This window comes from Pinus tabuliformis, chromosome 7 (assembly GCF_031772625.1).
Source record: "Pinus tabuliformis cultivar Carrire ecotype Pingquan chromosome 7, CPIR1, whole genome shotgun sequence".
Classification (NCBI taxonomy): domain Eukaryota; kingdom Viridiplantae; phylum Streptophyta; class Pinopsida; order Pinales; family Pinaceae; genus Pinus; species Pinus tabuliformis.
Window position 1 is genome coordinate 236,537,553 of NC_142293.1, and position 72,089 is coordinate 236,609,641.

General features: G+C 36.3%; 1 protein-coding gene across 1 annotated transcript; it reads right to left on the reverse strand.

The window, feature by feature from the left end:
* Positions 1-24,142: 24,142 nt before the first annotated feature.
* Positions 24,143-26,520, reverse strand: LOC149246725 (uncharacterized). The gene has a single exon (XM_089458007.1). It carries the CDS (start codon positions 26,233-26,235, stop codon positions 24,529-24,531), a length of 1,707 nt encoding a protein of 568 aa, XP_089314133.1. The 5' UTR covers positions 26,236-26,520; the 3' UTR covers positions 24,143-24,528.
* Between the last annotated feature and the right edge of the window lie 45,569 nt (positions 26,521-72,089).

Genomic DNA, 72,089 nt, shown 5'->3' on the forward strand with positions numbered 1-72,089 from the left:
ACATCTCTGCTAAGTTCAATATTTCTTTGCTCCCTGATGTAGATTTTGTAAGATTTTGAGGATTCACTATATCCAACCAAGATTCCCTTCTTGCTTTAGGGGTCCATCTTCTTTATTTTGTCTCTAGGAATATGAATATAGACAGGGAAACCAAAAATTATCAGGTGATCCACTAAAGGCGTTTTACCAGTGAAGGCTTCTTCCAGAGTCATATGATCCAGAACCCAATGACACTGGTTGGATGAGGTTATCATTGATGTCAATGTGATGTCCATCATTGTTGAAGAAAACTCCATGTAAATGGTGTCATTGATGGTTCGAAAGCCCCAAAAGGATTATATAGCCTTAGAAGGTTGATGTTGGCAAACCATAGAATTTTTTAAGAATGATGGATGAACATATACGAAAGGAGACCTAGGTCTATGAAGAAGAAGCCATAGTTTTTTTAAGGAATGCCTAATGGAATAACATTCCCTAATCATTATAGATGAAGAACATATGTGAATGAGCACTTATCTTGAAGATATCCTAATCCTAATAGATGAAGAACATATGTGAAGGAGTCTTTCTCTTGAAAACCCTAAACTAGAAACCCTAAGTGCATGGAGGAAGCCCTGGAAATCAGTGGCATGATCAGAATAAGGTTGTTCATCACACCAAAGACAACAAAGAGTGCAAATGTAATTTATTATACCTTCAAGACACACATTGGGGATATTCATCACATGCATCTATAGTTCATTAGATACTTGATGCTTATTGCGTATGTGGGATTTGTCTATGAAATTTGGCTTGGTCTAAACAAGTAATAGAATTCATGTGGTATCATTAATTCTACACAAATATTTCTATGGCATAAACAAATATGATTATTGTAGAGAAATCGAAAGTCAAGGAATATCAAAGGGTACAAGTTGGAAACAAATTTATGGATTTATAACTCAATTTAATGCTCATATTATACCAATAAGAAGACATGGATCCATATAAATGATTCAAGGATCAATATCACTATCTTAAATTCCCTTGAAGAATGTTGTCCTAGAATGATTAGATGTTGACAAAATATTAATTAACATACAAGACCTAGTCCCAACAACGAAAAATTAATTGACATAATTCTTAAACAAAATTAATTGTTTAAATTACATAAATATTTCAAGTTTGCTTAATATATGCACAACTTTATTATGTCTACCCCTTAAACCAAGAGACGTGTCTCTTCATAGGTTTAAAGAAGTATAAATGGAAACTTGAACGCATTATTTTTGAAATCTAACTCGGTTCTATATATATATATATATATATATATATATATATATATATATATATATATATATATATATATATATATAAGTAGAGGGAAGAAGATAAGGAGAAGATCATATCTGAAGAGGTTCACAAATTGTGAACATAATGAGCTAAAAGAATGAGTTTGGAGTTTGAAGTTTTTCTATGGTTTTCTGGTGTTCGTTTTTGCTTATTCAGAACTAGTTTTAAGCCTAATAAAGAGACCCTATTCTCTTTTTTGGTTCGTCTTGCAACCTCAACCTAACATGCCCTAAATCTGTGACATTTCTAGACTGATTTCGAACCTCCCTAACAGGCTTGTAACCTTGGCCTAGCAGGCTTACAACTTTGACCTAACATGCCTATAACTATGGCCTTATGAGGCCTGCAAATTTTCACCTATAGTTTTATTGTAGAGATTTCATATCTGTGACCAGGAGCTTGGACATGTAGTTTAATTGTAGTTGTTGTGAACTTGTGACCAAAGATTGTGGCTTTGACTTGTGGACTTGTGCATACCTATGTAAAGATAGTAAAATCTGTGGCATATCTTGGATATTTGGACCTTTATATTTCTCATAATTGTGATCAGAAGAGGTATTGGACCTGTGGTATATCATCTTAAGCTTGTGGACAAAGACCTGTGCTCAAACCAGTGGATAAATATTCTCAAGCCTATGGCAATTCTTAGACCTGTAGCATATCTCTGCAGCTCATATTTGTGCATAAACACTTCAGACCTGTGACACTTATTGTGAAGTTGGGCATCTCTTGAAGAAGTATTTTTGGAATCATTTGAGGACAGTATTGGAAATCAGTGAAGAGACCTTGTAGAAGCTGCGTTGAATTTGACATATTGAGCACCTTTTGAAAGATCAATCGTTGAAGCTTGGAGCAACCCTTAAAGAGTACCTAGAAGACTATTTGGAGAGAACATTTTGTGCATGTCTTGGAACATATGTGTTTGGAATCTTTCAAAATATAATTATGAAATGTGGAATTGATCCTTATAGAAATTGGTTGACTTGAAGTCTTGCAAAGTTTGAGCATCTATTGAGTTAATACTTGAGAGCAGTGGTTTGGGATTTCTCTTGGACATGACTAATTGTTGGAGCATATTTAAGAAGCCTTAATTGAAGCAAAATTTTTGAAGCATTCATCTATGAAGAAGCAACATTGTTGAATCCCTCATGGAGTGGCATTGAAGAACATTGTTTGCGCAGACATGAAGAGTTTTGGAGACACTTACTAACCTTGTTGAAGATGATCTTAATGGACTAGTCCCTAGAGAATTTTGTATAACTTGTTGAAGCATATATTGGAGTTGTTTTTAGGACTTGTTGAAGAAAATATTGAAAGTCCTAAAGTTGTGCTAAAACAAGTTTGAATAATTGAAGCAGAGGGTTGGAGCCCTAGAGGATTGGAATCCTCACACAAGGTTGGAAACCTTGTGTAAATTTGGTTAGAGCCCGAATTGTTGAGAGGATTGGAGTCTTCAAGAAGACCAAGTTGGAGCTTGGTATAGTACAAAAGGTTTGGATCACTGAAGAAATTATTAGCATGATAGTACAAATTATTTTTGTAAAAGAGGATTGGATTCCTTGTTATTCTTGTTAATAAAAGTTATTCTTTGTTGTACTTTTTTGTATTTAGGTTTTACTAAGTGATATTAATTGGCATAAAATAACAATTGTAAAAGAAATATTAGTTCACCCCCTGTCTTAGTATTTCCAACTTCTATTTTGAATGTAAAAAGAATACATGAAAGTTTCACGCCATAAGAACAAGGGGAGGTCTTGATAATGAAGCATAGCCCTGGAGGATTCTTCAATCGATCTATTATTCCTTTCTACCACCCCTTTTTGTTGGGGAATTTAGGGAACTATCAACTCCATCTTAATCCTTACCTCCTTAAAAAAAGAAATAATATCCTTAGAAGTGAATTCTCCTCCATTTCCAGATCTCAGGATCTTGATATTCTTTCCAGATAGATTTTAGACTTGAGCCTTGAATTCCTAAAACTTGTCAAACACTTCATCTTTTGTTTCCATAAGATATACCCGAGCCTTTTGAGAATAATCATCAATAAAGGATATGTAATATGATGCATCACCTAGAGACTTCATAGACATGGGTCCACAGACATCAAAATGAATTAGATCTAAGATTTCTTTGGCTCTATTTTCACTACTAGGAAAGTACTTCTTAACATTCTTTCCTAAGGCATGGCCTTTACACACACCTTCATGATAAATTTGAAGTTTGGGCATTCCTGTTACCATATCACTCAAGAAGGGTAAAGCTTTGTATTTAAGTTGAGCATACCTCCTATGCCAAAGTTCACAAGGATTGACGTATTAGTGTATAATAGCTTGAAGAGATTGAATCAGAAGTCTATAAAGTCTTCTTTCACGAAATTCAGTGGTTCTAGCATTTTATCTACTAGATTACTTGGACCAAACCACTAATTTACCATCAATGAAATATATCTTATCACCTTTATCTTCTAGACGTGAAATAGAAACCAAGTTATTTTCAAACCTGGTACATAGAGGACTTTTTTGAGGTGCATGTTCCCACCAAATTTCAGCTTGATAGATGAAGATCCAATACCTTCAACGGGATAGAAATTATCTTCACCAAGCTCGACTTTGTGAGATTTATTTGTTCTTGGTAAACTTGAAAATTTATCATGATTCATAGACATATTCCTTGAGGCACCACTATCAATAACCCACATGTTGTCATCATCAAAGGAACCTGAAAGAGCAGAGAAATAGAAGAAGTCTTTATCTTCTTCATCCTTTATTTTCTTGGAGGGTTCCATTTCTTCAGCTATTGAGGCTTGGTGTCTTCCTTTCCTCTTCTTATTGTTTGATTTATTAAGGAAATCACTTTTATAGTGACCATATCGATGACAACCATAGCATTGAACTTTTGATATATCTATGTTTCCTTGAAGCGCATGTATTTTACTTGAGTTCTTCCTTTGAAAGCCAAACTTCTTCTTTCCATTAAACTTCTTTGATCTGGCAGCAAATGCTTGAGAATCAGTTTCTTGAATCTTTCCTTTAGCTTTGAGTCTTGACTCTTCTTCCATACACATATCCCATAATTCATCAAATGTTGGTCTCTCCTTTTTGGAACAGATTCCTCCTGCAAAAGAATCCCATTGTTCAGGGATATCATTAATTGCAGTAGTCACCAATTCAAATTCAAAGATATTCTCTCCCATGTTCTGCATTTCATCCCTTATGTTAGATATCTTCATGAAGAAGGATGCCATTGATTCTCCCTTTGAAGGCTTCAAATCACGAAGTTGATTCCTTAGAGAAATCATTTGACTAGTGGTATTGGATGAAAACAAATTGACCAACTTTTCATATACTTCCTTAGTAGTGGGTAATTATGAAACATAAGGGATCAAATGATCCTTGAGAGATTCAAAGATAATTCTTTGAGCTTTGACTTCACCTTTTTTAACCCTATCATTTCAAACATCATCCTAAAGTTAAGAAACCTTTCTTTTGACATACTAAAGAACATCGTGATCTTCTAGGACCAAATTGATCCTCTTTTTCCAAGCTTTGAAAGTTGCTGCTCAATTAAGCTTGTTTCCTTCTTTGCAAGAAGGGGCCACAAATTCACTAGCCTTAGTCATTGGAGAGAATCTTTCACAAACTTGATGATGATGAGAAGATAAACAAGGGCTTCTTCAAGGGCTTTTTCAAGATGTGATCTGCAACTTTCTACCTATACCAAAGCTCTGATACTATGTTGAAAAACCAAGTAGCAATGTTTTTGAACTACTGATAATTATTTGTGAATTTATTTGAGCTTGTTCAATTCATTTTCTTAATAAAATAATTATAATTTAGAAATCCAATAGATAACTGAGTGACAAGAAACTAGAGATCACACAGAATAATAAGAAGAGACACCATATTTTATGTCAGAGACCAAGGCAAAACCGCATGAAGGGGAAAAACCAAAGCTAGCTTTTCCTTAAAGAGATCCTTCAACAAGACATCAAGACATAGATAGTATTGGCCACAAGATGGCTTCCACAAGTGCTAAGATTTTCTTCACAATGTCTACAAACAAGATCACAAACATACCAAATAAACAGAGCTCATATTCCTTCTTTTAGAGGCTCAGACTTTGGATAGGATACAAATCATCACATTCCTAAAGAGACTTGGATCCCCGAATAGAGACAAATCTGAAATGACCTTAGATCTTGGCCTAATTACAGGTTTGAATTATATCAGAACTTGGACTCAGACTCAATAGATCAAATCTCGAAACAATGTATATGCCACTGATCTCAAAACTTGAAATTATATATGTGTGTGTGTGTATGTGTATGCCACAAATCTCAGAAAAAGACCAGAACTCAAACCCAAAGCAATAGATCGAATCTCGAATCAATGTAAATGCCACAAATCTTAAAGAAGTAGAAGAGAAATCGAACCCAGAGAAATAAGATCATATCTCGAATCAATGTATATGCCATAGATCTCAAAGAAGAAGCCCTCGTATAACCTCCTTGAGCTCAGCCTAGAAACAGATCTCAAATGGGAACAAAACTTGAACAAGAGCACAAATCTCGGACCTTCCATAGAGCTACAAAACTCGGACAAGAAGCATACTTTGTACCTTTCACATTAGCCTCTCAACAAAGAGAAGACTTCGGATCTCTTCCACAGTAGATTCATAACAAGTTCCATAGGAGCTACGAATTAGTATAGACTTCAGTGGAAAGAGAAGAATGTTGAAAATGCAACAAGAAAATACTGATTTAATTTTGTCCTTGAACTTTTTTAGGAATAAAATTGTAATTCCACATCACAAGACAACTTGTACAAGTTAACTAAGTTAATTTGACTTAGTTGGCGCAGTTAATTCAAGTTCAAGGTATAACTTGAGTCATGTAGAGTGGATCCTACTTTATAGGATCCCTGGTTGAGTTTCTTTTGAATTGTAATTAATTAATTCACTTTAACTAGTTCCGATTGATGCAAGAACTAGTAGGAGGTCATGCAGTGGAGTGCTACTTCGGATGTTCAACCAGTTAATTAATGGTGTTAAAGAGGGAATCCATACAGGTTGATAGAATTTTTTTATTTTGAGGAAAAACCTGTGAACAGTTTTGAAACCAACGTTTCGGACTAGCATAGTGAGTCCATCATCACGGCAATGAGATCTGTTTTTGAGAAGAGAGAGCGTGAAAATTACGGAGCTTATTAATAGTTATTTGAAAAATATTGTTGTTGTCTTTATTTGTAGTCGGCTTATAAATGGTAAATTAATTAATATTTATTTAATTTATTTATTTAGATAGGTATTTATTATATATTATTATTATTTATTTATTTAGTTATAATTTTATTATATTATTGTTTATATATATATATATATATATATATATTATTTAAACTTCAAATAAAATAAATCTATTATTTATTTTTTATTATTATTATTATTATTTATTTTTATTTATTTATTATTATCTTCCCTCTTTTTTTCTTTTTTATTAATTAATTAATTAATTAATTATTTATTTATTTATTTATTTTATTTGAAATATACATTATTTGTTTAAGATGCTAACTATCTGTTAATTGTTTTACAGGAATGTATGATTTTAAAGATTAATTTTGAAGATTTATGTTAACTAATTTGCTATGTGATTAAATTATTATTTAAAGGATTAGATAGGGAGTTAGCTATGATAGGTTATGTTTATCAATTTTAATTAATTAAATAATTTTGTTTTTTTCTCCTTAATATTGATGTGTGCTTATTTAATTATTTTCATTTCATATATTAATTTATTTATTTTTAATAAATGTGTGTAAATTTATGATTATTTGAAATTTATATTATATGTTTAAGATCAAATTTATGTTAGTTAATTTATTATGTGATTAACTATTATTTAAAGGATTAGTAAATCTATGTTTATTAGAAATTTAAATTATTAGTTTAAGATCCTAACTGTATGTTAATTGTGTTACATGCATGTATATAATTTTAAAGATTAGTTTTGAAATTTTATGTTAACTAATTTATTATGTGATTAGATTATTATTTAAAGGATTAGATAGGTAGATAGCTATGATAGGTTATATTTATCAATTTAAATTAATTAAATAATTTTGTATTATTTTCTTAAAATTGATATTTATTATTTATATATTTTATACTATTTATTTAATTATTTATTTATAATGTGTGTAAATCTATGTTTATTGCTTTTTTATTTTATTTAATAGGGGTTTCCAGTTGTCACTTAACTTTAGTCCGTCGTGTCTATTCATATTATTGGAGGATTTTTCGATTTCAATTGCTTCTTTTACCCTTGTTTTTAAATAATGGTCTTCCTTATGAATTAATTTTGCTTGTTCTATGCAAATATAATGTGAGGAGGAACAAGCATGCTCAGCTAGCCCAGATTTTTCTGACCTGTTCCTTGAAATGTCATTAATATGCTCTTTTAGCCTAATTCCAAAGGATCTCCATGTTTCACCTATATATACTTTGCCACAAGAGCAAGGAACTGAGTATACTCCTTTGTGATTTTTTGGGTCAATTAGGTCCTTGGCAGAATCTAGAATGTTTTTGATGGTGTTAGGGGGTGTGAAGGCAACCATAATGTTATGCTTGGTGAGAATTCTAGCGATTTTGTCAGTGGTTCCTTTAATATAGGGTAAGGAGATTCTAGGGTTTTCCAGAGTTTTCCTTTTTTGGGTATTGGTTGTGGATTCTTTAAATATCTTTTGGATAATGTTTTTCTGATAGCCATTGTTGATGAAGACCTTGTAGAGATGGTTAAGTTCTTCTTCTAAATGATCAAGGTCAGAGATTCTTGAAGCTCTGGTAGCTAGGGTTTTGATGACTCCTACTTTTTGCTTCGGATGGTGGTGGGAATTAGAGTGAAGATATTTGTCGGTGTGAGTTTGTTTTCTGAAGACCTGGTGGCTTAGTTTGCCATTTTTCTTGGTAAGGAGGACATCTAGGAAGGGGAGCTGGTTGTCTTTTTCAATCTCAATAGTGAATTTAATGTGTTCTGAGAGGCTGTTTAAGTGGGATAAGAATTCATTAAGTTTATCTAAACCATGTCTCCATTTAGCGAAAATATCATCTACATATCTTTTTCATTCATCAGGTGTAAAGGGGAAAGATGTAAGGGCCCTTAAATCTTTCCCCTTTACACCTGATGAATGGAAAATATATGTAGATGATATTTTTGCTAAATGGAGACATGGTTTAGATAAACTTAATGAATTCTTATCCCACTTAAACAGCCTCTCAGAACACATTAAATTCACTATTGAGATTGAAAAAGAAAACCAGCTCCCTTTCCTAGATGTCCTCCTTACCAAGAAAAATGGCAAACTAAGCCACCAGGTCTTCAGAAAACAAACTCACACCGACAAATATCTTCACTCTAATTCCCACCACCATCCGAAGCAAAAAGTAGGAGTCATCAAAACCCTAGCTACCAGAGCTTCAAGAATCTCTGACCTTGATCATTTAGAAGAAGAACTTAACCATCTTTACAAGGTCTTCATCAACAATGGCTATCAGAAAAACATTATCCAAAAGATATTTAAAGAATCCACAACCAATACCCAAAAAAGGAAAACTCTGGAAAACCCTAGAATCTCCTTACCCTATATTAAAGGAACGACTGACAAAATCGCTAGAATTCTCACCAAGCATAACATTATGGTTGCCTTCACACCCCCTAACACCATCAAAAACATGCTAGATTCTGCCAAGGACCTAATTGACCCAAAAAATCACAAAGGAGTATACTCAGTTCCTTGCTCTTGTGGCAAAGTATATATAGGTGAAACATGGAGATCCTTTGGCATTAGGCTAAAAGAGCATATTAATGACATTTCAAGAAACAGGTCAGAAAAATCTGGGCTAGTTGAGCATGCTTGTTCCTCCTCACATTATATTTGCATAGAACAAGCAAAATTAATTCATAAGGAAGACCATTATTTAAAAAGAAGGGTAAAAGAAGCAATTGAAATCGAAAAATCCTCCAATAATATGAATAGAGACGACGGACTAAAGTTAAGTGACACCTGGAAACCCCTATTAAATAAAATAAAAAAGCAATAAACATAGATTTACACACATTATAAATAAATAGTATATAAAATATATAAATAATAAATATCAATTTTAAGAAAATAATACAAAATTATTTAATTAATTTAAATTGATAAATATAACCTATCACAGCTATCTACCTATCTAATCCTTTAAATAATAATTTAATCACATAATAAATTAACTAACATAAATTTGATCTTAAACATATAATATAAATTTCAAATAATCATAAATTTTTACACATTTATTAAAAATAAATAAATTAATATATGAAATGAAAATAATTAATTAAGCATACATCAATATTAAGGAGAAAAAAACAAAATTAATTAATTAATTAAAATTGATAAACATAACCTATCATAGCTAACTCCCTATCTAATCCTTTAAATAATAATTTAATCACATAGCAAATTAGTTAACTAAATCTTCAAAATTAATCTTTAAAATCATACATTCCTGTAAAACAATTAACAGATAGTTAGCATCTTAAACAAATAATATATATTTCAAATAAAATAAATAAATAAATAATTAATTAATTAATTAATAAAAAAGGAAAAAAAGAGGGAAGATAATAATAATAATTATAATAATAAATAAATAAAAATAAATAAATAAATAATAATAATAATAATAATAATAAATAAATAATAGATTTATTTTATTTGAAGTTTAAATAATAAAATATATATATATAAATAAACAATAATATAATAAAATTATAACTAAATAAATAAATAATAATAATATATAATAAATATAATAAATACCTATCTAAATAAATAAATTAAATAAATATTAATTAATTTACCATTTATAAGCCGACTACAAATAAAGACAACAGCAATATTTTTCAAATAACTATTAATAAACTCCGTAATTTTCACGCTTTCTCTTCTCAAAAACAAATCTCATTGCCCTGATGATGGACTCACTATGCTAGTCCGAAACGTTGGTTTCAAAACTGTTCACAGGTTTTTCCTCAAAAAAAAAAAAAAAAAAAAAAAAAAAACAGTTAATTAATGATTCACTCATAAATAACTCATACATGTCAAATATAAGAGTTACCCAGTTTATATTGGAGTTCAAGGGTAGTGTACTATTATTCGTATAATCATATGAATTGTACAGGTGGTGCATGCAGTCAAAGGAAGGCCTATGAGGATTGCGCAATTCATATTGAGTAATTTACCTAATTAATAGGGAGCTAATTCCCAAGGAAACAATGCAAGGAAATAGGGACTTGGGAAAACCAAAATTTGGTTAGATATTGGCCTAGGATTTTCTAGGAAGTAGTGAGACAAATAAAGATAGTGCAGAGATTGCTCGGGCTTGAGCAAAGCATTGTAATCTTCTCATATTTCTAACAAATACAATATGCAGATAGCAGGGGTTTTTATTTGTGGCTTTCCCCATGAAATAATTATGTAATGTGTTGATTGAATTCTTTCTCTTATATGCTTCGTGATTTCTCGATCGATTAATTGTTTCCGCTGATGAGTAGAGTAAGTTCAAGTCTTTTGTTTTAGAAAATTACATAAGCAGTTTGAATCTACAAGGAATTTATACATGGTATCAGAGCATAAATCACTCTAGAATAGGAGAATATGAATTTGTCTTTTGCAGGTGAAATCAAATTTGCAGTATCATTATTTAGATTAAGGAGGATGTCATTCTATAGATTGAGATTTGAATATTCCCTTGAGGGTAGTTCGAACTATATTCCTTGGAAGGACAAGATGGAGGCAATGTTGGAAGACAACGAGCTGAAGGAATTCATAAACAAAGATATTCCTAAACCTCCAACAATAGATGCTCAAGATCATATTGTCTCAAACCTCCACGGGAAGGATACACCATATGCAATGTGGCAAGCCGTGATCAACATATGCACATCGATATGGGAGATGATGGAAGGTATAGTGGAGTCTCATTCCATATGACCAACAACAAAGAATTTTTCAACGACTTGGAGGAGAAGGACCTTCAAATGCACATCAAAATGGGAGATGATGGAAGGTATAGCATGACCGACATTGGTATTGTTACTTTTTAGAGTTAGTATGTTTCTCCTCTCACATTAAAAGATGTCATGTCTGTTCTGAGTTTGAAGAAGAATTTAGTTTCATTTGCTATGTTGAAGAACCATGGCTACGATGTGATATTTAGCAAAGGAAAGGCTTTCTTCATCACATATCCTCAGGAAAAGTGAAGTGGATCAGGGTTCAGGTGAATAACCTCTACAAATTGGATGTAGAAGATTGTGCAACATTGAGTACAAAAGCAAAGAAAGGTGCAAATCCGAGACATCGATGAATTATTGCATAGAAGATTGGGTCATCTTCACCATGGAGCTTTGAAGATCATGTAGCAGATTTCTACAGGACTTCCCAAGGGTGCACTAGAGCATAGAGATACATGCAAAGGGTGTACATTGGGGAAGTACACCAAAGCCACCTTTCATTATAAGGACAGTCGAGCGCAAGGGATCCTTGAAAGAGTTCACTTAGATGTGTGTGTATTGTTCTCTATAGCCTTCATGGAAAAGCATAGATATTATGTAATATTTGTAGATTATTTCTCATGTAAGTGCTGGATTTTCTTCATGCAGAAGAAAGATCAAATGTTCTCTAAATTTTGCGAATTTAAAGAACTTGTTGAGAAAGACACTAGAAGGAAAGTGAAGGCCCTTAGGAGTGATAATGATGGAGAATATGTGTTGAATGAATTCAAGAAATTTTGTGCATCAAAAGGCATTCGACGGGAGTTAATAGCACCCCATAATCCATATTAGAATGGGGTCGCTGAAAGGAAGAACATAAGTATTGTGGGCGTTGCACGGGCAATGTTACATGATTGGGGCATACCGTTGCACTTGTGGGTTGAAGCATGCAACACAGTTTTATATGTGCATAACGGGAGTCTTCAATAGATTCTCGGGATGAGTACACCAGGAGAAGATTTTTCAAGTAAGAAACCATATGTGGCACACTTCAAGATCTTTGGTTCAAAAGTGTATTGTCATTTTACCAAGGATGCAAGGAAAAATCTAGAACCGGCAGCTAAGTTTGGCATATTTATGGGGTTCATTGATACACCTCACAACTATCAGGTGTACCTGCCATCTCACAAGATGACAGTGGTTCGTAGAGATGTGAAGTTCGATGAAGAGAAGGTGGTGACATGTTCCCTTGAGAGGGAGCTTCAATTGCATGCAGATGAGGAGATTTTAGCTCCAAAGGAATAACCTCAGGATGATGTGGATCAACCACATGCAGAGGAGCATAGAGTGGAAGCACCCACTCATGCAAATATTTCTAGAGATGGAAGGAAGCGCACTAGAGGAGCTAACAAATTGATGCATGATGTTAGAGAGAACGTGGGAGCATCCACATCATAGCGCAGGAAGATGTGATCACCAGATCGGTACACTAGCTAAATGGATCTGATGAGCGAGAGTGTAGAAATTGATTCATCCTAACTCGAGGAAGCAGTGCAACAACTAGTATGGGTTTATGCCATGGTAGAGGAGTACGAATCCATTATCAAAAACGGTGTTTGGGAAGCGGTCCCAAGACCAGTAGACAAGTTAGTGGTCAGTTCCAGATGGATTTACAAGGTAAAGCAAGCAACATATGGGAATGTCGAGAAACACAAGGCCATATTTGTGGCCAAAGGGTTCTCTCAGGTGGAGGGAATTGATTATGAGGAGACCTTTTCTCCAGTAGCAAGGTATTATTCAATCAAATCTATTCTAGCACTTTCAGCGCAGATGGAATGGAAGATACATAAGATGGATGTGAAGAAAACATTCCTCAACGGAGTGATTGAGGAAGAGGTGCATATTGAGCAGCCAAAAGGATTTGAGACCTTCAACAGAGATTTGCATGTATGCAGACTCAAGTGAGCGTTGTATGGATTGAAGCAAGCACCCCCTGCTTGGTACACCAGGATTAATAGCTATTTCACCAGGTTGAGCTTCACCAAAAGTGAAGCAGATGCAACCCTTTACCATATTGTGGTTGAAGGTAAATTATTGATTATATTATATATGTCAATGATTTAATTCTAACAGGTTATGAGAAGTTGGTCAAATCTTGGAAAGAGGATCTTGCGAGAGAATTCGAGACGAAGGACCTAAGGCTCATGAATTATTTCCTTCATATGGAAGTATGGCAAGGAGATGAGGAATTGTTTGTCTCTCAGGGAAAGTATGCCAATGAGATACTGAAGAAGTACCACATGGAAAGCAGCAAAACCCATGGAGACTCCTCTAGCAGGAAATTGGAAGGAAGATGTTACTTTAGGTGAAGTAGTGGAGGCTACTATTTACAAGAAGTTTGTGGGTTCACTTATGTATTTGGTGAACACACGACCGAAATTTTGCATTTAACCATCTTAGTCAAGCAATGGTTAAGCCAACCGAACTCCATTGGAAGGAAGCTAAACATGTGTTGAGATACCTCAGAGGCGCCACTTAGTTTGGTTTTTGGTACAGACGGACAGAGGGAGTGAAGTTGCAAGGCTTCACAGATGCAAATTGGGCAGGGAGTCCATCCGATAGGAAGAGAACATTAGGGGGAATCTTCAGTAGTGGGTCATCAACAGTTTTTTGGTACAGCAGGAAGCAAAGAATAGTTGCACTCAGTTCAGAAGAAGTAGAGTACATGGTTGCTAGTTAAGCAGTTTGTGAGGCTATCTAGAAGAGGAAGATCCTTGTTGGGTTATTTGGTCAGCAGATGGATCCTACAATATTTACTGTGACAATTAGAGAGGTATCAAACTCTCTAAGAATCCATTTTTTCATGATTGGTCCAAGCATATCAACATTCGTATTACCATCTACGAGATTGTGTGCAGAGGAGAATCATGGTGCTGGAGTACATTCCTACAGAGGAACAGGATGCAAACATCTTGACTAAGGCACTGTCAAGTGGCAAATTCAAGTTCCATAGAGGTAGGATTTGGGTATCTGATAATCCCTTTATTATTGAGAGGGAGTGTTGAAAATGCAACAAGAAAATCATGATTAAATTTTTTTCTTGAATTAAATTAGGAATAAAATTGTAATTCCACATCATAAGACAACTTCTACAAGTAATTTGACTTAGTTAGATCAGTTAATTCGAGATGGGGGTCTAACTTGAGTCATGTAGAGTGGCTCCTACTTTATAGGAGCCCTAGTTGAGTTTATTTTGAGTTATAATTAATTAATTCAGTTTAACTGAGTTAAAGTCAGTTAAACTAGTTCCAACTAATGGAGGAAATAGTAGGAGGTCAGAGAGTGGGGTGTGCCTTCATGTGTTCGACCATTTAACTAATGATTCACTCATAAATAACTTATGCATTTCAAAGTTACCTAGTTGAGATTGGAGTTCAAGGGCAGTGTACTATCAGTTGTATAATCATCTGAATTATACAAATCTCGAACCTTCCATAGAGCTACAAAACTTGGACAAGAAGCATACTTTGTACCTTTCACATTATCCTCTGAACAAAGAGAAGACTTCGGATCTGTTCCACAGTAGATTCAGAACAAGTTCCACAGGAGCTACAAATTAGTATAGACTTCAACAGGAAAGAGAAGAATGTTGAAAATGCAACAAGAAAATCTTGATTTAATTATGTCCTTGAATTAAATTAGGAATAAAATTGTAATCCCACATCACAAGACAACTTGTACGAGTTAACTAAGTTAATTTGACTTAGTTGGCTCAATTAATTCGAGTTCAAGGTCTAACTTGAGTCATGTAGAGTGGATCCTACTTTATAGGAGCCCTGGTTGAGTTTATTTTGAATTGTAATTAATTAATTCAGTTTAACTAAGTTAAAGTTAGTTAAACTAGTTCCAATTGATGGAGGAACTAGTAGGAGGTCAGACAATGGAGTGCTACTTTGGGTTTTCAACTAGTTAACTGATGATTCACTCATAAATAACTCATACATGTCAGATCTGAGAGTCACCCATTTTATATTGGAGTTCAAGGGAAATGTACTATCAGTGGTATAATCATCTGAATTGTACAGGTGGCGCATGCAGTCAGAGGAAGGAATACGAGGATTGCGCAATTCATGTTGAGGAATTTCCCTAATTAATAGGGGGCTAATTCCCACGGGAACAGTGCAAGGAAATAGGGACTTGGAAAAACCAAAATTTGGTTAAGTATTAGCCTAGGAATTTCTAGGAAGCAGTGAGACAAATAAAGATAGTGCAGAGGTTTCTCAGGCTTGAGTAAAACATTGTAATCTTCTCAAATTTTCTAACTAACGCAATATACAGATAGCAGGGGTTTTTAGTTGTGGTTTTCCCCATGAAATCATTGTATAATGTGTTGATTGAATTCTTTATTTTGTATGCTTTGTGATTTCTCGATCGATTGTTTGTTTTCGTTGATGAGTAGAGTATATTCAAATCTTTTGTTTTAGAAAATTACATAAACAGTTTGAATCTACAAGGAATTTCTACAAAGAAATATTTCTCCCTTTAACACTCCTTAGAAGACCTTCACATAGATGAACAGAGGATAGATCATTACAAAATTTTTGAGGTAAAAAATGGGCCTAAAAAAAATGTACAACCAAAATAAACTTTGTAAGAACCAACATGATTCAAGATGATGATGTCAACCATGGGAGATGATTCACCATTTTTGGAGTAAAAAAGTAAAAAGATTAATTTATTTTTTTAAATAGAAAAACTATTTTTTTTTAATTCATATTTTCAACTAATCCTACTACGGTTTTACTCTAATTTTGACCGGGAGCACTCGTTGGATGCATAATTCAATTCTTCATCCAAGGAGTACCCATGTTGCATAATTTTGATGGACCCTGCTGCACAAAAAATGATAAATACATGAAAAATGTGATTGCAATCATGTTTTTCCATGTATTTCTCATTTTTCATCTAGCAGAGTCCATTGAAAGTATGCAACATGGATACTCCTTCGATTAGGAATTAAATTCCACATCCAACGAGTTCTCTTACTCAAAATTTAAGCAAAACCGTATGGAAATAAGTTGAAAATACGACTTGAAAAAGTAGTTCTCCGTTTTTTCCCTCTAAAATTTGATGATGTAATCTAATCTTATTTTATTATTTCCAATATTATTTTATAATATTCCTTAGGATACCCATTTTAGACCTCAAAATTTCTCTAATGGCTTGAGGATTGAAATACATTTTAAGGAGGAAGAATGGAGCTCTTTATATAGCCATCATGAGATCCGAATGGGTGCCTTTCTAGGCAAACCCACTTGACCATCAAGAAGAGTTGATCTAATTTGAATGAGTGGGTTTCTAGGCAAGTCGACTTAGCACATGTGGAGCCAAATGTCATTACAAATAAAAAATACATTTTGACCATTACCAAAGCATGATGAACATGCTAGAACAATAATAACTTGTTTTTCCAATTACAATGATAATAAATAAATTTTATGAAGACCAACCATAGCTACAATTTCAACAATATGCTCCAAGAAAGATATATCCATTAACGTACTCCTACAAGGGGGATCTCCACAAGCCCAACCATAAAAAACAATGAAGAGAGCAAACCCTTGTATATGTTTGAGCTCCATGTTTGTCTACAATAAAAGAAAATATCTATGGTAAAACCATAGATCTATCCTAGGGAGGAGAAAAGAACTAATATTCACCACATGACATAGTCACACAATACAGAGAGAAGTGGTGGTTAAGTCACGCGTACAATCTCCAATAAAGAATGCTCCTTGATACTAAGGTGTCTCCATTGAAGAGGGAATAAGATCATGGCATACTCCATTGTCCTCCATAAAATCCTCCAAGAGAAGTTGCTCCATCAATATATCATCAATAAATGTGTAATTGACAACCTTCAAGTGGCATGCAATACTCAAAATGGTCCCTCGCAATAGTTTTAAAACATCATAACCCCGTTAATTTTTTCCAAAAGTTCTACTATGAGCACAATTGGAAATCCAACAGCCACTCTCCATCTAATGACATTAATTAGGAAAAAATGTGGGAACTCTATGATCTGTAAATTGTCGTGGATATTCCACTGGATAGTTCGTCACAACAAATATAATAATATTAAATTTAAAATATGAAATTCTAGAATATTACAGTTTTATTAGATTTTTGGATCTATAGATTTATTGTTAATAGTGCATGCATGTGAATGAAAATTACGCAAAAAAATAAAGAATAAAAAAATAAAAGCTCACACACACATATGACACAAGATTAGATCTGAGAAACCCTTTCGGGAGAAAAATCCAGTTGGAAGGTGAGGTCGCTTCGCTCTCTTTCTCTGTCTGGAAATATGGTTGCGACTACAAAGAAGTATGGCTTGTGGCTCGTGTGCTGATAAAGTGCTCAAATCCTCTTTGTGTGCTCTACCTCTTATCCCTATTGGCAATTTTTGCTCAACTATGGAACAAACACACTTGAAATAATGGAATCTCTTTTCCTCCTAGTGGTCCAGTTATAACACAGCTCGATAACCAACTGGTGGTTAGGTTTCGCTTCCTCAACACTTAACTAGAGTTACAATATAGAATCTTCTAGAGTCTTCTACATCATAATCACGTGGTTAGCTCCTTTTCCATGAATATTGGGCATTGATGTGGCGTCCTCTCGAATTATGGTGGTGAAAACAAGAAGGTCAACTTTTGAGTGGCATAACATTCGCATACAGACTCTGATTGACGTGATTTTTGCACCATTGGAAAGGTCTATGTGTGTAGAATAGCATGAAAATGTGTTGTGCTAAAGAGAAAAAAAGAAATTAACCCCAAAAATCATCATTTGATTCTTCAAAATTCTCCCGGAAGGTTTTAGCCCTGTTTTGCCAAACTAGGTCCCGCTACTAAACACAGTCTTGTGAGTTGTTTCCTCCACTTTTTCCACTTTGAATGCATCGAGATGGATGAAAAACAATATAATGATTCAATCTGGATCACTCTGAAAGATAACTAGTCATGAAGTTGGGACATCCTTAAAATATGCAATGAAACCTTAGATCTAGGGTTTGAAACATCCTAGATCTCATTTTGTATGAACATGCTCTATCATTGATTAAAGTAGAGGGTTTGCTTATGTTTCCTCCTTTCACAACTCAAATTGTAGCATCTAAACTACACAAATATCTCCCCAAATGATAGGACAGTTCTAGATTGTTAGATCACAATGTACATTTTCAATTAGTTCTTTTTAAGGATCCTCGTTCCTTATTATTCCCTTTGTGTTGCATAGGAGAGCATCGAGGTAGTTAGAGATTACTTAGTTGTTTTAGTTATCTTTCTTAGAGACTAAGCAATGACCCAAAGACATAGTAGAATAATGTAACGAAAGGAATATATCTTTAAACCATTTTGGATCGGTAGTTAATAGAATGATTTTGATCATTAATTACAGTTGCTAGTTTTTGTTACAATGCCAACTTAATTTATTATTGGAGATCATCTAGTGAGCTATGTAGTACAAGCCCACTCTTTCAGTGTACAACTAGATGTGTCCTATGTTCATAGGAATAAATTATATCCCCTATTATATTGATTATTTATTTGTTGGATTGCATTCTTGAACAATAAATATAAATAGTGCATCAGAACAACTTCTTTTTCATCATTTTAACTTTTTATTGTTAATAAACCTAATTACATGTTCATTAATTTTGATACCTATAAAAAAACTCAACAAGCTAGAAAAGCAATCTTAAAATTACTTTTGTTAAGTCCTAGTTGAGAAAATCCTAAATTAGTATAAATAGTGGGTTTTGATTATATTGTTTTCCTTCTTAAAAAGACACAATAAATCAATGTAAGCATACCTAAAGTATGCTACAGAGTATTTTATCTACCAGGTTTCTCTCTTAACTCACTAATATTATAACATCTAGAAACCTCCTAAAACTAACATTAAAATATGTATCAGCTTCTAGTATATCTTATTAATTTAAAATATATATCAAATTTTAAGCATATTTTATGTATCAGCTTCTAGTATATCTTATTAATTTAAAATATATATCAAGTTTTAAGCATATTTTAGGTTTATTGATTTCAAAAATGAGTGGAACTCATTAGTTAGTTTAACCAATATTGACAAATATTTTGGCTTTGGCTAGTTTAGTGCCAGCAAGGTCCCTATTTGCATCCCCTACTTAGACACCTTAGTCTACTTCCGCAAGGTTATTGTAGAGGCTATCCAAAAATATAAAATATCACAAATTTCTAAGTTCTGCTTGAATCATAAGAAGCGTTAAAATTACATCAGGGCAAATTCATCATCAAATATATTCACATAACAATATGTCAAAATGATGAATGTGAAATTACAAGAACCGAGTTCTTCTGGAGCTCCAAGAATCCAAAATTGAAAAACATGAAAACTAATCTACCCTCTGTCTTCAACAATTAGTTTTTTAGGCCGTGCACTTTCCGCTCCTCCTTTCCTCCTTGGGCAATTGTGTTTCATGGGGCTCCTTCTGAAACTGTGCAACTTCCCTTGGAAAGACAACAGTGCAAAATTCAACATCCATGAGAATCTGAAGAAAATGGACTTTCACCTTACTATAGGACTACCCTGTATAACTCATCTTGTGCTAACTGCAATGCACAAACAGCTTCCACCAGGATTTTCAGTCTCCTCTCCCTCCAACACTTCTCCCACTACAAAATCCGCAGCCAGCAGATGAACACAAGGCGATTGGGAAAATAAAGAAAATGACGAAGGAATATGAAAGAAAAAGAAATGAGGGCTTTCTATGTGCCAAAAATATACCAGGTATGTCTTCAACTGTGGATTACAAAGCTGCCAAATGGGAGTCCTGGTATGCCAATCTGCTCTCTGCTCTCTAAGTAGGGACTGTGCTTTCCAAATGTTAATCAATAGTTACCAAATTCAAATTCTAATTTGATTTGATATGGAAAAATTAAATTCCTTAAAATTTAATAAGGTGTGAGAATACATATTTCACAAATATTGAAATATATTATTTTTAGATATTTTTAAAAAATGAAATGGTTAATTATAATATTAAAAGCATAAAAAAATTTTAAATATGTTTTCAATTATAAATATTGCACATAAAATATTATAATTGAATAAAGTGTATAGTTTTACATTAAAATAGCAAATTGTGAAAAATTATATTCATCTATATATTCAATTACACCATAAATATGATATCCAAAATAATCTAAATTTCCATACAAATTCCATTATATTCATCTATATACTCAATTACACCATAAATTATATGATATCCAAAATAATCTGAGTTTCCACATAAATTCCATTATATTCATCTATATACTCAATTACACCATAAATTATATGATATCCAAAATAATCTAAATTTCCACATTATAGTAAAAGATAGAGATTTCACATTACCAACAATAGTCCTATATTCTCTCAAAATATATACTTACCATTACCCGAACCAAACCAAATTCTAAGTTGTAATAATTAGCAACAACCTATGTTACTTTTAATTACTAATTATTCATTCACCAGACCCAACCAAATTCTACCTTGCAACAATTAGCAGCAACACAATTATTCTATATAATACAAAACGTTAATCATTAGACTTTAGTACTTACTTAAATTCCCAATCAAGGAAGTCCACCCTAAAGAAAAATCAAAATTTCAACAAAGATATTTCTGTTTAAATTTTGAAGAGAATACCATACATGTATGCAAAGTATTAATCAATAACTTGCATATAGCACACATATGCTCAGACTCTGATTCACAAACCCTATTCTCTAGATAGCCTATTATCATCATAAGATTTCATTAACATCCCAGCTAAAGAATTTACTCTGTAAAAACTCATTGTATAAAAATTCAACCAGCCTTTACCATTCATTAATCGGTAAGTTGGTAACCTTATGCCATCTTATGAATCCGGAAGGGTTTGTAGATGGCCATGAGAAATTTACAATTTTGATTGCGAATCTGATCTGATCTGATCTGCTCTGCTCTGCTGTACTGAATTTTGAATTGGCTTCTGAATTTTTCCGGAAGCCAATTAGACCGAATTTGATAACTATATGTCATTGTCAGTTTGCCATGGCGCTCTCTCAATGACTACAAGTGCTCTCAAAATTTGTTCAACAAGGAGGATTAGGGTATTTGTTTGTGTTTTAGACTGAATGAATAAGTAATGGGTGCCTCCAAAAGACTCTCGCACCCTCAGAAATCCCACAGGTTTTATTTTTTTAACTTTTCATATTACAGAAGATATGTTTCATATATACTGAGGGATCATGTACATGTCATAATGGATCTCGTACTCTGATTCATATCAGGATTCAAAATAGGCCAAATCCTGGAATTCAGATATGGATTGCCGATTCTACAATTTCAATCCATTCGAGGAGTGAGAGTGAAGCATTGCAGGAATCAAAAACAATTTTGATAACTGTCTAAAACACTTTTTATGTATGCATAAAAACTTTTGATCCGTATTTAGGAAGCTGTAAACCTTAACTTCATATTTAATTGGAACAAATACCCACTCTAACATGGAGGAGGAGATTTGAACCTTGCACTAAAACCTTAAAACCCTTGACTGTATTGGTTTTGATTTATTTATTCCTAGACATTTTTCATTTGAATTGTTATTAAATCCATTGTGAAATGTTTTCATGCACCTTGATACAGTATCATGATAAGAAATAAAGATGTTTTGACATCAAAATCTATCCCTAAAGATTTCATACCATCTTTAGATTAGCATAGAAAACCTTAAACAAATTAGCATAGACTACTCCTCACACTATGGTGACCACCATATAGTGCAGCTCCAACATCATAGAATTAATTACATGATAACGGAAGGCACGAACCAGTGAAAGAACAAATGCCTCAGTAATCAAAGATAACAAGAAGTGTGGTTGTGCCATGCAACTATGAAGGCAGAAGTGTCAATATTACACATATTAAAGGTAAACTAGCATCCTCAAACTCAAAACTCCCTTCCACGCTTCACTTGGAAGCTCACTATCTTCCTCCTGCCATTTGATACTTGAAATCGACACCAAGGAAAATCAAACACGTTATATTTATCCACGGTTATCCTTGTGATTAGTATTACCCTCATTATGGTATTAATATCATGTTTACCTTGTACAAATTTACAATGACAGGAGCTGAATCGTAATTTTCGAAAACATAATGTTCCAGAGGCTAGTTCCATTTTCTTTATACAAAGGTCTCTGTTTTACCCAAAGGCCTCCAAATCTTATTGGCCTTGTGAATCTAGTAATGGAGTTATGTAAGACTATAATTTACAGAATTTCCAGATTCATTCCCATACGGGCTGAAAGAAAGATCAGACTGCTCTGAAAACTAGGATCTTTACTGGTTAGAGGAGCTCTTCTTGGCTGATTCTAGAAACGACCTGACTTTAGAAACTAAAACTTTTCAAGTGACACTTGAAATCTTTCAATCCCTGTTGATAGCCAAGGGACTCCAAATATTTCCCAAAGGAATGCAATGGATCCTAAAACTCTGGATCTATGAAGGAGATGAAAAGAGATATACAGAGGACCACAGATTCTAACAGCATGGAATTATGTTTAAGGCCTGGATTCTGACACCAGAGTATAACTTGTCTGGTTTTATATAACACCTTTAACCAGCATTGTAATTGATTGTTGGACCCTCAAGCTACAGTGTGAACATGGGGACCTAATAAGCATGAACGTTTGCGGCCTAAGACTCTCAGGACTCGGATCATTTTAGGATTTAATCTTAATACACCAATAGATATGCCTACAGCCCATCATAACCACCCAGATCACAATATAAGCTTTTGACCTAATACGATCTATAATTTTTTTATCTTCACTTGGTCAATTAAATTAAGACAGCTATTGAAAGGCCTTTCACATTGCACTCTGTGAAGAATAAATCAAAATACTTATTTTGATTAACATATCCATCTTCTTAAAATACCTACTTTGTTATTTTAAGAATCTTATTTTACTGTATCTTACCAAAATGAAGCAAGATCCAGTAGCCCTTTGTACCCTTTGGAAGTTGTCTTTGGTAACTATGGAATACTAAACAAAGCCCAAAAGGAAATCAAAACAAATTTAGCACCAGCATAATTAAGGAAAAGATATCAATATATGAGCAGTGACAGCACACTAGAGCAAATTGACATTTAGTAAACTGATGACTCCTGAAGATTTTCCAAAAGCGAAATTGTAAGGAAAAGAATCTTTTAAACTAAAACATGTCCTAGGTGAGCTTCTCAGGTAATTTAATGTAATGATTTCCTGCGCTGAGTTCAGCCTTCAGTTGAGCATTGAGGTCTATGTTTTTGACTATTAACATTGTGACTGCACTACATTCCGTATTTATATTGTGACTACAACTAGATGAGCTCATCATCACATATCAGTGAGAATAACATTTATGTAATAAGCCATGTCCTCTGCATCATGAGTGAAACACAACATACAGACAAACCCAAAAGGTGCAGAGTATATCAAGCATTATTTCTTTCATTTGGGACTTACCAATCTATAAAATAGTTTACAAAAACCGTCTAATTCCAACTAGCTCATGGACTTGAAACATAGATAATTCTTGAGTGCTACACAATTTAGCAGGAGAAACTCCTAAAACCAATTGGCATTTGCCATTAACAAATCACTCAGAGCAATAGGCATCGAATCGAAAAGAAAATAGAATGGCAGGCTCTTGAATCAACTCTTTGTATCATTAATCTGAACTACAAGTAAGACAATACATCTGCTTGGTGATCTGCAGTCTCGACAACTAAAACTTATTCAAACTTCTGGATTTGTTCTGCCAAATACTGTTTTAAGACTAACATCACTTGTGAATCTACTTGGAAGTAATCTATGCTGACCGAAACACTTCTCAGAGGTCAATAACAAAAATAAAACTGAAATTAGGCACAATGCTACATATGCTACTCATAACAGAAAATGCACTTGCTTGTTTGCCTTAAATTCTTCCCTTCTAAAAGGAATCAAATGCAAAATGAATGGACAAAACCTTGCAGAAAGGCTTTGTAAATCCAGCACCCGTTGACAACTTCATTAGCACTGCGGCATTCTCTTTCAAGATGAACAAGTACCAGCGCCATCTTTGCAATCCTTGGTGAGATCACCAAATGTGTCGATCTGTCTTTTGCCTCTGAAGAACACTTCAGTATCAACCTCAACTCTCATGTACGCATCAAACTCAACAGGATTCCCATTGTTCAGAGCCAATGTCTCATTATACCATTCACTGTTCTCGGCCCAGAGGTCACTGAAATCATCCAGAAAGTGAAGCTTGTAGGTACTTCTGAGGGGTTCGAAGAACATAGTATCCATCTGATTTGTGGCAATATACACATCCCTGTTCTCGTCTATTCTATACCTGAGTTTCCGCAGCAGTGCATCAGGGCTTGTGTCCTGATCTAGATTAGGCCAGAGATCTTTGTTATTTGCCTTCTCCCCTCTAACAACATGAACTGAATCAAAATCCCAGTTCATTCTAGTACTGATCGCCGAGACGATCTCCATCAGCCTCCTAGACTTCCAGATCAGATCCCAAGGCCTTTGTATCACATTCTCCATCTCGCCTTCGCAGACTCGGTACCAGTAGTTATCCGGCTCTGCAGCGTCAAACTTCCTCCAGATCAGTGTGCTTTGATCCTCCTTCAGCTGCACCGGGGTGACCTTGAAGTCAGCCACCATATTAAGATTAAGCCCATCTTGTTTCTGCCACTTGTTCCAGTCCATCCAGAACTGGCCCTGATCTATGACAGAGGCCGATTCCTTCAAGTGCTCAAAATCAAAATAAAATCTGAAATCCTTGCCCTTTTCATCTGGGTGTCCCGGATTATTAGACCCAGACAAACAAACATCCAATTCCATTACAAAAGTCCTATTCAAGTACCGAGCCTCACCCAATGCACACAGAAAACTCCACAGATACTGACTCATTGGTTTACAATAATCCCCACCACGAGAATACATCAAGTACTTACCTTTACTAAAAGTCCCCTCAGATTTCTCCACGGGAACAGAATCATTCACAACTTCTCCTACTGCAGGCATCTCAGTCAAGGGCTTCAACCTCTCAGGCACAAACCCTGAAGGTTTCTTATGCTTCCTTTTCCGGGCCCTTTTCCCAGAATGCCAATCCCCAACACCGACCACTGTGTAGTTGCAGGACTTGGGATCCGCGATTTGCAGAGAAAACCTTCTGTAATCCTTGTAGAGCACATCAGACCTCCCTACTTTAGGTTTGAACCTCCATGACATCTCACAGTTGCTTTCATTAGATCCTTGAACAGGCTTCCCAAATCCAAAAAACTTAATGTCCTGGAACTTCTCTAGAGCAAATTTCATCATGGCAGCACCCACTTCATGATCAGAGCAATCGATGGTTTTGGTATCACAAACGGAGTTTTCACTGGATGCATTAACTTCTGCTGCTTTAACTTCTGCAATCGAAATGGGATTCGACTCTACTTCTTGAACCTTCTTTACTTCGGTAGTGAAATCCTCGCCTGTGCGGACCACCGATTCATCCTCAGTGAAAGTGGCATTGGAAGTGGAGGTCAAGTATGCTGTGATTGTTTTTGATGGCTGGAGAAATGGATCCTCAGGCTGGTATGTGGCTGCCAGTATGGTGAACACCACCACTCCAATCACGAACAAGGCGAAGCACAGATTGGCTATCAGGCCGATCATTCTCTGCCCGATTGTATCAGCTTTAAACAACCCATTAGAGGATGATGATGATCTGCCCATCACAATGTTGTTCGCCATCATTCCACACCCAGAGAGCTAGCTCCCCTCGCCTCAGCTCATCAGAAGAGTTGAGGATAAGTACATGGGCACCTCATTATTATATGGATTGTGAGAACCCAAATCATCAAATCAGTGGAATCCCAAATGCAGGGGCGTTGAAAACAGAGGTTTTCACTAATAAATTGCTTAGCAATTTAAAATCTTGGAGATGGAACTAAATGCAAATAAAATATATTTAGATTGAGGAAGGTCAGTGGTGTGCAGGGTTAGTGAGCTAGTAGCTCCGTCTTCAGTCTACAATACTACTTTGGTTGTCGCGCAAAAAAATCGCAAGCTCCGTCCGGTTTGTCTAATTCATTGGCTAATTACACATGTCTCCATCACGAAGGTATGACAAAAGTTCCAGCAACCTAATCCTACAGAGAAATGAAAGAATCATTTTCCGGAGCATTCTCTTTTCATTACATTTAGAAATTTCAGGCATAATTATCTGGTCATAATCGTTTTTTAAATGTGGAGGGTGAAAAAATATTGTTTTTTTAATTAATTTAAATGGAGAAAAAATATCTTAAAACTAGTTAATTTTATAGAAAATTATCATTTCCAACAATTATTCCAACGACTAATATTTTAAGAATTTGAGAAAAAGCTTTAAATATAACTTAAATTTTCAACCAATTTTATTTGGGTGAAATTATGGATTCAAATCTGTTACCTAATTTTAAATTTAATTTAAATTATGAATAATTTCATCCGAATTATAAAATAATAGGATTAAAATTGTGTTTAACTAATTTTTAATAATATAAAAAAAGTTTGGCGTAGGGTAGAATATATGGTGATGGGGTGTGATGTGAATCTAATTATGTATGTTAAGGATTGGTGTGGCCTAGGTCGTGTGCGATCCCCAATTGATTGATTTTGAAACTTAGATGCCCCTTAGTCACGATTTCTCAAGCCACAAATCAAGCCTCTATGATGAACTCACAATATATATATATATGTATATATATATATATATATATATATATATATATATATATATATGAAGAGTTTACATCAAGATTAAACAATGCTAATTTAATCTTGTAGTAAAAGGATCTTTTTTAGACCAGAACATTGACAAGAATTTAGCGAAATTTCAAGATGATCACACTTTCATAGTGATTCAAGTTTTGTGCATAATGGATAGATATCTCTAAGGGTTTTTGCCAATTTTGAATTGACCTAGATTCACAACAAATTGATTACAGATCCAAATAGATTGTATTGTAAAATTCAACATCTAAAGAGAAGTTTATTACATGATTAGACAATTCTAATCTAATCTTGTAAAATTGAGGATTTACCCACCACAAATCTCAGAAGGGTTGAACATAGATTTTAGGGCTCAAGGGGTTGCTAAAGGAAAGTTTGAAATAAGATTAGATGTTGCTACTTATAAGGTGAAGACCAATTGGTTTGTGTGGGGTTTAGTCTCTATCATGTCCTAGGCTCAAATCTCATGGGGAGGGAATGAGGGTGGGAGCCAATTGTGGGGGTTACATTGTACCAAGGGGCATCTAAGCTTCACTAAATCTCATATAGTTTTGTGACAACATTCCACTATTGGGCATCTAAGCTTGCCTAAATCTCATATAATTTTGTGACAACATTCCACTATTAGGCATCTTAGCTTTGACTAAATCTCATATAATTTTGTGACAACATTCCATTATTGGGCATCTAAGCTTGATTAAATCTCATATAATTTTGTGACAACATTCCACTACTGGGAAAAGTATTCATTCATCCGACATTAGAGCTAGCCCTAGCCTAGGTTCAGTCTAGTTTAAAGAAAAAAGGATTAGATAGTGCTAATCTAATAATGTAACAAAAGAATCATTTTTTTAATTTTTATTTTCCAAAACTCTTATATGATTTTAGCAAAAATTTCTAACATAACACTTCCATCATAATCCAAGTTTTGTCCATGGTGAAACAATGTCTCTTGGGGGAGGCAAGAGCGGGAGGAGTCATTTATAGCCTCGATGAAGAAATAGAGATGGCATTTTCCTGGGGCTTAGACAAGACAACAAATGATCAAGTAGAGCCTTTAGCCCTCTGGCAAGGATTGAAGATTTCCCTCTCAAGGGGGATACCTTAGCTCAAATTCTTCGGGGACTCAATAACAATAATCCAAAAGTTCACAATGCAAAAGACCTCATAGAGAAGGATATGTCACCAATGTCCCTTAGAATATGGATGCAAATTCAAAAGTTTGAATCAATATCCTTCTTCCACATCAAACGGGAAAATAATCAAAGTGTAGATGAACAAGCAAATAAAGGAGCAACCCTTGACCAAGGAACAATAGTCCAAGATCAAGGAGATCCATGTATAACTCCTATTCCATGAACCTAATGAGTTATATAATTGAAGCGAAAACACATCGAGTAATCATACTTGGAGGTTTGGTAAGATGTGAATTAAGGCATGTCAATTACATTAATGAAACCTCTAACCCTGTGGGATAGAGGAGCTCTGGAAGATGGCATCCTGACAAGTAGAGTAGCGGGAGAAGAGCAAACAACTGGGAGATTGTGAATGAAAATGCCATGATCGAAGACATGTGGAGTTTAACCCCCACCGCATTTATATCTCGCTTCATGAGAACACAGAATGGTACCGCACCCATTCTATAGCAGTTAAAATTCCTTGAACTTAGAACGTTAGGCAGAGGATTCAACAATGGATCTTTGTGTCAGGGGAGTGCAGCTAAGGGACATCTACATTCAATGCGACGAGACTGAGATTGAAGTGGAAAGAACCCAAGCTGAAGATTATAAATGGAGTCTATTGGTTACGAAAATTGCATTACTCTGTGTAATAATTTGAGTGCAGTGCAGGATGGAATCTTCAAGTAGGGATAACTGTGGAAACTTCAATAAGGATCAGTTGATGGATAAATTGGATGACCTCTTTGCCTTAGTAGTCAAGCTTGGTGAACATGTGAACCTGGAAGCCCGCTCCCACTTCGCCTTGATCACCAAGAAGTTGGAAGAGTTGTGTGAAGACGTGGAATGAATGCAGTTGACAGTTGACAATCTGACAACCAAGGTGGTTACTTTGAATATGAAAGTGGACAATATCGAGATAAAAGTGGAAATTGCGACCTTGGGCGTTCTAACAGAAGTGTTCAGGGTCCTTGAAATCCCCTTCCCTAATGAGTTGGTCATGCTTCCTCTGGAAGAGCCTTTGGCCCATACTTTGGACTCGGCACTCCCGCAGAAGATGGAAACAGAACTGAATGGGCAAGAAGGAGACCTTCAAGATGAGAAGGGAAACAATGGTTAGATATATCTATTTTGTTTCAAAATGTTTTGTAAATTTTGGAGGTTGTATAAAATAAGGGTAGTTAGAATTTTAGCAAGGAAAAAAAAAGACAAAAATAAGATAGTTTTTGAACATCCTTTAAATGTTGATAAAGAAGATCAACTCCAACCTGTAATGGCATTGGCTTGTTTTCCACTTTGATTAATACAAAAAGTATAGTTTCTTAAAAAAAAAAAACAATATCTTTTTAAAATTTTACACAATTTTAAATTGACCCATATCATTGAAAACTTAACCTTAAATTGTAAAATTTTAACAATAATAATAAAAAATACCTAAATTAAATGTCTCTAAAATAATATTATAAATATTATTTTCAACCATAACTTTAATAAAAAATTCAATACAAATTTGTAACATAACCACAACACAACTATTATCTAAATTAAAATATTAAAACAATATCACTGCAATTACACATATATCATAATTTCTTACTTACAATTTTATTCACTAAAAAAAATTAACACCCCTTTGAAAATTACATAAATGCTTCCCTAAATAACCCAATAAATTTAATGATGTTCCATGTATTTTATCTATCGTAATTGTCATAATGGTAATAACGTACTATAACATTCCAAACCATTTAGCCGAGGGAAAAAAGTATTATTGCAAGGTAAATGTAGTATTGATTGTGTTATTGGAAAGTTAAAATTTATAATAATAATAATAGTTAGTGAGTAGTAATTGAGGTGATTTTATATTGGTTAATTTTATTTGTTTATATTTATTTCTAATATGAACATGAGTTAATTAGAGGATTAAAAAAATGTCATAATATTTTAAATAAATATTAATTTATAAAAATATAAATTAGATATCATTTTTGGGATTCCACTGCGTTAGTAAGTCATTCAAATGTATGACTATTTCCATGAGAGGTAGTCGTAACTGACTATTTCTCATGATTTTTGAATAGTTCACTTAGCACTCATTGCATCGGGTGATGCTCACAGGGGTGAAGAAGTGGGATTGAAACTAGTGAAATGTGGAGAACGAATCACATAGCATCAATCATCACTTCCGGGGCTTGCAGTAACCAGACTTCCCAGGAGGTCACCCATCCCAGAACTCCTCTGGCTCAAGCGCACTTAACTGTGGAGTTTTTATCAAGCCCACTTAGCTTGCTAATTTGCAAAACCTTAGCAAGTATTGTGCCTCATGAACCATTCAAGTAGAGATCCCTTGACTCTTTTTGAATTTAAGTATGGGGATTTACGCAGTGCATTATATTAGATATCATTTTTGGGATTCAACTGCGTTAAGTAAGTCATTCAAATATGACCATTTCCATGAGAGGTAGTCGTAACTGACTAATTTCTCATGATTATTGAATAGTTCACTTAGCACTCATTGCATCGGGTGATGCTCACAGGGGTGAAGAAGTGGGATTGAAACTAGTGAAATGTGGAGAACGAATCACATAGCATCAATCATCACTTCCGGGGCTTGCACCCGGTAACCAGGACTTCCCAGGAGGTCACCCATCCCAGAACTCCTCTGGCTCAAGCGCGCTTAACTGTGGAGTTTTTCCCCACAATCAAGCCACTTAGCTTGATTTGCAAAACCTTAGCAAGTATTGTGCCTCATGAACCATTCAAGTAGAGATCCCTTGACTCTTTTTGAATTTAAGTATGGGGGATTTACGCAGTTACGACTACCTCTCATGGAAATGGTCATACGTTTGAATGACTTACTTAACGCAGTTGAATCCCAAAAATGATATCTAATATAATGCACTGCGTAAATCCCCCATACTAAAATATAAATTATCAAATTTAGTTAGTATAATTGGTTTTGAAAAGTTGTATTTTATATGATAATATATGTTCAAAATTATGTAATAAAAAAAAAAATCTATAATCAAATCGCGTTAAGAGTTGGTGTGATTTAATTATTTCAATGGTTTAGATTTTCTAACTCATGGTTTTTCAAACTATAAGTTAATTTCATGTAAGTAAACAAAAATTTTTTTTCTTTTTTTATAAGTAGTACATGAACCAGACTTAAAATTATTTTTAATTGCTTAAAAACTGATCCTATTTACTTATAAGAAAATAAAATGATATTCAAAAACCCAAAAATATTTGATAAGAATGGAAATCTATCTCTTTATAAAATAAAGTAAATTATGATAATTATTAAAACAAAAACAACTATTAACAACTCAAATTATTATAATAATTATAATTAACCATTAAAATATATCCAATTTTGCCATTTTAAAATAAAAGCAATCAAAAGTGAGTGCCTTAGAAGAACATGGTGTCATGTGAAAGATAGACATTGCAGTGATTTACACAATTTACCATAAAATAAAATATTGTATCCCATCTCTTACATTGGAGTTCTAGATAATCTACACTTATTTTAACATCTTCTAAAGTGTCATTTAATGGTAGACACCTTGGGGCCATCATAAATAATTTTTGGATTGGATGCAGGGAAGATCTAGATCCAATTACACTTTAAAATTTATCATCTTGGTCCCATCATTAATATTTTTTTGGCGCATTTTTGGATTGAACACTAACAAATCCCCATCACAAAAGATAAAAATAAAAATAAAGGGTATCCTTACTAAGGTGTGGGTCACCCACCCAAGTCCTAAGAAATGATATGATATAAAAGGATGCCACGTGTCCTTCATAGGGTGTTGATTTCACAATGATCTAAGAGAGGAGATGTCATATGATCCATGAGCATATCATTATCTGACATGTCATGTGAGTCATTCACTCAAACTTGTAAATGTGTCTTTGTCTTTTCCCATGTCCATTCTCAATGGCATAGAATAAGGGTCAAAATGAGATTTGTTCCTTAAATATAGAGGGTCAATGAGTTTAATTCCTTAAATTTAGAGGGTCACTTTCAGTTATTAGCCTGGATTGCGGGTTTAGTGCTCCGTTATTTTATGAACTTTACTTCTAACATCAAAGCGAGGATTCCCTTTCAATGACTTGTCTTAAGTTTAATGCTTTATTCATATTAAAAGTACGACAGCGAGATTTATACTTTATTAAAAAAATTGGTCCTACCTACATCATTTAAACTTTTGTCGTGGACTATAAAAATATATTATCTTATTATTTTATTTATTTGATAAAGAGATTTTAATAGCATTTTATCATTATCTGAATTATTGTTTAATGGTAATGATAAATATTTTAAAAATGAATAAATAAATTTTCAAGTTAAATATGAAATTGGCGTAGAAGATTTATTTGTTTTTGGCAAATGATTTTAATATAAAAATTTATTAGTTTAAAATATTTTATATAAATATCTATATTTTACTTATTTAATTTTTTATTTTTTTGGTAGGTACTTAGGGATTTGAACTAGTGACCTATTGCAAGGAGTGCCTTAACAGTGCACATATTCATCATCAATACAAAGCCCTGCTACTTACTTAAATTTAAATTTACCAAAAAACATATTTTAATCATTAAACTTATTTGAACTATACAAACTAAATAAAAAGTTGATATAACCCTTTTAAAAAGGATAAAACCCTAATAAATATATAAAAATAATAATTAAAAAAAATCATAAAAATCAAGCTGATAATGTTTTTTTTATTATTACAATTTTATAATTTAACAAATTAAAATTTTAATAAATTTAAAATGGTAAAATATTTTCCAAACATTTTAATCATTTAAAAAAAATCTATTAATAAAATTCATGTAAAATTCAACTTTAAAGATTAGTTCAATTTGTTGAGTCTTTGTTGATAAAGTACTTTAGCTATTTAAAAGTTATTAAAAGAAAAAAAAAAATCTACTAATAAAATCTATTTATGCAAAATTCAACTTTAAAGATCAGGTTATAAAAAGAAAAAAATAATCTACTAATAAAATTCATTCATGCAAAATTCAACTTTAAGGATTAGCTCAATTTCTTGAGTCCCTTTTGGTAAAGCACTTTAGCTATTTAGAGGTTATAAAAGAAAAAAGTAATACACTAATAAAATTCATTCATGCAAAATTCAACTTTAAGGATTAGCTCAATTTGTTGAGTCCCTGTTGGTAAAGCACTTTAGCTATTTAGAGGTTATAAAAAGAAAAAAGTAATCTACTAATAAAATTCAATAAAGCAAAATTCAATGTTAAGGATTAGCTCAATTTGTTGAGTCCCTGTTAGTTGGTAAAGCACTTTAGCTATTTAGAGGTTATAAAAAGAAAAAAAGTAATCTACTAATAAAATTCATTAATGCAAAATTCAATGTTAAGGATTAGCTCAATTTGTTGAGTCCCTGTTAGTAAAGAACTTTAGCTATTTAGAGGTTACAGTTTCAATTCTCTTGGCACTCTTGGGGTTAGGCTCCATGGTTGAGTTGGCACAAAGTGATTCCTTTGAATGTATATATTTGGTACAAATATTGCTCCATGGTTGAGTTGGCACAAAGTGATTCCTTTGCATGGATATACTTGGTACAAATATTTTCTATTAGTCCTTGAACCACATAGAAATAAAAAATAAAAAATCAATTATTCATAAAAACTTAATTCACGTAAAATTTAGATTACCCTTAAATTTTTTGGTTGAAATCAAATTTTTAAAGTGAAAAATAAAATAAATTATTAAAAGTAAATTATACTCAAGTACGAATACCATCCTTTATGGGTTGGGATGCATACATACTATTTTGTTTCTTTTTTTATTGATCGGAAGATACTTAATAGTTTATGAGATGTTAATATGATTTTTCTTTGTCTGAAGAGGTTGGATTTGATAGTGGAAAACGAGGAGTTTTATTACCATTGAATAAGGTTCACTTTCTATAAAGGCTTAATCTGGAATCATGGGACACCTTGAGGTAGTAGTGCAATGTTTGGTTGCATGCAAAGAGATTATATTAAATAGTCTCGTGACCCATGTACACATAAGTGGATCAAAGCCCAACCCCTATTTCCTCCTTTTAAAATGCAATGTTGAGTCAATATTTATGATCTATTGGGGCACTTTCATTAGCCATCACCTCATCCTCACCTGATTTTTTAGCGGGCCCTACCTCACGACTCCTCTTGATCATGCACCTTCTCTTCTCCCTTGGTGCACCAACTTCCCTTTCAGTGTCTGCCTTTTCTACTTCATGTTTTATCTTCTTGTCGGGCTCTCTTCTATGGTAGCCAATTCTCCACTTCCCTTTCTCTTTGTTTGTGAAGTTTCCCTCATTGGTGGTCATCATGTTGAAACAACAAGCTCAAGTACATTGAGGTGGAAATTATTACAACGAGCTTGGAGGTTCTGAAGCCTGACACTGAACAAAGAGCTTAATTGCTCGGTACAGGGAATTCATTCTGCAAAGCATCTAAGAAGAAATTGTCTCAGTGGGGCATGACATAATGGATGAGCGATATTGCATAAAAGATCCTGCGATGCTCATAGAGGTCGTCAATTAGGTTTCGAACACAAGCCATTATCAGGGTCATCACAAGCACTACATGCATGCACTAGATCTTTACTAGCATCTAAAATTGTTGATGGGCCACGTGTCGATGGACATGAACACTGTGATAGAAGAGATTCTCCTCCAATTGGAAGATTTGTAGATGCTAGTTTCCTCCAGGGTCAAGAAAATTGAAGCCCACCTCAGCTTGCCTCCTAATCTAGGTTGTTCTCCAGGTAATGGGAAATACATCGTTGTTGAAGACTCAAATTCTAGAAAATCTTGAATGGTTTATTTATCATTTGGTTTTTCACTTTTTTGAGTCTTAGTTATTTAGTTATTTTGTTTTTCTATTTAAGAATAGCCTTAAAGGCCATGTATTTCAAACAAACTCGTTAGACTTACGGTATACTCTCAGTGAACTTTTTTCTCGCTCTCGATGAAATTGAAATTATGGGTCTCGTTTGGTTTCCCATAATTATGTTACTTACCAAAAAGAAACATGATTTTTCTTCATTTGTCTGACTCTTTAGTTGTCATTTAGCCATGAAGGTGATAGCTTCGTTATTTATTAAAGTTTTAAATAAACCATTGAGGTCAATTATAAAATCTTCAAATGATTTTTATAGAATAGTATTGGATACATATTTTTATAATTTAAAGAAATGTTACAATCGTTTTTCAAATATATTAATGGTAATAGGTGGTTTGGGAGTGATGAAAGTAAGGTATTGTTATTATTTTTATATGACATGTTCAAGTACGCTTATGCTTATGCTTGTAAAAATGGATTGTTTTGGATAAAATTTTTAAATTACATTGGTAGAATATATTATCTCGTCTATTAGATTAAATCATGTCTTATAACTTAATATGAGTGATATGTGTAATGTTTATGTTTGATGTTGAGTTGATGTAGATTTAAAACATATCAATTTTAATAACAAATAAATATTTTAATATGTGTGTGTGCATACATGCTCAACAACAAAGTAGTGATTATTAGTGTATCTAATCTCTTATGTTTGTTTTCAAAACACATGCACACATGTGTGTATCTAACCCCTTGGTTTTGATTTTCGAAACACACACACACACACACACATGTGAGTATCTAACCCCTTGGGTTGGCTTTTTGGAACACACACACAATCACATTTGTTGCCACACATGTATTGGCAAGAATTAGCTCAATATTGTTGAGCACTTGGCTTTGTCCATGTTGGAATGTGCTTGAATTATATCACTTTAGGTGAGGCACATTCTTTACAACGATGGTTTTATTAAGGATTGTTATCCACAAATATGGGAAGAATCCCAATATGTGGGGATTTCCTTGGAAAATGAAATATATATTCCAAGGAGAGCCTTGTGGGATCCCCTCTCTCGATTGAAATATCTGAATAAAAAGTGTTTCTTAACCACCACAACAATAGCAATTATAACACTTACGAAATTGACTAGATTTGTACTAGTTGTTGAAAATTGGTTGTCATTGATGTCAACTCCAGCAAAAGCCAAAAGAAGCCCCACTTTCCCCACTCTTCTTATGGCATATCATCGTGAGAATGCATGCTATACTATCACCATCGGTTTATACTCGTCATGCCATTTCCAATGGTAGGTGGCACACCTCATAACTCCTCACAGTTGAATAGATATGACCTCTTAAAATTGAAGCCTTGATGTCTTGGTCAAGGTGCCCCAAATGACTGGTAAAGGAAGCTCTATGATTGGTCCAAAATTTGGCATAAAATTTTCATAAAAATAAATGATGCTCATATTGAATTTTGGGTAAGTATCATGGGTCTTGACAGTTGCAAAAAGTGCCTCCATCTCACCCCTTTTCATTGACCAAGTTGGTCCTTTAAAAGGAGGTTTTTAATTTTTGAAAGTAATCTTAAAATGTTGTTCAAGCCTCATTATGGGGGTATTTTTTAATTTAAATTTGAAATTTGTAGGGAAGTTCGGCCCTCCTATTATGGTCGCCTTTCAGTTATATATAGGGCACTTATAATCCCTCCAAAGGCATCATTTCACTCTTCATCATTCATGTGATTAACTCTGAGATCTCTGAGGCCAAGGGCGGAATTAGTTATCTGGAGGAGAGGCCGAATTTCTTTGTGTTTTAGTTTTCATTTTTTGAGGTGAATTATTGGGTTGAGACTAAATTTTATGAGACAAATAAGGGCCTCATCTGAGGCTGCTTCTGAAGCAAGGAGACTGAAGTTTGTTTTTCAAATATCTTCCTTGATCGAGCTCTATGTGGAGGTCGAGTTAGGCTTCTATAGGATGCAGGATAGGGGCAAAGTTATCTTAGTGTAGACCAAAGGACATGGGTTGAGTTATCCATATGTAGGATGCAGGAAAAGGGTCGAGTTATCCCTATGTAGGCCATAGGACAGGGGCCGAAATTAGCTTTGTTTTAGCTGTAGAAGAAAGGCATGTATAGGCTTAGTTTTAGGGAAAAAGAAAGGCTTGATCAAGTTGAGTTTCAGGGTAGATGGAAGGTTTCCATGGACAAGGTTCTAGATCTATTTGAAGTATATATCAAGCCTGTTCTAAGGTCCTTTTGGAGGCCTAATTAGGTTTTGGTTGGGGCATGGAGTTGTTTTTTCACTAAATTTTCCAGGGATTTTCTAATTCTTATTCAAGAAATTGTTTAAGAGAATATTAGGCCCTGGTTAGGCCACACACTAAAAGAAGAATTAAAGAATAGATTCAGGTTGGTTTTAGGGCTCCTCTGAAGGAAAACCAGAGAACAAATATTTGGACATATCTTAAGAAAGTCAGGGAGTAAGAAGACACATACCAATGGCATCTAGTTCAAGTTCATATTCTCAATAGCATGATGACCAAACCTCTTCCAAAATGATGTGAAAGATCTGAGGTATGAGGCTTCTTTTGTTACATTGTTGGTACTATACTTTGTAATGATTTTGATAAATGATTGACAAGTTCCAGTACACGGGTTAGTGAAATAAAAGTCATATCTACAATAATCAATCTTATATTAGTAAACTTATAGATAGTGATTTTGGCATGTATCAGTTGAGACAACAATGAAGTATCATTGTAAATGGATCATTATCCCTGGTATGGGAGCCCATAAAATTTCTATTTATCTTAAGGGTGGCAGGGTGGTGTAAGGGGGAGATTGAAGTCTCCTTTATGTTGGTTCCTGAGAATACTTCAGGGTGGCAAGGTGGTGTTAGGGTAATAGATTGAAGCTAGCAGGGTGTTGGTGCATCCTTCCAATTGGTGTTGGTAATGATAGGGTGTTTGTGCATCCTTTCAGGGAGTTGGTGCTTCCTAATAAACTTGAATGCTTTTCTAATTGAGTACTAGGGAGTTGGTGCTTCTTGATAAACTTGAATGTTTTTCTAACTGAGTACTATGAAGTTGGTGCTGATAAATTATTGTGCTCTTTATAAATATTAGAAAGCATTATGTGGTTTTCTCTCACAATGGGTTTCCACGTAAAATTTCTTGTGTATTGTTCATGTGATGTGATGTGATGTTGATTTTGTGATTTGATCTAATTCTAATGATATTTAATGCTTTGTAAGTCCAAAATTAATTAAAATAAGTGCAATATTGATTTAACCCCCTCTCAATATTTCTAATAATTGGTATCAGAGCAGGTTCCTTACAACATTCTAACCAGTGTAAGGTAAATCATGGATTGCACCTGAAATGGAACTCCATTGTTTGACAAACAAAACTATGTGTTTTGGAGTGGAAGGATGAAATCATTTGTGCAAGCACATGGTTTTGATGTCTGGTGCTCTGTAGAAAGTGGATACATTGAATCTCCTGCTCTTCCAATATATGATGTTGGTAAGAAACTTGTTGGAAGTCAAATATAGCCATTGGAAAGATTAATTATGAAAATTAAATGTAAATGTAAATAAAATACAAATGACATGTAAATGTAAATGCACATGGAGTGAAAATGAAAAATGAAATGAAATGCAAGTGAATGTGTAATGGAGGGAAAAGTAGTTAAAAATATTTTCATTGAAATGTTAAAATATGCTCTCCCATGAATTAGATAAGATATAAGGTTAGGTGTTTGTAGGAGAGTCGAATTAGAGTTTGGGTGTCTCTTCTTAGTGTGTTGTGTACGGGCTATGTGAGAAGAGTTGTTAGAGGTAGCGCAACCTCCATGCTGCCACGATAGGGAGGCCTACATATTATGTAAATTTTCCTTGTGTCAGTTTGAAAGGAATTTGAATTCTAATTTAGTGGTTTTATTTACAATAGCTTGTGTTGATTTTCAATAATCGGGTAATGTCATTTGTTGGCTTAATTTTCTATGTTGTGTTGTATTTATGCAATTAGTCTCGTTTCATTTTGTTGGCCCTCCTGGCCAAGAGGGTCGCCAAAAAATTGCACCAACCAGGAAAATATTGTTCCCCTATTCAACGAAGTGGTAAAAATGGTGGAGATAATCCCAGGTGGTTGAACTTGTGGTCAGATGGAGGTTATAGGCTTGGCTAGCCTGTAACTTCAGGAAGAGTGAAAAATCATTAGTTTCTTGGCTTAAAATTTTATGGGTTCATATTAGTTTGGTGGTTCCTCATTATTTTTCAATTATAAAGGTGTCTATTTTGTTGGATTGGAGGGTCCATTCAAGCGTGTTCATTTAGAGGAAAATAATGGCGAGCCAGGTGACTTTTAAACATTAGCAAAATTTGAAGGAAATTTCACTGTTATGGAAGAAAATGATTGACAAAGCTGAAAATACTATGTAAATTTAGCAATCGTCTACTATCATAGCTAGAAATTACACACTAAAAGAGAGAAATGTGATGGAGACCAATGAGAGGCAGCGTTGATAGCTACCATTTCTCCAAACGGATATGAACTCCCTGCTAAATGATGTTTAGAGTGCCTTTTCACCAGCAAACATGAGTTCCTTATGTCAGGCCATGGACGCGATGAATTTTCTTGTCAATAACCCCTGGTTTCGTGGATTGGAAAGCGGGTCGAGTGCGGGGCCATGTGAAAGTGTGAGAGTTCCTTAGTTGTGATCAAGAGTTGCGTCGATCCCCTATGGATGAATTTTCATGTCACCATTAACTTTGTAACTTTGTCGGAATTTTATCCTCATGCAACTTTGAGGCAATCCGGCGTTGCGCGGGTAATTAAAACTCACACACAACATCAAAAACCATCAGAAGACCTCATGAAGGTGGTGATCAACCATAATGACCCTCAGAGTATTTTGTTGGGCCATGGAATAGGAAGGCTATACCCCAAATTCTTCAGTCTATGAATTGATGATTTGTAGGGTGGGATTTACAGGGCATTTTGACAAGATGCAAATTGTTTTTGACAAGATGGGTTTCCTCAATTACGGCCCAATAGAGGGATCCTTCATCAAAATGATGAGGATTTACACCAATACCCACATGGTGGACCAAGCCCTTGAATTCCTCAAAGAAATGGAGACCCTCAACATATTGATCAAGGCATATAATATGACCAATTACCTCGAGGAACATCTAGGAAGAGATGAAATGTTGTTTTCAACAACTGGAAAAGTTGCATAGGTCATTTTGTATATGTTGGGTATAACAACAGTGCAAGGGAATTATTTTTTTTTACTTGGTAACGAATTGTGCCAAGGGAGCCACAACCAAGAACACAAAGAACCTAGAATTTTAAATTTTTCTTATCAACCTATTTTCTTTTGTGTTATTTTTAATTCTTATGTTTTTTAGCTCACCAAGAACCCATGTAACGCAAAAATAAAGCTTGGGATAGAGTATGTGGGTGGTCTTCATTAAGACCCACACCAGGTGCTGCTAACTGGTCCTACACAAACCAGTTGGTACATTGTATTTCAACTGTCCCAAAACAATAAATGGTGAGAGACAAAGTTTTGCAGATGAAGACTCATGCTCCTGGCAGAAACAAAGAAATCCAACAACACCGATAAGTGACAGAGGAAAAAGCATCCAAGCAAATGCAACAGACATGGATAGTGGAAGAAAGGAGAGAAACAAAGAAATGAATGCAAGTTACAACAGTTAGTGGTGGGGTCTTACAAGCAGAGATTGGGATACCCATAGAAGAATGAGAGCATTGGGGTCTTGAGAGAAAGAGGTTGGGACACCCATAGAAGGAGGAAGAAGTGCACAAAGAGGGAGCACAAAGTAAAGAAAAATATCAGGGAACAACTTGCAGTTCAACATTTATAGGTGGATTGGGATCACGCAATGACAATGCAAGTGAGCATGGTTGTCTGGCTGCATCTGGCTCGAGATGCGCTAGAAATTTGTGGCTGGGGCCTATTGGAAGTCGAATGTAACCATTGGAAGTATTAATTACAAAAATTAAATGTAAATGTAAAATGAAATACAAATGACATGTAAATGAAAATGCACATGGAGTGAAAATGAAAAATGAAATGAAATGCAAGTGAATGTGTAATGGAGCGAAAAATATTTAAAGATGTTTTAATTAAAATGTAAAATATTCCCTCCATTGAATTAGATAAGATACAGGGTTAGGGGTTTCATAGGAGAGTCGAATTGGAGCTCGGGTGTCTCTTCTTAGTGTGTTACGTAGGGTTTTGGGGTTGTGTGAGAAGAGTTGTTAGAGGTAGCACAACCTCCCTGCCACTATGGCAGGGAGGCCTGCATATTATGTAAATTTTCTTGTGTCAACGTGAAAAGAATTTGAATTCCGATTCAATGGTTTACTTACAGCAGCTTGTGTTGATTTTCAGTAGTCGGATAATGTCATTTGTTGGTTTAATTTGTTGTGTAGTGTTGTATTTTTGCAATTGTCTTCCCATGTATTGTGTTTATTTTTCCAATTAGTTTTGTTTTGTTTTGTCGAGCCTCTTGGCCAAGAGGGTTGCCAACAAAACTTATGAAAGCAATGCAAAAGCCAAGAATGTTATTTTCAGTGGCATAAAAAGTTCAATTTATGTTAAAGTAATGCACTGTAAATATGCAAAATAGATTTGGGATAAGCTTCAAAGCATATATGAAGGAGATAAGAAAGTCAAAGAGGCCAAGCTTCAAACCTTCAGAGGAAAATTTAAGCAACTTTAAATGAAGGAAGATGAGAATATTGCAACCTACTTTATTTTTGTTAATGAGATAGTAAATTCCATGGAAGGATTGGGAGAACCCATAGAGAATAAAGTGATTGTTTGAAAGGTACTAAGTTCTCTTCCAATTAGATTTGATTCTAAAGTCTCAATTCTAGAAGAAAGATCGAATCTTACCACGTTAAACATGGATGAACTGCATGGTATACTTACAACTTACAAGATGAGAACAGAAAAGGAAAATCCACCTAAAAGATAAGTTTTTTTTCAAGGCATCTAAGAAGACAAGGAAGAACAAGAACAATCAAATCCAAGCTCCAACTATAGTTGTAGTGAGGAATGAGATGAAGAAATAACCAATTTTGTGAGTAGCTAAAGAAAGAAACCGAGAAGTACAAAGGCATTAGGGGAATTTTGAGGTCTAAAATGGGCCCCCTAAGGAAATTACAAAATAATAGTGGAAATAATAAAATAATATTAGATTACATCATCAAATTTTAAAGGGAAAAAAAAAAAAAAAAAAAACTATTTTTCAACTCATATTTTCAACTTATCTCCCTATGCGTTTACTCAAGTTTCGAGCAGAGTACTCGTTGGATGCATAAAGTGATTCCTCATCCAATGAGTACCCATGTTGCATACTTTCAATGGATCCTGCTACACGAAAAATGAGAAATATATTAAAAATGTGATTGCAATCATGTTTTTTCATGTATTTCTCATTTTTCATGTAGTAGGGCTATCGAAAGTATGCAACATGGGTACTCCTTGGATGAGGAATTGAATTTTGTATCCAACGAGTACTCCTGCTTGAAATTTCAGTGAAAACTTAGGGAGATAAGTTGAAAATACGAATTGAAAAAGTAGTTTTATTATTTTTTAATCTTTTTACTTTTTTACTCCAAAAATGGTGAATCATCCCCCATGGTTGACATCATCATCTTGAATCCTATTGGTTCTTATAAAGTTTATTTTGGTTGTACATTTTTCTTAGGAGGTCCATTTTAGACCTCAAAATGCCCCTAATGTAAGCTCCCCTTGATTTTTTTTAACTATGGTAAAATCAGTAATTTTGATTCAAAATGTCCCTATTCAAAGTGTTCAGATAATTATGATGAAAAATAAGCTCCTAAGAAGGCAAATAAAATCATAAAAGAGACAAGAAACAAGGTAAAATAAAATTCTTCAAGAAAAGTCTCTAGTAAAAAAAAGGCAGTTCTTCATCTGATGCGGAAAGTGACAATGAAAATGACTTAGAAAGAGTGTTATTCATGGAAATGGAAAATTAAAAGGAAACCCTTAAAGATGATGAATTCAAAGGATAAGTATATCTTGAGAGAGAATTGGAAAGTTCCTTAAAAGATTTAAAAGTCGGAAGAAAAAAGGTAAAGGCATAGGAGAAAGTGTAGAAATTCCTTGTAGATTCAAACTGTAGATTGTAATATGCTAAAACAATTGACTTGAATCTACTCTACTCATTAGTGGAAACAATAAATGATCGATGAAATCATGAAGCATACAAGAGAAAGAATTCAATCACACATAACACAATAATTTTATGGGGAAAGCCATAGCTAAAAACCATTTCTATCTGTATATTGCATTAATCAGAAAATATGAGAAGATTACAACGCTTTTCTCAAACCCGAGCAACCTTTGCACTATCTCTATCTATCTCACTGCTTCCTAGACATTGAGCTCAAGCCAATACTTAGCCAATTCTGTTGACTTCCAAGTTTGTCCCTAAACTCCAATCTCAACTGGGTCTTTCTTTGATCTGGCATGCATGAGTTAATTATGAGTGAATCTTCAGTTTACTGGTTGATCACTGTTAGTTACACCCTACTACTGGATCTCCAAGTGATTCCTCCATCAGTTGGAACTAGTTTAACTAAATTTAACTTAGTTAGACTGAATTAAATAATTACAACTCAAAATAAACTCAACCAGGGCTCCTAAAAAATAGGAGACACTCTACATGACTCAAGTTAGACCCTCAACTTGAATTAACTGAGCCAACTAAGTCAAATTAACTTAGTTAATTATTACAAGTTGTCATGAGATGTGGAATTACAATTTAATTCCTAATTTAATTCAAGGACAAAATTAAATTAGGATTTTCTTGTTGCATTTTCAACAGAAAGATAAAAGTGAACTAAATGAGCATTCTCAAAGTCTCAACAAAAGGTATGAAGAATCAGAGAAGACCATCATTAGTCTAAAAGTCTAATTAGAGGAAGCCAGAATGATTAAATAAACACTCAAAAACCAGTTGGAATAAAATGCCAAAATAAAGGATATTTTGGAGGCAAAGATAGTTTCACTAAGAAACAAAGTTCAGAAGAAAGATGTCCAACACGATTTTGTAAACAACACTAAAATTTTGAATGAAATTATCAACAGTGACAGGCCATGTGATGAAAAATCTGGGTTAGGATACAAGCCAACCTTTGTTGAGAAAGGTTCAAGCTCCATGTCAACAAGAGAAGAAGTGAAACAAAAGCATAAGGCAAGTGTTATCAAGGGTCCTATCAAGAATAAGGAATGGAATCCCTCAAAAGAGAATGCTCAACCAATAAAAGGTCAAGATCAATTAATTAAGAGAACAAAGAATCAACAACTAGTTGTGGAAAGGACTCAAGAAGAAGTTTTCTGGAGAGTTGCATCACTTAGAAGATCCCCCACTCTCAGGTACCAAACTATCTTTCTTGGCTTATGTTATTCTTGCAACAATTTTTGGAACAAAGCTATAATTGTAAATCTTATGCGCAGAACAAAAAAACTATGGAATCTAATCTAAGATTAACTATCATACAAAGCCTCGTGAATATTATAACGAAAACCATAACAAATTTGGACTATTAAGTAAAGAAGTAGAATGCTACAAGTATAACAATTTTGGACACATAACAAAATATTGTAGGTTGATCATTCCTCCAAAAGAGCCAAAGCATGATTTCAACAATCCTCCAAAAGAACCTTCAAAAGTCTGAAAAAATAAGGTTGAAAATTGTGTGATTTCTCTACAATCCCAAATCAAGAAAAGTGAATGGTATGTTGGCAGTTGTTGACCAACACACATGACAAGGGATAGAGACAGATTTGTGACCTTGAAAAAGGAAAGGGATGCATCGGTTTCATTTGGAAATGATGGCTCAACCAAATTTTTTAGAAAGGCTACAATTAAGCTTACAAGCAAGGACACCATGGCAAAAAACAATTTTCTCATTGAAAATATGAATCATAACCTATTAAGTGTGAGTCGAATGTGTGACCAAGGAAACACAATTTTGTTCAACTCAAAGAAATGTGAAATAATCAAGAAGGTATCAGGTAGATTAATGGTGAGAATAACAAGGACTCCAAACAACATATACATCTTGGATGAAATCGGAAAGCAAAGTTGTTGTTTGGTGAAGGAAGATGAAAGTTGGCTTTGGAAAAGGAGAATGGGTCACATTCACTTTGACAATCTATTCAAAATCAAAAAAAGGAAGCAATAAGATATATGCCAAAAATATTGAAACTAATAAGCACCATGTGTGAGCACTACCAACATGGAAAACAAAAAGGGTTGAGTTCATAACTAAGGAACACTCCACTTCAAAACCATTGGAGTTGGCACACATCGATCTATTCAAACTGATGATAACTAAAGGGTTGAATGGTGAACAATACATCATGCTGCTTATCAAAGATTACACCAGGATGAGAGTGGTACGTTTTTTGAAGAAAAATTCAGAAGCATTTGAATGCTTCAAGATTTACAAAGAGATGATTGAAAAAGAGACCGATTTGGAAACCAAGTGCTTAAGATTAGATAATGGAGGATAATTCACATCCAAATAGTTCCAACACTCTTGTGAAGAATAAGGAATAAAAAGACAATTCTTGGCAGCCAAAACAGCTCAAAAAAATGGAGTTGTTGAAAGGAAGAACAAAATGGTAGAGGAAATAGCTAGAACTATGTTGAATGACACCAAACTTAGTGATATCTTTTGGGCACAAGTAGTAGAAACAACAATTCATATTCTCAAAAAAGTAATGCTCAAAAGTAACAACAACAAGTTATAAGACTCCATATGAACTATGGAAGGGGAGATTGGAAAATGTCAAGAACTTTAGAATCTTTGGAAGAAAATGTTATATGAAAAGGGAAGATAAAAATGTTGGAAAATTTGACTCCCAGGTAGATGAAGTTATACTTGTTGGATACTCAATCAAAAGAAAGTCATACAAATTATATAATATGAGACTCAACAAAATAGAAGAAAGCATTAATTTAACTGTGGATGAAATGAATGGGCTGAAAAATGAGCAAGAAAGCATGTGTTCAAAGAAGAAGGAAATAGAAGAACTTGAGCGAGAGGAAAGAATAAAAGAAGAATACCAATTAGAAGAAGAGCCAAATGTCAACTAGGAAGAATCGGAAAATGGTCAGCATAATCTTCAGGTACCTTCCAAAGAACCTAAACGATGGTATCAAAAGAATCATTAATTGGAATAGATCATTGGAGATATGAATGCAAGAATACAAACCAGAAGAAGTCAACAAATATGCATGCCAGTGACAAAGACATCTTGCATTGTTGTCCATAATTGAGCCTAACAGCTTTGAAGAAACCATCCATGATGAACATTAGATCAAAGCCATGGAAGAAGAACTGAGCCAGATTGAGAAGAGTGAGACATGGGAATTGGTGCCAAGACCTAAGGAAAATACCTTCATTAGCACAAAATGGGTTTTCATAAACAATTTAAACAAAGATGTACGAGTAGCCAAGAACAAGGAAATATTGATATGTAAAGGATAGGTGCAGGTTCAACAGATAGATTTTGAAGAAATGTTTGCGCGTGTGACCAGGATGGAGGAAATCAGGAAATTCTTGGCTTATGCTTGCTCAAGAAGGATCAATGTATCAAATGGACATAAAATGAAATTTTCTAAATGGAGAATTAGAAGAAGTCTACATAGAATAGCCAGAAGGGTTTTCGCTAACCAAAAAGGGAGATTATGTCTACAAATTAAAGAGAAACCTGTATGGTCTCAAGCAAGCACCTGGAGAGGCCTAGTATGAAAGAATGGACCGATATTTAAAGAAACAATGATTCTAAAGGGGAAGTGAAAAGAACAATCTATATATGAAGGTTGATCAAGATAGTCTGCCTATCATTGAGGTATACATGGACGACATAATCTTTGGAAGTGATGATTGCAGGTTGAGTCAAAAGTTGGCCAAAGATATGTTGAATGAGTTTGAGATGTTTCTACTTGGATAGTTTACCTTCTTCTTGGGACTCAAGATATCTTAGGAAGATGAAGGAATATTTATTTCTCAAACCAAGTACATCAAGGAAATGTTGAAAAGGTTCCAAATGGAAGAATGCAAACATGTAAGCACTCCCATGGTGACTAGTTGTAAGTTAAGAAAGGACGATTAATCCAAGGGAGCATAACAAATACTCTATAGATTGATGATTGGAAGCCTACTATATGTAACAACTTCAAGACTAGTTGTGATTCAGGTAGTTGGACTGGTGGCAAGATTTCAAGTAGCACCAAAATAATCCCATGTTTTAGAAGTAAAAGGAATCTTCAGATATCTCAAACGATCAACAAAATTTGGGTTATGGTATCCAACAAGGAATACATAAACTATGATAACCTATACAAGTGCATATTAGGTAGGTAGTTTTGATGACCAAAAATAAAAAGTGGAGTATCCTTTTACTTTGTTGATTGTCTAGCGTCTGGGTTGAGCAAGAAGTAATCTTCAATACCCTTGTCTACAACACAAGCATAATACATAACAAAAACAACATGTTTCACTCAGGTCTTTTGGATGAAGCAAAATCTACAAGATCTATAAGTGAAATATGATGAACCCATTTCAATATTCTATGACAACACCAGTTCCATAATTTTCTCCAATAATCCTGTGATGCACTCCAAGACCAAACATATCAAATACCACTTTCTTCAAGAATAGGTTGCTGAAAAAAATATCAAGGTAGAGTACATTGGGACAAAGGATATTATAATTGACATCTTCACCAAACCTATTCCATAATATACATTTGAGTATCTTCGATAGAAGCTCATAGTACTTCTAGGTTCACATTGATCTACATTGCATCAAGCTAAGAAGAAAGGGTGAGAAAGGTAAATAGCTGGAAGTCAAAGAGAGATTCTTCATCAGGGGGAGTCATCTTTTCCATTGATGTCAAAGGGGGAGAGAAAAATCAGAAGCATGGAGACATGAGGAGAAATAATCGCAAGGGGAGTATGGGTGTTTCCGTCAATGCCAAAGGGGGATATTGTTGAAAATTGGTTGTCATTGATGTCAACTCCAATAGAAGTTATAAGAAGACCCACTTTCCCCACTCTTGTTATGGCATATCATCGTGAGAATGCATGCTAGACCATCATCATCTATTTGTACTCATCGTGTCATTTCTAAGGATAGGTATCACACCTCATAAGTCCTCACAGTTGAGGAGACCTATTGAAATTGAAGCCTCGAAGTCTTGGTCAAGATGCCCCAAATTAATGGTAAATAAAACTCTATGAATGGTCCAAATTTTGGCATAAAAAAATCACAAAACTAAATGCTACTCATATTGAGTTTTGGGTAAGTATCATGGGTCTTGGTAGTTGCAAAAAGTTCCTCCATATCACCCATTTTCATTGACCAAGTCAATCCTTTAAACAAAGATTTTTATTTTTTGAAAATAATTTTAAAATGTTATTCAAGTCGACCTCATTATGGGGGTATTTTTTTAATTTAAATTTGAAAATTTTAGGCCAGGTAAACCCTCCTTTTATACCCCCCTTTCAAGTATATATAGGACACTCGTTGATCCAGGTGGATATTGGTGGCCACCTGCCAAGTCCACCTGGACCCCCACCATTGTCTTTCTCAGCATTTTCAGTTTCCTTAATTGTAGCACAACTTACTATTTTTAGCAGTTTTTCGGGTCCTGAACTTCCGGAGCCGTTTTAAGGCCCTAAACGACGTTTTTTGGGGAATCCGGGGGCAACATGAGTCCATTCACATCTCTTCTCAGAGATAAGCTACCATCGCCTTAGTTGGTTTATTTCCATTTCTGGTTGTAAGCATATTTCAGTATTTTCCATTAATGAAATGAAGTATTATTTCCGCTGCATCTTTGTGTATATGGTTATCTCTGTAATTTGTTGCGTTCCTGTTTAAATCTAGATCAGTGGTATCAGAGCGGTCTGCTTTTTCTCGGTTTTTCTTTGCATGTCCCCAACAAGGTCGGGATATAAGGAGTTAGGGCTTGAACTGGTTGAACCTTTGCAAGACCAGCCTCGCAAATCCCGACGGCCTCCCATGGCGGACGAGAAGAAAGACGAGGGGCCAGGAGATCCCATCAAAATCTTGCTCGAAGAAGCCCTCGAGCGACAACGGAACGCGATGATGGACAGCTTTGCCCAGATCCTTCAGCAGCTACCGAGAAGCAACGCATCGGCTTCCAGCAGCTACTTTGGAAACGCCACACCCTTTAAGGTACAAGTTAATTTTGAAATCCCCATATTCGAGGGTCAGATAGATGCAGATGTCGTAGATAAATGGTTAAATCTGCTAGAGGGTTATTTTTCTGTTCATGAATTTTCGAGTCGGGAAAAGATTGTTTTTTCTCTTCTCAAAGCAGCCCCCCACGTCAAGGACTGGTGGGAAACCTACTGCGAGCAGAAGGATGAAAGTACTGGCTCACTATTTTCAGCCGCACCCACCTGGGATTCGTTCCGGGATGCCATCAAGGAGCAGTACTACCCTGTCGGAAGCTATGAGGATGAATACATAAAGTGGACCATGCTGCGGCAGGGAAGGGACCAAGACGTGCCGGAGTTCACCAATCTTTTCCATACCCTTCGCACAAAGTTGGGTATCAAGGATTCAGAGCAACATTTGATACTCAAATACTGTGGCTGCCTGCACAAGTACATCCAGGAAGAAATACAGTTCCTAAACATCTCCTCGCTCGGCGCAGCATACCGATATGCCGTCAAGGTTGAGCAGAAGTTTAAACAAAAGAAGCGAGACTTTGGATCTGCGAATCCAAAGCAGGGGAAAGGTGCCCCTAAACCACAGAACAAAGGACAAAGCCAAGGCGGGACAGCCCAAGAAAACCAGCCGAAGCTGCAAGCAAAGAACAGTGCCGCGAAGCCGAGAAAGGACACTGGAAAATGGTGCGAGTTCCATAAGAGCTCCACTCACAACACAAGTGAGTGTCGGGCCAAGCGGTCACTGGTGGCTGAGCTAAAGGTTTCAGAATCAGATGCATGTTCCGACTCTGAGTTAGAACCCGATAAGGGGTATGAAAAAGGGAAGCAGATCATTGATGCGGATCCCAGCGCCACTGTTGCTACCGCAAAGATCCAGAAAAATGAACCCGAAGATCCAGAGGAGGAGGAGCGTCTCTTCCACTCCCAGATGTGGGTAAAGGGCTCCCGATACAGTTCATTGTTGATAGCGGGAGTCAAAAGAACCTCATTTCGGCAGAGGTCGTGAAGCGGTTGGGCTTACCGACCACAGCACATCCACAACCATACACCATTGGGTGGCTTCACCAAGGACGAGATCTTCGCGTGAGCCAGCAGTGTCGCCTTCCATACAACATCAAGCCCTTCACGGATGAGGTATTGTGTGACATTGCTCCCCTTGAAGTTTGTGATGTATTACTAGGACAACCATACTTGTGGAAGCGACATGCTGTGTATGAATCAAGGCCCCGTGCTGTTATTATTACATTGGGAAATAAGTTGTTCAGGATACCAGAGGTAGCACCACCTGCCGCCATCTCTTTGATTACTGCAAAACAATGCAGTAAGATCATTTCCAAAACCAGGAAATTTGTTTTCCTGATGATACGCCCTCAAGGAAAGAAGAAGACAGTGGCCGCGGCCTCCAAACGGGGTCCCTCTACACGAAACCTACAGATGGACAAGGTTGTGGAGGAGTATGAGGACATCTTCACCTCCCCGGCAAGGGTTCCTCTGCACTGTCAAGTCAAGCACTCCATCGATCTGACCCCAGGTGCGCCGCTACCCAATGGACCAATTTATCGGCGCTCCGTTCTGGAGAACGATGAAATCAAGAGGCAGATTCAGGAGCTCCTGCAGAAAGGTCACATCCGTCCGAGTTCATCGCCCTGTGGGAGCCCGATCGTGTTGGTACAGAAGAAGGATGGGACGTGGAGACTCTGTATTGACTATCGGGCGCTGAACAAGATCACTGTCCGTAATAGGTACCCGATCCCGCGGATTGATGACCTCCTAGACCAACTAAAGGGGGCGAAATATTTCAGCAAGATCGATCTGAAGTCAAGATATCACCAGGTACCAATCGAACCCTCCGATGTGTGGAAGACTGCCTTCAAATCCAAGGAGGGCCTCTTCGAATGGTTGGTCATGCCTTTCAGATTGACGAATGCTCCTGCAACCTTTATGAGGCTAATGGATGACATCTTGCGGCCATTCACCAACTCCTTTGTAGTAGTATACTTGGATGACATTCTGATCTTCAGCCAGAGTTGGGAAGAGCACCTCCACCACATCCGACAGGTTCTCCAAACACTGCGGCAACACAAGCTATGTGCCAATTTGGAGAAATGCACTTTTGGCATGACCCAGGTTCAGTATCTGGGATACATCATTGATGAACAGGGGGTGCATGTCGATCCAGCCAAGATCCAAGTCATTCGGGATTGGCCCTCTCCAACCACTCTAACAGAGCTCCGCAGCTTTCTAGGTCTTGCCAACTTCTACCGCAGGTTTGTGTTGGGGTTTTCTCATATTTCTTGGCCCTTGAATCAAGTCACCAAGGGTGGGGCGAAAGCAAAATTCTTTTGGTCTGAATCTCAACAGAAGGCATTCAGGGAGTTGAAGGATCGCCTCTGCACGGCACCAGTGCTCGCGTTACCAGATTTACAACAACCATTTGAGGTCGAGACAGATGCCTCTGACTATGCTATTGGGGCAGTCCTTACTCAACATGGACATCCAGTGGCATATCACAGTGAAACACTTTCAGACACAGTCCGGAAGTACCCCACTTATGATAAAGAGATGTATTCCATTGTACAGGCCTGCTGACAATGGAAGCATTACATTTTGGGGAAGGAAATGGTCATCCACACAGACCACCGACCTCTGCAGTTCATACAGACCCAAGGGAAATTGCAGAATGATCGCCATCAGAAGTGGTCTACATACCTGCAACAGTTCCACTTGAACATCAAGTATAAAAAGGGTAGCACCAATAATGTTGCAGATTGCCTCAGTCGGCCACCGATCATGGCGCTAACCACCGTGCTCAACTCTTGTGGGCACGAGACTTCTGATTGGCCACTTCTCTACAAAAGCGACCCAGAATTCGGCCACACATACCAGACACTCTTGGAGGGTCGGCATGTTGCAGATTTTCACCTCCAGGATGCCCTATTATGCCACCTCGGTCACCTTTGTGTTCCTTCAAGCGAGCGTGCCAAGATGATTTGGGAAGCACACTACAGTCGGGCTGCTGGGCATTTCAGGGTCGAGAAAACAGTGGCAGTACTGCAAAATTATTTCTATTGGCCGAATCTTCGACAGGATGTTGGGAAGTACATCCGATCATGTACTGCCTGTGCCATTGCCAAACCGACCATTAAGAAGCACGACCTCTATACCCCGTTGCCTACCCCTAGTCGACCTTGGGAATCCATCTCCATGGATTACATGTCAGGCCTTCCTTCCACTAAGCATGGAAATGACTGTGTTTTTGTGGTCGTTGAAAGGTTCTCGAAGATGGCCATTATGGTGGCCTGCAAGAAGAATATCACAGCAGAAGCCACTGCTAAACTCTTCTTTGAACGAGTGTGGGTGCACTTTGGGATCCCACAGTCTATCATCTCAGATCGGGACAGTCGGTTTCTCAGCACATTTTGGTCCAGTCTCTGGTCAATGCTGGACACCAAACTCACGAAGTCCACAGCCTTCCATCCTCAAACTGATGGCCAGACATAGGTTGTCAACAGGATGATTGTGCACATTCTGCGCATGTATAACTCAAAGCATCCACGCACATGGGACGAGAGCCTCCCCTATGTTCAGCACAGCTACAACCGAGCTCTTCACAGCTCCACTGGCCATAGCCCTTTTCAGGTGGGTTTGGGATTCCAGCCACTATGCCCCATTGATGTGGCCATGCCACTTGCAGCTACTCACATGAATTCAGCTCATGTCCAGTCCGAAACAGATAAGGCCACCAGCTTCATTGAGCGCATCCAACATATTCGCCAGCAGGTCCATGACATTCTTGAGAAATCAAATGCTAAGTACAAGCAGCGACATGATCAACACCGTGTGCCACACAAGTTTCAGGTGGGCGACAAAGTCTAGTTGCATTTGCAAAAGGAACGCCTTACTGGAGCCTATCGGAAATTGAGACCACTCCGATATGGTCCTTACACCATTACTAAGGCTATGGGAGACAATGCATTTGAGCTCAGCATTCCCCCATTCCTTGGCCTGCACCCAGTGTTCAATGTGGACCGCCTTCGGCCATACTTTCCACCATTGCTAGACACATCCGACATTGCAGAACAGCTCAAACCCACAGAATTAAATCCAGATTGCATGGAACAAGCTGCAACTGATCGGATCATGGACACACAGATCAAGAACACTCGCCAACAGAATATCCAACTGTATCGAGTTGTCAAAGCAGGCCAACTCCTTCAGCAGGGCAAGTGGCTCACCAGGGAACAAGTTCAGCAGAAGTTTCCTCATCTCATGGAGGAGCTCAACGCAATGGGGACCATTGCTTCCTAAGGGGGGAGGAATGATCCAGGTGGATATTGGTGGCCACCTGCCAAGTCCACCTGGACCCCCACCATTGTCTTTCTCAGCATTTTCAGTTTCCTTAATTGTAGCACAACTTACTATTTTTAGCAGTTTTTCGGGTCCTGAACTTCCGGAGCCGTTTTGAGGCCCTAAACGACGTTTTTTGGGGAATCCGGGGGCAACATGGGTCCATGGAATGGACCGATGTTGCCTGTTCCAACAATGATAGTGCTCGGATAGATATTTCTAATGAGCTATTGTACGCGTCAAACGGAGATCATATGCCAAAGTTACGACCCCGGGAAGTTGATGTACCAATTTACCCCAAACGGGGCCCACAGTTTGGCGTTTCATCTCCTAGGGTTAGGTTTTGGAATGTTAAGGGTTTTCCATTGTTTCTCAACAATAAATAGGCCTTCGAGCCTCATTGTAACACAGTTCAGAGGCATGTAGCCATCACATCTCTTCTCAGAGATAAGCTACCATCGCCCTAGCTGGTTTATTTCCATTTCTGGTTGTAAGCATATTTAAGTATTTTCCATTAATGAAATGAAGTATTATTTCCGCTGCATCTTTGTGTATATGGTTATCTCTGTAATTTGTTGCGTTCCTGTTTAAATCCGGATCACTCGTGAGCCCTCAAAAGGCATCATTCCACTCTTCATGATTCATGTGATTAACTCTGAGATATATAATGCCAAAAGTGGAATTTATTATCTGGAGGAGAGGCCAAATTTCTTTGCGTTTTAGTTTTCTTTTTTCTATGGTGAATTGTTGGTTGGAGACTGAATTTCATGAGGAAGACAAGGGCCTGATTTGAGGCCACATCTAAGCAAGGAGAAAATTTTTTGTTTTTCAAGTATATACCCAAACCGAGCTCTATGAGGAGGCCCAGTTAGGCCTATGTAGGCCACATGATAGGTGCCAAGTTAGCCTAGTGTAGGCCATAGGACAAGGGCCAAGTTAGCCCCGTGTAGGCCACAAGCCATGGGAAAATTTAGCCCTGTGTATACCACAATACGGGGGATGAAATTAGCCCAATTATGGAATCAAAAGAAAGGCCTGTGTAGACTGAGTTTTAGGGTAGAAGAACTAGTTGATTAGGCTAAGTTTAAAGGTATAGGGAAGGACCATTAATGAAGAGGTTCCATATCTATTGGAAGTACATATTAGGCCTACTATGAGATCATTTTGGAGGCCTAATTGAAGTTTGGTTGGGGCATGGAGAATTTTGTTCACTAAAATGTCTAGGGATAGTTATAAGGCATATTAAATCAGTTGTATAAGTGCATATTAGGTTTTGGTTAGGCCATGTTACCACTCAAACTAGCAAGGGGTCCTAGAGGGGCACTTGCTAGGTCAAGAAAACAATGAAGCTAAAGCCCACTGTCATCACAGCTAAAGCCTCCTACTCTTTACAGACTTTCACCAATGGGAGAAGACCCGATATATAGAGAATCACTTATAAAGGATAGATAAACTAAGATGGGTGTGAAGTGATCTCGGGGACCCTTTCCTAGGGGACGCTCAAGAATGGGACTTGCTTACTACTTAAGCAAGGTACAAAGCTTTTTAGGATAAGGGGATGAGGATTTAAAGGTTAGGTTCAAGGAGTGTGAATTGTAAAGGAGCTTCCAAAACCCTAAAATCCTTATTGAACTTGGTTTCCCAAGTGGTTTTTGAAAAATTTACCTTTCAAAGGTATGGGACCACATGGGACCAAGTGGACACAGATTAGGTTAAGGGGAGGGAGTTTAGAAACCAATGGTGATATTAACCTAAACAAGGAAGGGGAAAGGATCAAAACAAGAGTTTCCACTTAGAGGTGCTAAATTGATCCTATGAGGTACTAGCCTAGGAAACACAAGGGCAAAATTTGGTCTCAGGGCTAGGGCTTGTGCTATCTCACAATCCCACCATTGTAATTTATTCAAATTTGGAGGATTCCTTGGGAACACACCAACATAGTAGAACCAAGAGATCGAACTTTTTCTATGGCTACTTTTTTCGGGAAAATGATGCCCTAGGTGGCCCAGTGTGGCTAGACCTAGAAAAAGGGGGAAAAGTGACGAAAAAGAGGGTTTAAGGTGATCACCTTATGGTAGTTCAGTTCCTAATCCCTTTGGGGATATGGAATTAAGAAAAATTATGAAAGTGGATCTTGTTTCTAACTCAAGGAGGCTTTAAGGGCAACTTCGTTTAGAATTAGGGAAAAAAAGAGAGTGACCTTAAAGAATTTATACTTCGTTTTCAAATCAATATGGCTTATCAAGATAACTTCGATCTCTAGGAAAATCCGTTCAACAAACATGGCCCCTACATAGAGATATGCCATATAGAAACATAATTCCACAATGAAGCAGTAAATGCATGTAGCAATTAGCCCTAAAATAATGAAAATCCCATGATCAATGTATGTGGCAAAGTAAAATAAAATAGCATAAAAATTGTACTTACATATAAGAAAGTGCAATCCAAACATCAAAATTCATCCATGCTCCAATTTTGTCCAGCAAGAAGGAAATGAAAAATTCTCAAGAGAGAGAATGATCCAATCCAAGTGATGATGAGAAATGAACTCTCATCATTTGTATTTATGCTCTCCTAATGAGTTCAATTTACCTATTTGAGCCTACATTAACCCCTAAAATAAAAATATTGTGGAAATAACTAGATTTTGGTGATAAGCCCACCAAACTATCTCATAAACAAAATAACAAACCTCTCAAGAGTTCAAATGATCAATAATACATGTCGTTGGGCTCTCTAAGAAGCCTGATGAAGTCCATAAGTGCCATAATGATGAATAGGACTTCCAAAATGATGGATAAGGGGTTGGCCCCTTGTTCACCACATAATAAAATTGTGGTGTTCCCAATGGGTGTGAGGTCACACAAGTGACCTCATGGGTATACAATTAAGTTGAAGATGCATGTAGACCATTTGTAAGGGCTTAGATGATTGTGTAATTGATTCCAAATCAGCATACAAGTCCTGGGTCTTCTTCCAAGTGCATGGTACAATTGTGGGGCAGGTGAATCTCAAGAAATATTTGAACATCTTTGGGGATCCACACAATGTTTTCTATTGTTGTGGAAGCCCATGGCTCTCAACACACAACCTACATGTGCCAATGTAGCCCTATGGATGGTTAAGACCTTGTATAGAGAGACCAAACCCAAGATGGAGAACACCTGCAATCCTCCATAAGATCCAATGTGTCTCCTATCCTTCCAGTACAACAAGTCATCAAGGAAATCGAGTAAAAGGGCTTACAAACCATGGGTGGGGACTTCATAATGGCATTCCCTTCCATAATGGGCTTTGACATGTGCTAATGTCTCTGAGCTCCAAATAGGGTTAACCAAGTATCCCATTAGGTGGTTTTTACTTCTAAAGGGGGTAATATGTCCAAGGTACATCCTTTAAAAGGTGGTGGCATGTGATGAAGAGATGAATGGAGTAAGGAATGAAAGGGGGCAGCCCTAGGACACATGCTAGAGTACAAGGGTAGCTAGTAAAAGGGATGCCCACACTTGGGTATATAATGTATAGGAGGGAGAAATTGTGGTACATGAGGTGCCTCGACCTTGATTTCTCCACCCTTCTTTATATATATTTTCCCTTTTATGATTTTTCTTTAATTAATTGCTAGGGGCTCAAGGGGTAAGAGCATGATGTGTGAGATATAGCAATGGATACCCCTTTTAATGTAGGGTGGTTCATTGCCCACCAGGGGTTGGGACAAACATGGGTTCCTAAATGATAAAGGAGGCTCATCTAGGACCTGTAGGAACTAGGGTGATGGTCATGATGGTGGGGTAGGGCTCATGTATTGGATTTTCCCACATGCTAAATGTGTTTGTCTCGACCATCTTTTGCATTTTGTGGTACATTTTCCTGTTGAATGTGGCCAATTATGCTTTACTTTTCTTTTCAGCTATAACAACCTCTAGGGCATCATTCCAGGCCTGACCCAAGTTGTGGGCAAGGGGAAGGGGAAAGCTAACCCTATGTGGACCGATTGGAGGAATGTGGACCCAGGTGGGAGAAATGATGAATGTGGTTATAATGAGTGGAAGGGGAGTAATATATATGGATGAGGGAGCGGGACCACGCAACCAAAATCAGGGTTTCCCATGCAATACCATCCCGAAAGTCGAAGGGTCAATAAAAGAGGTCCCATGGGACTAGAATCCAAAGTTAACCTCTAAAAGAGGTCTAGGGGACAAGAGCACAGACCCAGCTCATTATTTCAGCCGAATCCCCCCATTAATCCATGCCCAGAAGTGTCCATGATTATCAAACTACAATACTTAATTACTAAATGACAAGGCATACCTTTAGGTTCAGGAGGCCCACCTTCAAACATATGATCATGGCAGATGGGTGAGGGACCACATGGCTGGCTCAGGTGGTGGAGAAGTGGCACAACGAGCTAGTTGGTGGTTGCAAGGGGTTGTTGGCTACTAGCTAAGGGTCATCTTGGAGAAATTTTTCTCTTAGGGATATCATCCACAAAATGGTGGGTAACAGACTGCACACTGAAAGCATAATTAGAGAATAGATTAAGGTTGGTTTTAGGGCTTCCCCAAGGGTGGATCAGAGAAAAAAACTTTGGACATATTTGAAGCAAGTAAGCGGGCAAGGAGACACATACCAATGACATATAGTTCAATTTCTTCTTCTTAGTATCATGATGAACAAAATTCTTCCAAAATGATGTGAAAGATCTAAGGTATGAAGCTTCTTTTGTTACATTGTTGGTATTGTGCTTTGTCATGATTTTGATAAATGCTTGACAATTTCTAGTACAAGGGTAAATAGAATAAAATATGTATAGTAGTAAATATTATATTAGCATACTTATAGACAGTGATTTAGGCATGTATCAGCTGAGACAACAATGTCATATCATCGTAAGTAGGTCATTACCCTAGGTACAAGAACCCATAAAATTTTATTTTATCTTAAGGGTGGCAAGGTGGTGCAAGGCAGAGATTGAAGTCTCACTCAGGTTTGTGCTTGAGAATAATTCGGGGTCACAAGGTAGTGCTAGGGCAACAGATTGAAGCTAGTCGGGTGTCAGTGCATCCTTCGAGTTGGTGTTGGTAAAGCTAGGGTGTTAGTGCATCCTTCTAGGGAGTTGGTTCTTCCTTATAAACTTGAATTCTTTTCTAAATGAGTATTTTGTTGGCATTATGGCTGATCTAGGTCTTTTTACTTCATTGATGTATTCAGAATCACATGTAAAAGAACATGTAACCATGAAATGCATACATGTAACATAGCATAAATGAAAGGAAATCATGAAAAGAAAAGACACAACATGTTGATAATGGAGTTCAACTAGTGTGGGCTACGTCTTTAGGCTATGGCTACTTTCATTAATCTTCAGCAAAAATCAGCTTACATGCATGTACAAAAGGCACCTTATACCTCCATTTTCAGGATGGCCTGACAATGCACACCTATGTTGAAGAAATGGACTACATCGTTGAATTCATGGCGTGACTTTTTTGGGCTCAAGGGAATCTCAAAGATTCCATAGATAATATTTCTAAGAATATTGAGCAAAATATTCCACCTCATATTATGTGCCACAGGGTTTCGAACTACCTCAGCTTTCACGCGCCCGTACGACCCTAGCCCGCCTCTGGTTGTCCTTCTCTCTCTCAAAACCTCTCCCTCATTGGCGATAACACAAAGTTAAATACTTTTTTTAGAATTATGATTAACGACCACTTGTTTTGTCATTTGGTAAGTCATGGTAACAGTGGGCTGGAGGTCATGTGTTCAAACCTGTGGGCCAAGTGTTATCACTCAAAAATTTCTTTTGAGTTGTTAGAGAAAGAAATGATAGAGGTAACCACAAACCTACTTTGGAGAGTAGGATATAGCCTTCCTAACGCTCAGAGAGGGCTCTCTCTTTATGATTTAACTTTGTTTAGTTAATTGATTTTAGGCTAGTTATATTTGTGCTTGGGTTTTGATTTGGATATGGTGGTGGGATCACTTACTTCGATGGACAGAGGGTTGTCTTTTACCATTGGGATATGGGGTCAAATTTCAAGCAAACAGGACTAGATCAAGTTCTAAAAATAGTGTTTACAGGGCAAGGTAGCTGAGTTACTTAAGATCTCAAGGCTGGATGGTGAAGGGGTTTTCAATTGGATCCAAGGAGCAATTAAGGGTTCCTTAGGCTGGATTATGAAGAAAGTGAAAGAGGTCAACCAAGATGGGAGAGCAATTAAGGATTCTCAGATTGGGATATCAGAAGAAAACATAGAAATGATCAATTGTTCAAAACAGAGAGTACTTAAAAAAATTTTGAGATAAATTTCCAATTAATTCATTCAACTTTAGATAACATTTAAGTTTATGAGATACATAATAAAATAACAAATTTGACAAACAAAATACTTCACTGTAATAGCTCAACACATGAATCTGGTAATGCAATCTCTTTATTACTCAGTCTAGTCTGTTGACTTGAAAAAAGTGGTACAATAACACTTGGGTTTATGATCAATACAACTCTACAAATGTATAGAAATCCACCCTCAATAATTCGAATTATGAAGTATTTATACAAACATAATTTACAAAATATCCGAAACTATCTTGGGAATTAATCTAGGACAAAGAAATATCTTCATGCAAGAAGATAGGGACAAATGTTCAACTGTTGTATTTTGTCCCTGTTTATTAGGTTGTGTTGTCTTTATGCTTTGATATTTTTCTTTTTATTCTCTGTCTTGTTGTTGGTCTTCACGCTGGATCTTCTTTGTACTTTGACCTTTCAACTGATACACTTTCAACTGATACTCTTTTACCTGGCTGATCTATCATTTTCCTTTTACTATGTTGTTTTCACCCTTACTATACATTTTTACATTTTGACTGTGTATTTTTACAGTAAGTCATTCAATTTCTCCCATGTGTCTGCATCTGGTAATTGGATATTTACCATCCTGTAGATTTCATCTGCCTTTGTGTACTTGGTAAAAGTGGGTTTATTTACAAAAAGGTGTTTTACCTCATGCTGGAGGTAAAACAAGTTCTCAAAGGTCTGATATAGGACCTTTCTAGTAGGCATCCCCTTCATAGAGGAAGTATTTACCTAATATCTTGCCACCTCTCTTATCCTTCTGTTGTAGTCCTCTTGTGGCATTAATTTATCATTTATTACCAAGGGATTTGGCAAACCTTTCTGCCTCAAAACATCAAACTTAACCATGAATCTGTCTATAGCCAACTGCATGGTTTGGCACTTATCTTCCAGGTTCATCATCAAATTCCTCTTGGTGAGGACCTTTTTTACTTCCAGTATTGTGCTTGTTCTGTCAGGTATCTCCAACTCCTGTAATTCATATTTGTTTTTGGAGTTAAGGAAGTGAATGATCCTAGTGGCTTCCTCTGGCATGTCTCCCAGTTCTGTTTTAACTCTTTGTATGGCTTTTGTAGCCTCTTTCACTAAGTCACTTTGTTCAAAAATTACTTGAATGGATGGCCAAATATCATTGACAAAGTCAATGATATTGGCCCATAATTGTTCCTTAGCTTGGCCAAGTGGCTCCTTTAATATCAGATCTTTCTTTAAGCTCTTTATCCTTTCATTCATTATGGTCGCCTTCTATACTTCTTCTTTGTTCATAATCTGGGCAAGATTATTGTCATTCTCTAGGCTGGTTATGTTTTCCTTACGCTTGTTCATCTCTGTGGTATGAATGGACATGTCTTCCATTTCTTTGACCAACTTACTTGCCTCATCACCTGGCTGAGCTGCTAATGTTGTCGACCCTGTTGCTGATGTAGATGTTGTGGCAGCTGGTAGTGCTGTAGCCAGTGGAGCTGTAGGAGCCAATGAAGATGCCAAGGTGGATGGTACTGCAATAGTGACTGTTGGGATAACAGTGGTAGTGGAAGTCTCAAGACTAGCTTGTTTTAACTGTATCAAGCTGTCTAACTCCTTCTCCATTTCTTTTAATTGGTCATTCAATTGTAAAATGAGATCCATCAATTCCTCTTGATGTGTTTGGCTCTCAAGGACTTCTTTTATCTATGGGTGCTTTGAATGAGGCAATTTGAGTTGTTTTTTGAGAGCAACAATGTCCTCATTCTTTTTCTTTATTAACTTCTCAGCAACCTTGATATCATTGGGATCATGTCCCAGCTCAATTACCAAGTCCTCCAATGACTTGATCATGTTGTCCTTGGCTTGTGAGGAGGCCTTTTCCAATTTGTACTCTGCTGTAATATTATCTAATGAACTTTGCAGCTTATGTGCAGCCATAGCTTTACCTGTCAAGGTGGAATGGTTCATCTCACCTGCATGCTTGTGGAACTCAATTTGGTCAATGGGATGAACATCCTTGGCCAAAACCTCGAAATCTGTTTTCCTATAGTCTGATGAAGTTTTTGGCTGCTGGACTGTAGGTTGCATGAATGACATCTTCAATTTTCCTGTTTTGATGTCAAAGGCTGACATCAACCTGCTTTGATTTGATGGTGTCTGCTTGAAGTATTGGGCATAAGTTTCAGCCTTCAACTTCTCATTCCTCAACTTGATTTCCTTGTATCTATCTTTGATATCCTTTTCTTTATCCACAAGCCTGGTGAATGAAGAAGCCTCAACACTGAGATGTTTCTCAATAAGTTGAGTGTTTGATGTTGAGTGCTGTTGTGTTTCTCCTAAAGCTATTGTGCCTTTGCTCCTTTCCACCATTGTATCAGTGTCAGTAATTTCCACTGAGTCAATGGTGTCTTCCTATTCAGTTACAGGATTAAGCTTGGGCCTGTTCCTGTAACTAATCTAAAACTGTTCACCTGTGGTTTCCATAGTTGAACTGGAACCTTCTTCCCTATTTCTTTTTGGATTCATGTCTTCTTTGCTGGAGTTTGTATAATAGGAGGAATATTAATTGGTTCTCCTAGTTCTAGAATCTGTAGGAAGGAACTTGTATCAATCTGTTTTTCTAAATCAATCAATGTATTCTCTACATCAACTACAGTACTATCCATGTCTATTAGAGTGTTTTCCAACCATTCTGATTGGTTGGAAAACCTCTCAATGTCTGGTCTGGGATGATGGATGAAAGGTCCCAATTTGACCTTGAGCCTTAGCTTATTTATGACTCCATGAGGGTCATACTGCCACATAAAGATGTTCTTGAATTTCATTTCTTACAAAATCTTATCTACCTCTGGTCCAACTTCTCTGGTATTACAAATGAAGGGGCCCAATTGATTTTTCATTTTGAATTGGGTTTTCTTCCTAGCTGCTAGGAAATTTACTTCATCAGAATTTATAATCTGCCTAAAGTATTCTAGTGCAAATATCCTCATGGGGAGGTATTTGGGCAGTTTGTAAGGGGCAGGTTGGCATCCATATATTCTTATTTCTTTGTGGTTCTGGTACATATACCAGTCTCCCACTTTACTGTTATTTGCCAACTGTAACACCCTTTTGATCTCTTCACTGATTCTAGGCTGAGGGCTACTAGTTAGCATATTCATAACTGGATGGATAAATGAATCAATGAAGTCCTTGTAAGTAAATACAGTGGAGTAATTTTGTATCAAGGGTATGTAATATATGACTAATCTTGGATTGCCTTTGGTGTCCAATTTCTGAATGTTGACAAGGAATCTGTCTGATTGGTAGTATAAGAACATATGAAATAAAACTGAAGAACACTTGAATACTCTCTCACTTGGTAGTCTAATGAATCATTCATGCATCCTATCTGCTATGAACTGAGCATAGTTGTAAATTACAGCAGGAGGCTTGCCTGGGCTAAAGATGGAAAGGAAAGCAAGGACAACCTCATCCACATGTTCATCTGTAGTGTATCCTAGAATGCAAGAGAGCATGGTTATGATTTGTCTGCCTCTCTAAAAAAAAATGGTGGCAGCATATGGAGGACTTTCTGTAGGAGTATGGCACTCCTATATGATGAAAGTTTGGAAAATTTGGGCTATTTTGGGAAGGTCTAACTTGGTATAGAGGTCTAGCAAGTCTCCAATAGAAAGTGGGGTCTCATTTGGGCTTGGTTGGACCTGTAACATTTGGTTAATGGATTCTGCAGTGATGGTAAATAACACTTGTTGGTCAGGGGTGATAATGGCTCTTTGGCTGGGAATGTAGCAAGCATGACAGAAGTGGATGATTTTTGGGAATGGGTGTACTTTTGGAAACAAATACTTGGGCAAATTAGACTCCCAAAGGTGAATGTCATCGTTCTGGTTCAAGAATTTGTCCTTACTCCAGCAGTATCCTTTATTTGGAAGTCTCTTTCTGCTAATGCAAGGTGGTCAATGTCAAGGTGAGGGGTTTGCAGAGGTCTCACGTTCATAGAGGTTTGGGAAGCCATAATTGGGTTTACATATTTGAATTAGGCTTGTAGTGGTTTTAGGAGTGAGGTTTAGAAGCTCTGGTAGAGTGGGAGGGTAGTTACAGTATGTAAAATAAGCTTTTAGAGTATACAAATAAGTTTCTCTTCAATTCAGGAAAGTTTCTTAATTAATTTCAATTAATTAACCGTTCAATTTTAACTGTGCGTTTTCAAATTCACATGGCCGTTCTAGTTTTTCCAAGAATACCTGGAAATTGATGGTTTGGCGTGCAGACTGGTTCAGTGGAGAATGCAAAAGGTATTGTAGCTTTCAACTGTCAACTGGTTGCTTCAATTGGGTATCCAGAGCATCTTTAGGTGGCAGAGGGTGGTCAAATTGGTCGTAGAGGTTTAGGGTGTCGCAAATGGCTTAGCAACAGTTTATAGTGAAAATGCAAGAAAAGAGCGAATTGGGGATTTTTCGGCCTTTTAACGGGTAACAGTCACATTTTGGCACATAAATTATAAATGAATAGTGGGTAGTTTCCGGTTTAGGCGGGGAGGTGGTTTTCTAGGCCATCGCACCGCTTTTTGAGGGTGGGCGGTATTTTTCACGAGCACGCGATCTAGCCTGGTGCTACCACATAGCAAAATAGTGCCCAGGAAAAACCGCGAATCTCGCTTGCTCTCGAGCTGTTATCGATCAGACAATGAATCTGCGTGATATGGATGTACACTGTTGGATCTGGGGATAGGAGATCAGAGGACTATTGCGCAGTAGAGTTGTACGGATGGAATCCGGAAAGTGATTTGTAGGCCCCGGGATTTAATTACACAAAAATGTAATTAATTATCGCGTAATGTCGGGTTTTTTTTTAATATAAGCAACGGTTAATAAGGTGGGACCATGGGTTATGTGGCGGGGTTTTTTAACTGCACTAGGGTTGGTGGATTAACAAGGGTATCTGGGAAAATATGAGGTGGGGACGTTAATTACATAATGCAGGGGCATAAAAACTTAGGATAAGGGGGTTTTTGTGGGTTTTTAGGGGGAAAAGAGAAATTAATAAGGGGGGAAGCGACATTTGTAATGGGGAATGGGTTTCACACTAGGGAAAGGGGTTTTGGGAAGGGGGGATGATTTTTGAAGGGTAATTTCTAGGGAAATGTGTGAAAGAAAGGGGTAAAGATCAAATGAGAGGAAAAAAGGGTATTTATAAGTGATGAAGGGATAATGGGGAAATTAGCAAATAAGTATGTGGGGGTGTAGTGAAATGAGAGGAAATCAGTAAACAAACTTGGTAAATGTCCTTTCCTTCTCACAATTCCTCCTGCACATGAAACATAGGATTAAGCATGATAGATGTGCTTATTGGCTTAATAACCTTGTGCATTTTGCAAAACCCCTTATACCTACCCTTTATTTACCCTAACATTGTTTTCTTCATTTCAATGGGTGCATTTGAGCTTGCTGATCCTTTATTTCCTTTTCTTTCGATAAGAAAACTATCTAATTCTAACCTTATAACTTCCAATGGCTCAAATTAAACTGATGAGCTCATTTTTATTCTCTACCTAACTACTGAGTTGCTAAGGTTAAACAGTTTAGCTAGATCTTTATTCTCTATCTATCAACATGAAATTTAAAGCATGAATGAGTCAAGATTAAGCTATTTGACCATCATGGATTGTGGCATTTCTGACAAGCTGCACACAATCTTATTTTACAAAGTAAAGCAATGGTAGTGGCATTTGAATTTGCACACTTTCATGATCTATTTTTATTTCTTTTTGGGGTTCATATTTTCACTTTTTTGATCTTTTTTATTTGTTTTTGTCCTTTGATTATTCTTTTAGGACATACTCTCTTTACATTTTTTATTTTTTAATATGGAAAACATTTTGTAGAAATCAAAAGTATGTACAATATTACAAGAATAACCATAGCCAATTCAGGATTATGAATCCTATTATTATAGGACCCTAACAGTGGCTCCACATGGGGATGGCATTTCATGGTGAAATGTCAAGAACTTCAAGATCAGTAGCCTTTGAAACTGTGACTATAGTTAGCTTGTAAACTGCTCTTCTGTGATTATGCTTTATTCATACTTATGATGGTGAACCCTTCAAAGCTTAGGGCCTTCTCTTCAGGCTTCAGCTTTTAAAATATTACCATCGAATCCAATCTAAACTTTGCAATGTTATATACAATGAGTAAAGTAAAGTGAACTACTGTTAATCTGTGGGTAAGTAATTCTTCAACATTCTACCATTGACAGGTCCTCCTGGTAGATCTGTTCCATCTAACTCTCTCAAGAAAAATGCATTGTTACCTCTGTAACCATAAATGATATAACCGTCTTGCCATAGGAAATCAAATTTGCCATGTTTTCCCTTATCTTCTCTTCTAGAATCCCATTCAAGTACTTTTTCACCTATGTAAAAATCACCAGCTTTGGTCTTTTTGTCAAAAATCTTCTTGATTTTTATCCTAGATCACTTATGATTTGACATAGACGTCTTCTCTGGTTTGCTGCAAGTGTATAGTCTGATTTATCCTTCTTTGGATATCATTTGGTTCTACCTGCAACTCTTGAATTATCTTCATCACTGGCACTCCTAAAGTAGATGGAAAGACAACATCCATTCCATATACTAACTGATAAGGAGATGTACCAATCGACTTTTTGGTAGTTAGTCTGTCTGCCCATAAGGCATTTACCACCCTTTTGTTCCATGTCTTCTTGTTGTATTCTAGTAGTTTCTTGATGATATTGACAAGGCTTTTGTTTGAGGATTCTGCAAGTCCATTATCTTGAGGGTAATAGGCAGTGGAATGGCCAAGGGTAATGTGATATTTGTTACAAAAGTCTAGCATTTTCTTGGATTTGAAAGCAGTTGCATTGTAAGTAGTGAGCTTTTCGGGGCATCCAAATCTTGAAAGGATATTGTTTTCAAGAAATGAGATAATGACAGAGTCTGTGGCTTGTCTAGAAGGGATGGCTTCTATCCATTTAGTAAAGTAATCAGAGGCTGTCAAAATCCATTTATTTTGTGCTGAGGAGGATGGGTGAATTTCCCCAATGAAGTATAAACCCCATTGTTGAAATGGAATTTCTGTGGATATGGGTTTGAGAGGTAAAGGTAAAAGCTTCCTTTTACCCTCAAATATTTGGCACTTATGATAGGATGTCACATGTTTCTTGACATCTACAAAAAGGGTGGGCCAGTAAAAACCTGCCCTCAAAATCTTGTCAGCAATTGTTTTCCAATATAGGTGTCCTTGACAATATCCTGCATGAAATTCTTGCATAACTTTCTCAACTTCATCTTTCAATAAGCAATTTAATATAATGCCACCATTGTATTTCCAAAATAAAGCATTATCTATGATACAATATTTCAATGATTTCATTTTCAAAAATCCAGCTTTAGTTCTAGATAAATCAGGAGGAGCTTGTAAGTTTAGTAAAACAAATATGATATCTGCATACCAAGGTGAATCTGTAAAAATTTCATTGATCTGTGGAGTCGCCATCTCTTCTTGATCATCTAGGGCACCAATGAAATTTATATCTAAGGCCTGAAAGTTCGATTCAGCCATGAGTTTAGCTAAACCTTGATCTTTGATAAGTTTTCTGTCTTTATTTCTTTGTCATATGCCAAAATAGTGGCAATCCATTTGCCTCTCTTTCCTTCAGGCCCATCCTGTGTCAGAATGTCCTTTACTACTGAATTTGGAACATAAGCAATGATGTGTGAATACAATATGTATACTCTGAAATCTTTAATAGCTTTCACTAAAGCTAGTGCTTGTTTTTCCATTATGTTGTACTTTAGTGTGGCATCTCTTAAATATTTACTGAAAAATGCAATAGGTTGCTCATATCCTTGATCATTCTTTTGCAACAAGACTGCTGCAATAGTATGTTCTGAAGCAAAAGAAAAAATTATAAAATCTTTTTGGAAATCAGGACTTATGAGGACTGGAGTTTTGGTAAGGGCTTCTTTGATGGCCTCAAAATATTGTTTAGCCTCTACTGTCCACTTAAGTGCTGAATATTTCCTTAACATGTTATTTAGTTCTCTAATTAATTTTGCTAAGTTTGAAATGAATCTCCTAAGAAAATTCATTTTTCCTAAAAATCACTGCAATCCTTTGATGTTTCTAGGATGAGTGATGGTCAAGATAGCCTCTATTCTAGCTGGATCTATTCAAATTCCATCTTTGGATATTATATGTAGTTTACCTTCTTCTAGACCAAAAAGTATCATTTTGGGATTTAAGTAAATACCAAATTTTCTGCATTTAATGAAAAATCTTCTTAGGTGATCTAGATGTTCATTATCTAATTTAGAGAAGACTGTGATGTCATCTTGGTAAACAACTAGAAAGTCATGGATTTCTTTGGCAAAGGCTATATCCATAGCTCTCTGGAATGTTGCTCTTGCATTCATCAGTCCAAAAGGCATCTTCAAATACATGAAAGTACCCCAAGGAGTAGTAAATGCAGTCTTTTCTTGGTCCTCTGGTTGAACTAAGATTTGGTTGTATCCAGAAAATCCATCAAGCAATGAAATTCTAGATGAGCCTACTACCCTCTAAAGAATGTGGTCCATTTTTGGGAGAGGATAGTTGTCTTTTAATGAGACTTTGTTCAAGTTTCTGAAATCAACACAGAGTCTGATTTCTCCTGTTTTCTTCCTAGTAGTGACCAAATTAGAGACCCAATCTGAATATCTGATGGGTGCTATGATTTGGGCATCATACATCCTTTTTACTTCCTTTTCAATGAGTGGCATAAGAACTAGATTAATTCTCCTAAGATTCTATTTAAAAGGTTTATGATCTTCTTTTATAGGTATCTTATGTTGAATTATGATCGTGTCATAAGACTTTAGGTCTTTATAAATTTAGGCAAAAACATATTGGAACTCTTTGAACATACTTATGTATTTAATCCTTTCATCTGGAGGTAAGGCTTTTGATATTTTGATAAGCTTGGGTTTTTCTTCAGTTCCTATGTTACATTCTTCTATATCTGCTCTTAAAGGTTGCATTTTTGGTTTTCTAGCTACATCATTTGAATCAAACAAATCTTCTAACGGTACTAATCCCTTAGGCAAAAAGTTATTTTTAAGGTTTAGAATTTCAGGATCATCATTCATTATTTCTTCTATTTCTACATTTTCTAAGTTACGTATTTATACTTTAGTGAAATTAGTGGGTTTACCTATATCTAAAGCATTTATATATTGTTGGGTTGTGTTATATTCTTTCCACGACTAGCCCACATAGTTAACCAGGGGGTTAGAAGGGGGGCGAAGCCCCCCCTTCGTTGCGCTGATTGCGTGGCGGGGGGAGTCACAGGGGGTTTGAGGGGTGTAGGTAACCCCACTTTATGGGGTCTAGGGCAGCGCCCGAGAAAATTTTGGTTTTGGACCATATGTTAGGTTGGGCGGACCTACCTATGGTTTTGTGCATGATTTTCGCACATGGTTTTGGATGCGATGGTTTTCGGTCCATGGTTTTGGACGCGATGGTTTTTGGTCCATGGTATTGGATGATTCGACATGTATAAATAGGTATTGTAACATTGGAAGGAACATAATGAAAAATCAAGCTGGTAGTCTTGGTTTAGGGATCTAGGGGAAAATCTCTGTGTATATGTGTTTTATGTGTGATGCTCTCACATTGTTTATTTTGTATGTTTTAGAATTCATATGCAGGTAATTTCATGTATGGTGTTAAAACCTACATTTGGTTTCAGAGTTGTTTTGGCTTCAAGGGGATGCCTTTGTTGCTGAGGGGTTTCGCTCGAGCCTGTGGTAGACCCTGTTCAGTGGGAGATCTGCGAGATTGATTCTGGTGGTGAAAGAAGATGGCGAGTAGTGGAAAGATAGAGATCGAGAAATTTAATGGTCAGAGTTTTGAGTTGTGGAAACTCAAGATGGAGGATCTATTGGTGGATAAAGATCAGTGGATCGTGGTAGATCCGGGTACTAAACCAACGGGAGTGTTCGATGAAGAATGCAAGAAGTTGGATCGGAAGGCAAGGAGCACAATACGATTGTGTGTCTCAGATTTAGTATTGATAAATGTATCAGGGGAAGCTACGACAAAGGCTTTGTGGGACAAGTTAGGGACTTTGTACCAATCTAAGTCTATGGTGAATAAACTATTCCTGTGGAAAAATCTATATAACCTAAGGATGGAAGATGGAGACTCGGTGACAGAGCATCTAAATGCATTTAACAATGTGGTAAGTCAGTTAGCATTTGTTGATATTAAAATTTCAGATGAAGATAAGTGCATCAGTTTGTTGTGTTCTCTACCAGATTTGTGGGATAGTCTGGTTATTGCAATAGGTAGCAATGCAACTGCCTTGCAGTTTGATGAAATAGTCTCATCCTTGCTAATGGAGGAGATGAGACGGAAAAATATGGAGAGAAAGAATGGTGATCCCTTGTCTGTACGAGGATGATCCCAGAATAGAAACAAAAATAAGTCATCGAGTGGGATATCTAAATCTCCAGGAAAACCTGTAAAGGTGGTGTGCTGGAAATGCGGAAAGGAAGGGCACTACAAAAGGGACTGTAAATCTAAAGCTCCTGATAAAGGAAAGGGATTTGATGATGCTCCTTCTACAGAGGCGAAAACCACCTCAGATGAAGGTGGGATGTGTACTTGGCTTCTTCAAGTACACATTTAGATCATGAGGCATGGTTGATTGACTCAGGTGCATCCTTTCACTTCACTCCCCATAGAGAGTGGTTCTGCGAGTATGACAAATACGATGGTGGTGATGTCTTCTTAGGGGATGATATGAAGGCTAGAATCGTTGGTTGCAGAAAAGTAAAGTTAAAGTTGCAAGGTGGAAGGGTTAGAACACTTTCGGGTGTTCTACATATTCATGCATTGGCTAGAAACCTAATTTTTGTAAGCAAGCTGGATGATGTAGGTGTAAAAACAATGTTCGAGAAGGATACCTACAAGATGGTTCGAGGAGCACTGGTAATGATGTGGGGAGTTCGGATTGGAACTCTGTACAAGCTGTAAGGTAGCATTGTTGTTGATTGGTGCAACAGTTCTATGGTTCCTAAAAGTGGAGCAAAAAATCTAGTGGTCTCTGGAGAGAAGACCATGCTGTGGCGTAAAAGGCTTGGACATATTGGAGAGAAGGGCCTTCGAATACTTCATGGTAAAGGTATGGTAGAAGGTATGAGTAATAGCTCTCTAGATTTTTATTTATGTGAAAATAGTGTATATGGGAAGAAGAATCGGGTGAGTTTCCCCTTTGGTGGTAAGAGGGTGAAACAAATATTAGAGCTTGTGCACAGTGATGTGTTTGGACCCATGAAGGTTCCATTACTGGGTAAGTCTATGTACTATGTATCATTTATAGATGACTTCTCAAGGAATACATGGATATATTTCCTTAAGAAGAAATCTGAAGTCTTTGTTTAAAGAATTTAAGGCTCTGGTGGAAAACCAGACAGAGAAGAAGATAAAGGTGCTGAAGACAGATAACGGTGGAGAGTTTTGCAGTAAGGAATTTGAAGAATTATGTAAGAAGTGTGGTATAGCATGGCATAAGACGAGTCCATATACACCTCAGCAAAATGGAGTTGCAGAAAGAATGAACAAGACATTAATGGAAAGGTAAAGAAGCATGCTCAGTGGTGCCAGGTTAGGACAAGAATTCTGGGCAGAGGCGGTGGAGACAGCATGTTACCTGGTCAATAGTTCACCTTCATCACCGTTGGAGGATAAGACTCCACAAGAGGTATGGGTTGGTAAGAAACCCTCTCGTTCACATCTGAGGGTATTTGGATGTGATG

What these genes read in the sequence shown, in the direction of transcription:
- LOC149246725 (XM_089458007.1), bottom strand. Translation starts at nt 26,235, where the DNA reads ATGATGGCGAACAACATTGTGATGGGCAGATCATCATCATCCTCTAAT.